General features: G+C 33.8%; 1 protein-coding gene across 1 annotated transcript; it reads left to right on the plus strand.

Moving 5' to 3' along the window:
- Positions 1–7,310: 7,310 nt before the first annotated feature.
- LOC126750073 (cytochrome P450 4V2-like) lies at positions 7,311–47,190 on the plus strand. Its single transcript, XM_050459573.1, has 8 exons — positions 7,311–7,523; positions 7,576–7,685; positions 25,891–25,981; positions 26,051–26,242; positions 33,200–33,570; positions 33,622–33,690; positions 46,572–46,920; positions 46,977–47,190. Exons 1-8 carry the CDS (start codon positions 7,364–7,366, stop codon positions 47,141–47,143), a joined length of 1,509 nt encoding a protein of 502 aa, XP_050315530.1. The 5' UTR covers positions 7,311–7,363; the 3' UTR covers positions 47,144–47,190.
- Positions 47,191–72,089: the final 24,899 nt, after the last annotated feature.

Below are 72,089 nucleotides of genomic sequence, written 5' to 3' on the forward strand. Positions count from 1 at the left end.
AAGGTATAGATATTTTGGTATAGTTTTTTCATATTTAACAGTTTGGATGTGCTGAAGAAAATAATTTACAATTAGTTTTATTTAATTGTAGGTAAATATGCTACGAGAATGGTGTTCTCTAAAGCTCAAGAGGACATGTTGCAGGACTATATCAAGCAATGTTGGAATATGAACTATGGATTAACATATAGTCAACTAAGACTTTTAGTTTATGATTATGCAAAGGTATTACCAAATTGCAAATATCCATTTACTTGGGATGTAAACAAAAAAGCAGGAATTGACTGGTTAAAAGGTTTTATGAAAAGACATCCTGCATTATCCTTACGTAAACCTGAAAGTACAAGTTTGGCAAGAGGTCTTGGGTTTAATAAAACTAATGTGCAAGAATTTTTTAACAATTATAAATATGTTTTGGAAAAATATATCTTTGGTCCTGATAAAATTTATAACTTAGACGAAACTGGAGTGACAACCGTTTCAAACCCTCCAAAAATTATTGCGCAAAAAGGGAAAAAGCAAATAGGCTGTGTCGCTTCGGCTGAGAGGGGAGAGCTGGTTACGTTTGTTGGCATAATAAGCGCTACAGGTAATAGTCTACTTCCTGTATATGTGTTTCCCAGGATAAGAAACATTGAAAAATATTTATCTGATGCACCACCCTTAAGCCTAGCACTTGGAAATAAGTCTGGATGGATGACTAAAGACTTATTTGTAAAAGCACTAGAACATATGGTTACACAGACTAAGTGCAATAAAGAAAATAAAGTGCTATTACTGCTTGATAATCATGAGTCACATACAACCTTAGCTGCCATAATGTATGCACGAGAGCACGGTATAGTTATGCTTTCGTTCCCACCCCACACTTCCCATAGGCTACAACCGCTAGATGTGGCAGTTTACAGCCCATTTAAAACTAAATGTGCTGTGTCCATGAACGAATGGATGATAAGCAAAACTGTCACTGTCAAACATATCCCAAAGATTACCAAGCAACCATTTTTGCAGGCTTTTTCTCCTCAAAACATAACCAGCGGATTTTCGAAACCAGGAATATGGCCTGTTAACTCCCAGTCTTTTACCGATGGGGATTTTGACGGTTCTAGACTTTATGAGAATGAAGGAAAAGCTCAAGGAAAAAATATTTTAGATTCAGAGATGGAAAAAAATTTACCTTCAACATCAAAAGAGATATCAAACCCTAGTAATCGTTTTCCTCTCAAAGAAATTGTAGAATATGAAGCTACATCAGATACTACATCAGATGGTAAAGGTCCAAAAAATACAACCAGAATTTGTTAGACCCCTTCCCAAAGTTATAAAGAGTCAAGAGAAAAAAAGAAAAGTAAAAGCCAACCAAGGAAAATCAAGAATATATACCGAAACACCTGAAAAAGAAAGAGTATAGAGGATATAGAAAATGAAAAAATGATAAAAGTACAAAAAAAATCGGAGAGGCAACAAAACAAATTAAAAAGGATTAATCAGAATTCAAGTGGCACTGAACAGATCAAAAAAAGAAAAATTAATAATGTTAAAAAAAGGATTTTTGAAGATACTTCTATACTCTATTTTAGAAGAGTATAGAGCAATAAACTGGAGAATTCCGTTCTGTTTGGCTACATTTCGTGGTAGTTCATAGGCGCAGGTACTTATAATATTTATGAATTTAATTTTCACGGATTAAATGCCTTTATTTTGAAAGAGATTAAATACTAAATAAATACTTTTAATCCTTTTGTATAGGTACCTATCTTTTAACGCTTTGTAACATGCAAAAATGGGGTCAGGTAATATATACAGACTATAAATACTTTTAAATCATATTTTAAACGTTAGTAGTCACTGCTACGCTGTAGTGTAATCACAATATTATTATCCCAATATTTAAAAAATGGAGGTATTCAGTCCAACGAAAAGATGTACTAAAAATTCTCCACTATCGCTGAGTGAAAAAGTTATTATTTTAAATGTACATGATTGCATAAAACACGATTACCCTAGTTTTACTGTGCAAGAAATTGTTGAAAAATGTTCTCAAATGAGTGGAATTGGAAAGTCCACCATTTTCAAATTGTTGCGGGAAAGAAAAGTAGCAGGTCAAGTGGAATCTCCCAAGCAAAAGCCAGGACGACCTACAAAAGTCCTTGATGAAAATGCTAAATGTATAATTCGAAGAAAAGTTCACTCTTTTTATTTTAAAAAGGAAATACCCACCCTAGACAAAATTTTAATGGAGCTTGGCCGAGATGACAGTATTCCGTTGATAAGTAGAAAACTTTTATGGAAAACTTTAAAAAATATGAATTTTGCCTGGGAAAAGCATAACCGCAAAGCACTTTTACTGGAGAGCGACGAAATTGTTTGTTGGAGACGACAATACTTGAGAAGTATCAAGCAGTACCGCAGTGAGCAAAAGAAAGTTTTTTATCTTGATGAGACGTGGATTAACGAAGGTTATATAGTCCAAAAAATGTGGCAAGACAAAAATATAACCAGTGTTCGCCAAGCTTTCATAGAAGGCCTGTCTACGGGTATTAAAGTACCTTCGGGAAAAGGAAAAAGACTTATAATCACACATATTGGAAGCGAAGAGGGATTTTTAAAAGAAGGTCTGCTAACCTTTGAGTCGACTCGCACAGGAGATTACCATGAAGACATGAACTCAGACGTTTTCGAGGACTATTTTGGTGAAATGATAAAATTTCTTCCGGCTAATTCGGTGGTGGTTATGGATAACGCAAGCTATCATTCACGGCGAATAGAGAAGACGCCAACTTCAAGTTGGAGAAAGCAAGAAATTATCGATTGGCTGACTGCAAAAGGTATTGCGTTTGAAGCAAATTTGATAAAAAAAGAACGCATGAAATACGCCGTGGAAGATATAGCCGAAAAATATAATAAAACTGTACTGCGCTTACCGCCATATCATTGCGAACTAAATCCTATAGAACTGATATGGGCGCAGGTAAAAGGATTTGTAGCAAGACAAAACACGACTTTTAAAATGAAAGATGTTAAGCTACTGTTTGATCAAGCCATTACGGAAGCGACACCAGAGAATTGGCGAAAAGCAGTCCAGCATGTAATTAAGCAAGAGGACAAAATGTGGGATCTTGACAACCTCATCGATCAGACAGTCGATCCTTTAATTATAATGTCAAGAGGTGATGACAGTTCGTCAGATGACGAAGAAGACTACAATCTATTATAATTTAAAATTGTTATACACTGTTCAAAAAGTGCCAGATCCAAAAGTGACATTTTCAACTGTTTTACTCTACATATTATGTTCAATAAATTTGTGAAAAAAATATATTATTCCATTTAAACAAAAGTAACTTTCTAAAGTAAAATAGCATTTAAGTACATTAATTATAAGGTAAAAAACAAGTCCCAGTTGCACGCCTTTGGCGAACCGTTTTCAATGTTTATCAGTGGGTAACAATGGGCAAAACTCACAAATTGACCCAAAACCGGGTGGCACTACCTGCAATCAACGAAAAGAAAGAATTTTACATTGAAACTAATACCCAACTAAGGTAGTGGCATAAAATATTGGTGGATCACCAGGTACCACTTTTGCATACCTAATGAGGTTTTATTGCTCTACACACTTCTGAAATAGAGTATAGTGAGGAAGAAACGGATACTTTTTCAAGTGATAGCGATGACGCCGAAAGTTCAAAAACCTCAATAATTTATTATGTTGGTTGTGTAATAAATAAGGCAGCTGATGAAGAATACAACGTCAAATTTTTAAGGCTAAGAGGAAATAGCAAAATATTTTATTATCCTCAAATCGACGATATCGCGTCTTGTAAACAGGGAAACATTTATGCAAAATTTTCAAAATCTCGTAGGGATCTAAGTGTAACTTTTTTTTATAATTTTGAAGGAATAACAGTTAAGTAAAAGAATTTTTTTTTATATTAAAATGTTTAAATAAACCATATTAAAAAGAATAGGAACCGTTTTTTTGGGTAAATTTATGTATGGCTGAATGCACCCCTTTGTCTGGCCGATTGTACCCCGCAATGGGGCAGATTCAGCCCTTATAGAGATTTGTTTTGGATTTATAACAAAAAAATATTATAAGTTATATTAAACAATACTTCGATGCTAACATTAAGAAGAAGTGTAAATATTGTGACTACACTGAAAAATGGTAAAAAATGTGGACTTTTCAGTATTTTGTAAATCAAAAACCATTAAGTGGCCGAATGTGCCCCCCCCTCTCCCCTACTGCGACCTATGTTTCACCTGAATCGCCGAATGGCGGGCTTTTTAAAATTATTGGTATAATCTTGACATTTAATTTAAGTGTTTATTAAATATTTTTTGTTAAACTCCATATTTTTGTTGGTATAAAATATGAAAGAATATCATATTTAAAACTACAGAAAACAAAAATATGAAATTCAAGAAACTATTTAATAAACAAAAGCTGATGTGCAAAATGGGAAATTAAAGAGTATATAAAATCTAAACTTCATTATTACATGTTTATTAATATTTCATAATTGAATTTACCACAAACACAAAGATATATGTGAAAAATGCCACTAATAAAAACTAAAATCATGTACTCACACACATAAATAGGAATATTGATAATTGGAATCCAAATTAGCTACAAAAATTAAAAAAGTATGTATCCAAATAGATTTTACCAATAAACTTAAGCTATATTGCAGATAAATAATTTAAATTTTAGGAAAAACTTATTGAACTTTTTTGAAAAGCCCTGTATGAAATTAAGATATGTGATCTCCATATGTGTAATTTAAAAACTTTTAAATCAGAAAATGTTATATTTTTTGTAAAATTGTGTTTTGTTTATTCAAATAATAATATGACATAACTATAAAAAAAATATTTCACTGTATGAAATCTTAATTTATCTGTGAAATTGATATTTACCTTATTGATATTAACCTTATGATATTTTTGTTTCATATAAAAAAAGTGTGTAATGAGGATCTAATGATTGAGGTATATCCATTTCTAAATAATATATTAGAAATAATACTCAAAAACTTAGCAGGTGTAAATACAAGGCATTTACCCTCAGAAATGTTTTGTGGTGTTCTTTCAGAAGAAACTGCAGTAATGGCGGAGGATTTAACAAAAATATTAGCTTCTTGTTGGCTTATCCCAGAAGTTACAGTTACTATCATCAAATCATGAAGTTATTTTATATAACTACATGATTTGCAACTATAAGACTTACCACCAGTATTATGATTTGGTAGGAATAAAGTGGAAATAGCATCAATTTTTATAAGTGACTTTCGTCGAGTTCCAATAAAAAGGCTTTCTGGTCCAAGTGTTTGTATGACATACACGATATGAACTTCTGACTGTTTTTCTTGGTTTTCTTTGCGAATCAGCTCTTCCAATGCATATTAGCTAGAGATTGAGTAGCTGGAATTGAAATAAGGGATTAAAAATTGAATGATGAAGAAATGGAGTAGGCAGGACATATAAAAATATTAAGAAAATTATACTAATCATAATACATTTTTGTGTTAAGCTTGCCATTGGTGTACTCATTTCTATGTTTTTAATAATATAAAAGTGCACGCATTCGCTTTTTTATGTAAAATACATGCAACAAGTAAATATTATCAAAAATTGTCCGGACCGTCTATCTTTATCTCTCCATTCGCCGGTTCCTCCGCCCCATAAATAATTATTATGGGAAAAAATAATAAATAACTTATATTGACTTTTAGTGCAGACTCGTGCAAATTTGCTGCTGCTCTTTTTGTAACAATTTATATAATAGGTTAATTTTTTAAAATGTTCCTTATTAATTAACCTTATGTTGAAAGGTTTGTCTCATTCTTGCCTTCTTTTGTCAGTAGCCGAAGGGGACACCCTTATAACTATAAATAGGTTGTTAAAAATCGAGGGACATACTGTTTTGCCAAGGGACGATGTAATTTATAATGTATATTATCTTTATGGCATTGCCTCTTTATGGCAAATAAGTTACCTTTCAAATCGGTATCTTAGCGAATATTTTTAGAAAACAAAAATAGACATTTTTTAAGTCTAAGAGTGTTTTATTGTATCACCCGTGGAGTGTTTATGAAAAGTTTCTACACTCGAAAAATATAATAACCCGCATACATTAACACTGAAACAAATTAAAACTTAAGTTCCTTATATCGATATTAATTATAATTAAATTCCGCACATAAATAGGCCCATAAACTGCAATTTGTTTACAAGACAAGAGGTGAATAGATTATCGGTCTAATTATTTAAAATTATCGCAAAAAACTGTTCGATTTCGCATTTCAAATTGATAATTATAGAAGTACCAAGATGAAATAGTGTAGATTATTTTCATCAGTTTTCGTTAAAGTCACATTTCTTTATTATGTTTTATCGGTTCTTTTGTTGGTGGCTTTTTAAAAATTACACAAATTTTTTATAAATTATACAAAAGATGAGATCGATTTTAGAGAAGATTCCTGTACTTCCCGATATAATAATAATATTATAAAGGTTAATTTTTTTTTGGTATAAGTTTCTGAACTTTTAATAGATATGACGCTATTAATTATTAAGAAATAAATATATTGAGATATTTTAGACTCGAAGTAATCAAAAATATCAATAGATAACTGATTTGAAGAAAATCTTTGTTAGTTGTATTTGAATTCTTGTAGTTGGAGAAAACTTGTTGAAATAGTGGATATGTCATGTCGATAGGTTTATTTTCATTTTTAGGAAAATTTGCAATTTTGAGAAAGCTGCTTTTGATACGAAAAATCTAATTTGACTACTTAGCTAAGTTGGAAAAAAGTAGTGGAAAATGAGTACCATACAAATGGCTTAATTTGATGTTTAAGGAAAATTGCCATTTGGACTCTTTTTAGATAGTATTTTTTTCCAGATATAAAAAAAAAACTATATACATACTATATTGGTATTTTGGGGTATTCTAAAAGCACTTGTGGGTACATTTTTAATACAATTAGACTATTTTCGAGAAAATAAGCGTAATTTCCTTAGTCTAAGAGTGTTTTATTATAACACCTGAGAAATTTTCATGTTAATTTTCCCCACTCGAAAAATACCCTGTATACATCAGCATTGAAACAAATGAAAAGAAAAGTTCCTTATATCGATACAAAGTAAAAAAAATTCTGTACATACATATGTAGGTCCATAAACTGCAATTTGTTTACAAGACAAGAGGTGAATAGATTATCGGTCTAATTGTTTAAAAATAATCGCGAAAAACGATTCGATTTCGCATTTTTAATTGATAATTATTGAAGTACGAAGATGAAATAGTGTAGATTATTTTCATCAGTCTGCGTTAGGCACACATAGAATTATTATGTTGTTATTTAAGTTTGTTTTATCGGTTCTTTTGTTGGTGGTTGTTTATAAATTATACAAAAGATGGCGAATGAGGGCGATTTTAGGAAGGATCCCCGCACTACCCGGTGTATGGCCTGTAGGAAATCTGGATATTCTTTGGAGAAATCCCTCCCCAGGTTGAATTAACATTTTTTTTGTTACTTTCTTATTAATTTTTTCTTATTTTAGAGGAAATTTTCCAGTTTTTCCGAGATATGGCGGAGAAATTTCGACCGATTTATCGGATAAGTACCCCCTTTTTTGTAGTAGTCATGTTTCTTCATCCCGATGATTATGAGGTAAAGGTTAATTTTTTTTTTGCTATAAATGAATTAATGCGGTTCATAAGTTTTTGAATAGATATGTAGCTAATAACTATTTAAAGAAATGAATATAATGCGATATTTTAGGCTCAAGGTAATTAAAAATATGAATGGTTAGTATCTGATTTGGAGAAAATTCATAGTTGTATTTAGATTCTTGTAGTTGGAAAAAAGTAGATGAAACAGAGTACTTTGGAAAAAAATTCGCGATAATCTCCTTTTTTATAAATCATTAAAAAAAATTAATATGTAATTTAACATTTAGATATGTAAATGATAACATGTATATCATAGAGTTTCATTTAATGCACAAAAGTATAGTTTAGTTGGTTATGCTTCTTATCACGTCAATAAAAATTTAAAAGAGTTTTTATTTGACTGAAACCGAAGATTAACTCAACTTATAGCATAAAAAGAATGAAGTACATTAAAACAAAGAGTTTACAGTAAGCATATACTTAGATAAAATAATATATATACGGTGGCATATTTATGTGTACAGGGTGGCCATGTTATTAGGAGCCTATACCTTTTCTCAGCATCTACAGATTGCGCAAAAAAAAATTCTCACAGAAGTGTTTTTGTTTTAAGAGAATTTTTAAATTATTTGAGTTTCATCATTACAGGGTGTTCAAAAAGTGCTGCACTGACCAACACCAGAATTTTAAATGGGATACCCCGTATATTTTTATATTTTTGGGAGAAATAAAGGTATGTTTCATAATAACTACCAATCCGAATTTTGTGTAGTTTAGACAGAAATTAAGGTTTTGTATTTTTTTTAGCAAATTTATGCCCCCGGCCTACAGTTTTTTGTAATGCTGGTAATTAAGACTTTTTAATAAAATTCCTACCACGACTTAAGAAGACCTCCTATTGATTGATGGTGACCGGGTATTTTAATCTTATACAGGGTCTCAGGTAATATATATATATTTAAATTTTCAATTCGCAATATTTTAGTTTTTTTTAATAGAATACCCTGTATTTTATATAGTATTTTTTAAAAGAGCAAGAAAAGCTATTCATCGATGTATATACAGTAATGACCAAAAGTAGATAGACGAATGGTTTTTTAAAAAAATCAAAGGAAATAAAAAATCTATAATAAAGATATTTAAGTATATTATGGGCAACATAAACATGTATAAAAAAATAAAACATTCTTTAGAAACAATCACCTAATTTGGTAAATAATAAGAAATAAGTAAATATACGCTGGACAAAAGTAGATAGACAAATTTAAAAAATAACCAATATTCTTTTTTTTTCAAAGTATTTTTTTTTTAATTACAAACTAAACCATATACAATATTAGTATTTTGTAAAATACCCATTATGGTCTATTACAGCCTGACATCTACGTGGCATTGATTCGATAAGATTGTCTATGAGTTTAAAACCAATATTTTTCTATTTCTGTTGCAACCGTTCGAATAATTCACCTTTATTTGAATAGTTTGTATCCCTAATATCACGATCTACAATTTCCCATAAATTTTCGATGGGATTAAGATCGGGTGACTGGGATGGCCATTTTAAAACTGGTATTTTTTCTTCTTCGAAAAATTGCTTCATAATTTTGGAGAAATGCTTCGGGTCATTATCTTGCTGGAATTGGAATCTCAATGGTAAATTGTCTTCGACATAGGGCAACATAACATATCTGAGAATATCCCTGTACATAAACCTGTCCATTATGCCCTCTATGCGATGTAACGGGCCCATTTCCATAACCTGAGAAGCAACCCCAAACCATCACGGGTCCACCTCCATGCTTAACTGTGGGTTTTGTGTACTTGGGATTCAAACGCTGGCCAGAAGGACGTCTAACATATTGAATTCCATCAGAATTAAACAAATTAAACTTCGATTCGTCGCTCCAGCAAACACCTTTCTATTCATGCTTGTCCAGTGTATATGCTGACGGGCAAATTTCAATCGGGCTAAGCGATTCTTTTTTGAAAGCAATGGTTTTTTTGCTGGCCTACGTGCAAATAGATTCTCTTCTACCAACCTTCGTCTTACAGTCCTTGAGGTAACATTAGAAATCCCTAGAGCCTGTAATTCTATGAATTTGAGGAGAAGTCATGAAAGGGTTATTCTGGCTAATTGGTTTTAATTTGCGTACAGCTCTAATGTCCATTTTTTTTGGTCGACCAGATTTATTTTTTGGCTCTAATGATCCTTTCCTTTCACATCTTTTGATAATTGCCCAAACAGCTTTTCTTTTAACATGAAATCTACGAGCAATATCAATTTGACGATCACCCGCGCGATATGCATTAATAATGCGTTGTCTTAAATCAAGAGAGAATCTAATTCCGCGTGGCAAGTTGCACCTTGAGTTAAAGAGAAGCAATACTATACTAATTTTATTTTATAAATATCTAAACAAAAAAATAATTCCAAAATTGTTTTTGTTGTCTATATCTACTTTTGGCTACTACCGGCTATATTTATATTATTGCTTTATCTGATAGCAAGCAAAATATTTAACTGAAATTTATTGGTATCTTTTTATAGACTGCCTTACAAATAACAATAATTTAAAATCTAGGGGACCTGTGGGTAAATCTTTAAACAATTATATGCAAATAATACTTTGTCTATCTACTTTTGGCCACTACTGTATATACTATACCAAAATCTAATAGTTTAGAAAATATTTAGAATTTTATTGGAGTGATACAATTTCAACTCTCTACAATAATAACGCTCTTTAAACAAATTTATTTTTTACTATTTCACCGAAGTAGGCTGTGAAATAACAATAGTTAATATCCGCGCTTGTCTTATCCATAGTTACAGAATAATATTTAAACCACTTCTGTGACATAAATTTATTATAATTGTAAAAAATAACAGCCTTAAAAAACAAGAACCTAACGCTAACTAAAGTCTAGTATCTAGTATAAATTAATACAAATGTTCTATAGCATTGGATACAAAATCTGTTTAAGTAGACTAGAGCCTCTCTAATACTTCTTTGCACTTCATTTGCCGTAGTAGACCTTTTCTTGTATACAATGTCCTTTAATGTTTCCCACAGGAAGAAATCCCACGGAGGAAGATTTGGACTTCGGGCTGGCCAAGGGATTGATCAATTTTGCCCTATCCATCGGTTGTACTGTTGGTTTAGGAAGCTACTTATATAGGGTTTACCAATAAGAATGATATAAGTTTAAATTGCTAAAAAATAAAAACGAATTGGTTAATTTCTATGATTGATGTTTCATGTTGTAGTTTATTATGTAACATTATGTTTTAAACAAAATATTATTAAGATGTCTACCTCGGCTACGGCGGCAGACGTTTAGACGATGAACACAATTTTCAATCACTTTTTCTAACAAGTTGGGCTGAATTTCGCGAATAACCCTAGTTATGTTAACTTTCAACTCATTGATGGTTTGAGGATTGTTAGAATACACCTTCGACTTCACATATCCCTAAAGAAAAAAGTCCAGGGGAGTAAGATCACAGGACCTTGGTGACCAGTTGATATTGCCATGTCGCGAAATTATTCGATCTTCAAAACGCTCTCTTAATAAATTAATTGTGCCTCGGGCGGTGTGTGATGTTGCTCCGTCCTGTTGAAACCAATTCTGTTCGAAGTCTCCACCATCAATTGCAGGCCAAAGAAAGTTTGTTATCATGTCGCGGTAGCGCTCTCCGTTGACTATCACAGTACGCCCCCCTGCATCCTCAAAAAAGTATGGACCGATAATTCCACCGACATGCAAACCACACCACACAGACACTTTTAACGGGTGTAATGGCACCTGTACTAATTTCTAGGGATTGTTCTGACACCAGAAGCGGTAATTTTGCGTATTGACAACGCCACTAAGACAAAAATGGGCTTCATCTGAAAAGATGATTTGTTTCCCAAAATCGGCATTTTGTTCTGCAACAGGGCCCAGTCGATAAACGTTCTTCGCAAACCATGGTCAGCAGGCTTCAATTCTTGAGTTAGAACCATCTTATATGGATGTAGGCCAAAGTCTTTCTTCAAAATGCGCCACGGAGACATTGGTGAAATGCCTAATTGCTGAGAACGGCGCAAAACAGACACATTGTTATTCGCGTGAATACTTTATCTTGCAGCGGCGATATTTTCAGCGGTCCTTGCACTTTTTTGTCGCGTTGGTGGCTTATTATCCAGAAGAGTGTACTCTTGTTTAAACTTATTAATTGTGCGCCTTATTGCAAGCTCAGAAGGCCGTCCACGATGGCCAAAATCTTCTCTAAGAGCACGATAACAGGCTCTAACCGATTGCGCATTTTCGTAATACCTTTTCACGATAGCTATACGTTGCTCTTGACTTAAACGATTCTTGATGAAATGTCAAATTATACTTAACACAACTGACGCTTGATCCGCGTTTTGAAACATACTATTTCGCGTACATGGCCCACTAAACATCTATCACTTCTATTGGTAGACCCATTATTTTGGCTCCTGTGATATGGAGTACCATCTTGTTGCCATATTAACTCATCACGTTGGTAGGTTGGTATTTCATTTTCTATTAGCGGTTCATTCTTTACCATATCTAAATATCTTCTTGAATTTAAATTTTTATTAAAGAAAATTGGTCCTATAATTTTTGATTGATAAATTCCACACCACACCTTTACGGATCGTCTTCCCTGCTTTTTCACTTCCAAAATCTTTTTCTTATTTTTATCACTCAAGTAATGTGTATTTGTACAAGTAATGTGTGAAAAATTGACTCATCAGGCCAAATAATCTTATTAAAGACATTTTCATCGAAATTCATGTTCATTAACCTATCACAAAAGTTTAATCTTCCATCATACTCATAGTCTCTTTCTTATAAACGTTAAACAGGTAAAAATTTAAATAATTTACGATTTTTAATTTTTAAACAATCTTGAATCACGCTTCTTGTGATATTTAACTCCAAAGCGGCTTGTCTGGTGGAGATTTTGGGTATATCCTCGAAATGTAGAAGAATTTCTAGCTGCTTCTCTTCTGTTAGAACTCTTCGGGGTCTGTTCTTAGGTCTTGGGAATAAACTACCATCTTGCTTGAATTTTGCATAAATTTTGCCAAATAACGAATGTTCTTCTATACTCTCTGAGCGCCAAAGCTGGACTTTTCGAATTTGTTAAAAAACATTCAAGGATATCTACTTTTTCCTCTACTACTAAACTACTAAACTGACAACGTAAATTTGTCAAAATATTATTCTGTTGCTATGGATACGACAAGCGCGGATATTAACTATTGTTATTTCACAGCCTATACTACGGTGAAATACTAAATTAGCAATAATATACTACTACATAAAATACAGGGTATTTCATTTAAAAAAACTGAAATATTGCGTTAAAAAGTCTTAATTACCAGCTTTACAAAACACTGTATGCCGAGGACATAAATTTGCTAAAAAAAATACAAAAACCGTAACTTCTGCCTAAACTAGACACATAAAAATAATTCCTTAAAACAAGGAAAAACGTTCTTTTGTATATTTGATTTTAATTTAATGAAGTGGGTAATTGACATAAGTCATTTTCCTCAAAACAATTTCTTGCATTTCATTATTTAACACGTTGACTGCCAATCACGAGATAACTCGTGGTTGGCAATCTATAGCCAGTCGCCAGCCACGAGTTATCTCGGTTTTGACTAACTGTTTTACGGCGCCCAGTACGAGTAAACTCGTGGCATTTGCGTTGAAATTTATGGTGCTGGGCGCTTGCAATAGACCAGTAAAACACATTGTGGCGTCATTTTTAAATTATACTTTCATCTTGTTTAGTACAGAGGAAGCAAAATGCAGTGACACAAAAAAAAATTAAAAATGTGTTTAGTTCTAACAAAAAGCGGAAAAACATAAACTCTGCCTTAAAAATAGGGAAACTTAATTGCTAGTGTTTACAGATAGTTAAGATAAGAATATGAAAAAAAAAATAAAAAAAAAATTGCCTAAAAAATATTGTTTAGTCATTTTTACTTTAGGTGGTAGTCCTTGAAGCAATTTTCCTCACATAAGTCTGGTTTTTCTTCACAGACAGGACAGAAATAACGTGTTTCTCGTCGAAGTTTATTCGAAGTACATAAACGGCAAGCTCTTATAGGTCCTTTTTTTTTTTTGGTTGGTGGTATACCTTCCAAATAGTGAAAATCCCGCTGCTGTACGCTGCTGGACTTAGGCATTTTATCCCGAGAAGAGTAGACACAAACATCTCTCTAAATTTTAAAGATTTTATTTTGCTTCCGGTCGATTTACGAAACAGCAAGTAAGCGTTATGTATATATATTTCGAGAATATGCAATGCAATCTTTTTCGGCCATCTAATGGTTTTTCCTAGTGCGCTATAGCATTTGATCGGACTGGTCGATACCTGACATTCCTGCATTATAGTAATTTATTATATTAGGTTTCACAGAAACTTCGTCAATACCTCTCGCTTGTACTTCCTCTTACAAACAACTACTGATTTGGGTCTTTGCCATATACATTCGCCTTTTTTTAGCTTTTTTTAAACGACATACTTTGGATTTCCCTTTCGATTACCGCGTAAGGTGCCACAAATATATGTTTTTTTCGCTGTCATGTTATTAGTTAAGCCTACTAAATTATAAAACTTATCAGTATAGGGTACATAACCCTTGTCTAAATAATTTTCCATTAAGTGAAGAACCACACTTGCAGCATGCCCCAAATCATTCTCGATAGCTTCTGATTTCCCGCAATATACTTTTATTTTTAGAAGCATGCCAGCAGATTCGCATAGTTCATATAATTTTACCCCGTACTTATGCTTCTTATTTTTTATATATTGTCTAAAAATAAGCCTGCCACGCCATAAGACCATTGATTTATCAATGCATAAGTTTTTGTCTGGAACATAGTGATCCTGCATTATTTTGTTGAAATGATCAAGGACTGGTCTAATCTTAAATAAACGATCTTCAGTCACTCCCGAATTGTCAGCGAAATGCAAAAAACGCAACAGTAACTGGAACCGATTTCTGCTCTTTACCTGGCGCCAAAAGAGCATCTTGTATATGATATGTTAAGACCAATAATGCTCAATAGATGGGAAACTACATGGACCTATATGTAAAAGAAGACCGAAAAATATTTGCAGTTCATTTGGGGTGGTTTCGATCTATCTAGTCAATCTGGAGGACCTTGTCAAAGGATGTTTTGCGATCTCCTGGGTTGCATACAAATTTGTTTGTTGTGCCAAATAGCTTAAAAACTCATCAGAAAAGAATAAATTTACAAGATATTTTATCGTTACTGGTTCTTGAGACATAAATCCAACATCATTTACCTAAAAATCAAAATGTGGTGGCTCCTCCTCAGTGTCAACCCACTCTGCGTCTAAGTCTAGCACTTCTGGTAGCTCGTCTTTAATGTGCTCGTCCGCAATGTCAACCTACTCAGGATCTAAATGTGATTCTTCGGGTGGCTGGATTTGATCCTGATCATTTTCACTTGAAGTCTGTTAACTAGACATTTCATATTCCGGGTCCTCATCCGAATTATCCTTTAGGAAACTGTCCCACTCATTCTCATCCTTTGCGGCAAAATTCTCAAGCTCACGGTCATTCAAAGGACGTAATTTCGCGATATTTTTATGCTCAAGTAGCTTAAATAACAATAAATATATGTCGAAAACAACTAAAAACCGTTAGCAATAACCAATAGTCCACACGTTTACAAGCCTAGCCGCATGCTTATACTAAACTGCCTGCTTCTGCGAGCGAAAAAGGTTGTGCCGCCACGTGTTTACCATCTCTCCGCCTAACGAGTTATCTCGTGGTTGGGCGTCGCAAGAAACTTCTGCTTGGAGACGCCCGAAGTTGTTTTTTTACAAAAAAAAATAAATATAACATATAATATTGAAAATTTTGATTTGTAAGCCATTTTGACTAATTATTTCAATTTTGACATAGTGGCGTCTGAGAATGGTTTTTATATAAATGTCATAGCAGTCAACGTGTAAAATAGATTAATTTCTTTAAAATATTTTATAGTAATAAAGAAATAGCATTATTTCAAAAATGCCTGTCTTTAATTCAATAATATGAAGTCTTGAAATTATGAATATATGAAGATATTAAATTATTAACGCGAGTATATTACCCCAAGACACAGAATCCTTTAAACAAGAGACCAGGTACTTGGTCTAAATGACTGGCTTAACGCGTCTGATGCCGTTCTCTGATTACTCCGAAGTCCGATACACTTAATCCATTACCTTTTTGCGTTGTTCTTGTGTAAAGTGTGTTTCCTGATTTTGATTGTGCTAAACCAGTTGAAAGGGTTTTTTTAATAGTTTAGCAATGGATGATCTGTTGGAAACTTAGGGCATGGATCAAAATATTACTAAAACATTCAGAGGTAAGTAAACAATCCTGTTAAATCATTTTACTGTTTGATAATAATAGCGGCACTAAGGCATCCTGTTTGATATTGCTATATGCAGCTTTGATATTGCAGGGTCGCGTTGGCGTAGTCATCCTAGTTTTTAAGTTTTTATCACCCAAATAATTTTTATTGTACAATTTAAGTACTACCTATATACTCGGCCACGTATTATTTTTTTGTCAAATTAATACTCAAGTGAAAAAATTAACTTGGAGATTTATTATTCAACATTTTAGAAAATGAAATAGAAACATTATCAAGTTTGCATGGAAGAGCAGACTTGTTGAAAGAATTAATTCCACAAGTTGGCAAACGTTTTCATAATATGTGTGTATTTATGATTGATTTATCCTCATGAATAGTACGATATCTACAATATTTTAAAGAAATTTAAAATTTGAATCAGACAGATAATTTATTATACAACTAAGTCATGGACAATAATTAAGACGAATCACCTTGCAAAACACCTGCTTAAGAATGAAGTTGATAGACAGCTGCACCAAATGCATTGTGGAGCAGCATATCATTTCTAGGGCGAATCGTCTCAATTATTGTTAACGACTCCGATATTTGATACTAATTCTAGAATAGTTCTTTATATTAAATATTTTGAGTAATAATGTTAAATACTAAAGTCCTTAATTCAAAATCAGTTTTAAATCACTTTAATAATTCCGTATTTTGTCATATGGTATCCGCATCTTAAAGAAAGAATATATTTACCTTCATTGAATAAAAAATTTGTATACTTGATATACTAAAAGTATCTCTCAAGACGATTATCTGGAGATTTTCAAATAATAGTTTACTTACCTTTCTATAAATAAAGGAGTACTTGAGCCATGTCTATAAAGTTTAAGAAATACAAACGTTGATGTAAAGAAATATTTCATAGAAATATATCAAAGTCAGGATTACTTTAAAGGGAAGTAAACAGGTTTAAATTAAGGAATTTGTTTTTTAAGTGTACACAAAATTCGGATAGGTAATTCTTATGAATGTTACCTTTATGTCCCATTTCAAATTCTGGTGTTAAAGTCGGTGCAGCACTTTTTGAACACCTTGTGTATTGATGAAACTGAAATAATTTAAAAATTCGCTTAAAACGAAAACACTTCTGTGAGAATTTCTTTTGCACACCCTGTAGATTCTGAGAAAAGGTATATGCGCCAAATAAAATGGCAACCCTGTTTGTAACTAGTTAGAGTTAGAGACAAGCGGCAACCAAAACAACAAAGGAAACAAAAAAAAAGGAGAGAAAGGGAAGACTATTAAAAACACTTACTGATTCATATAACAAATCTAATTTGATCATTGGATTAATTGGAACTGGAAGAGTATCGTGTCGATAGGCTTGTTTTAATATTTAAAGAAAATTTGCAATTTAATTAACTGTTGCTGCTATTGAAAATTCTATTTTACTTTTAGGTTAGTTGGAAAAGTAGCTGAAAAAGATATATTAATACGGTTATTTTGCTTTTTGAGCCCTAAATAATGTTTTAAGAAAACGTTTTAGGCAAATAAAGTTTGATATCTGTAGTGGCTAAAATGTTGTGATCAATATTTTCTTTTCACCACTTTTATATTAAATATAAATTTCTCAACATGTTCTATATCAGTGCCAAGATATGGAGGACATTATTGGGACAAATAAATTTACGAAAAAGATAATAAAATTTGAACATCATTTCATTAAAACACATTTGTCTAACTTTCACAACCCAAACCTCTACCAACAACAACCTAGTACCTCAATTTATTGGTGGTGTATTTATGTGCTCATCCTACTTTAAATTTGAGTCCAGTATTAGACCTAAATATTTAATTTTTCTATTTGAATTAATTTTAATTTTTTTTGGTGATATTTATTTTAATATTCAATTCTTCGTAGTCATAAGGCATTAAATATATTTTCTTAAAATTAACAGGCAAAAATTAACAGTCAATAGATCTGTTGTTCAGCATTTGTTTTCAAAGCTGTATATCGCCGAATTGTGAATTTAATTCAATAAAGAAAGTGGGCTGTATTTGTACAGATTGTATTTTATTACTTGTACTAATTTAGAAAACGACCAAAATCAAACGTTCAACGTAAAAAATGGAAAGGAACTTACATATGGTTTCTCAATTCCATCCCGCAAATCTCCCTGTCGCTGATATTATCCATTTAACACAATCACCTTTAATTGTATATTCTTGCACAGTACTTTATTACATTAAAGTGTATAAAATGCAGCGGGGTGGATTATCTTCTTATCTTATTAGTTTTATTATCTTCTGGTATACATACGTTTTGTATCGCCCTGGCCATTGTGTAGGCCAAGTTGTTTAAGTGTGTGATTTTTATAAATTCGCCGAAGTTGCTTGAATGAAATATTTCACTGGCTTATTTACCGACTTAATCAGTTGTTTTTCTTTAGAGGCATTCTCGTTTCATTTTAATTTAGGTTGCTTTCCATTAGGGGCATTAGTATTGTTTCTAGCAGTTTTTCTTATTAACTTTTTCCTCATTTATGGGCTTTCTCGGCTATTTTTGTTTTAATCTGTTTTAATCCTATTGTTCTGGACATGACAGGGTTGTTCTTTTCTCTGTTTTCATATCAGCTTTTGTCTGGGTTGGACTCCCTCTCTTTCTTCTGCTTTCTACATATTTAATGCAGTTTTCATTTCTTTTTTGATTTTTTCTGTCTTGTTCATTGATCTAATGTTGCCTTCAATAAATCTTCTTTGGACTGCTAGGGTGCGTCAGGTTGGCTGTTCTCTCCAGTATGTACAGACAAAATGTTACCTGTACATACTGGATCATGTGATGACATAATTTCTCGGTATTCATCTCCTGTCCATTTAATTTTTTCTTGTTTGCCTTTTTTTATTTGCTTCTGCTACGGTCAAATTTGTTTCTTTCTGATTTTCTGTGCTTAGTTGGTTATGATCTTCGGATGTTGAGATTTGCTTTTTTTGCGAGATGGTGCTCCTGCATATTTTGCTAGATCGGTGAGAAAACCTCATAATGGTAATTTTAACTGGATAGAACGTAGCCCGCACGAAGACTTTAACTTTACTCCAGACTTTAACCCATTAGAATTTTACATACATTTCATACATTTTACATACATGAAATCCATTGTTTACGAAAATGCACTATTCATAATTTTTATATTTTATCATTACTTTGAAGTGTAATAAAGCAATTTAAATACTTTCTAAACGTCATGTTAAGTGTAAATATCTCGAAAAGGGTGATTCGTAGCAAAATTTTTGAAGTATATTTATAGTATAATAAGAAAAAATAAATTTTATTAAGTCTAAAAAAGTTAAGGAATTTAATGAACATGAAAATTTTCCTGGAAACGTTCTCTATGACATAATTTAAAAAAGGTTATTTTAAGATTTTTCATAATGAAAAAACAAAACATATTCCAAATTTCGTTAACAATGAAGAGTAAATGCTAAATTTAGGATCAAAAGTAAAAAAAAATACATTTGACTTATTACCCTATATCTTGGTTGTCTTTGATCTTCGAATTAAAAACATTTTACTTTAACTAGTTTCTTTTTTAAGAAATCTGCTGCTAAATTATTTACCATTATTTATCCCTTACGCTCCCGAGTCTACTTTTTTTTAGAATTTTGAGACAAAACTTTACGCCAATGATTATTATGACCTCATTAGAGATCCTAATTTTTTTCAGAAAAAAAAATCCCATTTGATATGATTTTAGGGACTCTCACGATTGTGTTGGATAGGAGTCAAAATGATACTGGCACAAATGTGAAAAAAACGAAAAATATATTGAAAATGTTTATTTCTACGAAAATACACTACTTAACATGAAATGTTTTAAAGCAATTTTGTTTTTTTTTGTAAACATAAGTAAACATTACACTTAATACATTTGATTCTTGATCTACTTTGACAGGATTCCAGGCGACAAGTGTTGGGATTTTTTTGATCCTCATGTACTGGCCAATGATCAAACCCATCGAATCTCTTATCTTCACAAGGTAGAGGTATATATCTTACCTTCGTGGCAGAAGGTTCTTCATTTTCATCCGTTTGAGCGTGTTCATAGTTTAGATTTCTTTTTTTTGTTCCACAAACCATAAATTCTCCTAATGCTATTCGAAACTGCAAAAAGTCTAAGATTTGCTTTGAGCTATATCCATTTTTTTTACAGTCATTTCGATATTCCATCCAGCTATTCACAATAGCTATGTCAAATAAGTGTAGAATGGTTTTAAATGTCCATCTTCGGGTTTTAAAGTATGTTCGATAAGCCTCAGTCATTTGATCACAAATATCAACTCCGCTCATCTTTTCATTATAAACTTTAATTACATTTGGACAGGATACTTCTATATGTTTTTTTGTGTTTTTATCCCATCTCTGAATAGTTTTTACTGGTTCTATTCCAAAAGCCGTAGATGCCATGACGACTGATTTGTTATCTTTCCATTTTGTCAAACATACTTTCGTATCATTTTTTACGTGCACTTCTGCGTCGCCTCTTTTCATAGTAGCATCTTTTTGAAATACACATCCTTTTACTCTGTTTGTCATTATTGTTCCCGTTCCTTCCATTTTTAATTCTTTTAATTTTTCAAATAATGGTATTGTGGAAAAATATCGGTAAAAAAAATAAGGTGCTTCCAGGTGGCAAGGTTTGTATTAAACGAAGATTAACTGATGGCCCTAAACCAAGTTGTTTATCTGGCAATGGCGTCAAGGAACCCTGGTATATTTCGAAGTCCAATATTGTACCACAAGACGTTGTAATGACAAAATTCTTAAGTCCAACCGGCCTTGGTTTATTTTTGACAAATTGACGTATAGGACATCGTCCTAAAAAGGGTATCATTTGCTCATCAATTGAAAAACAACCATTCTCTGGCCTGTAAATTTCAAGACATCTTTGTCGAACTCGGTCTATCATTGGTTGAACTTTCCAGAGATGATTCTTCTTTTTGATATCATCCGATACTGATAGATTATCGACTATGTGAAAATTCGTTCGAAGTTTATAAAACCTGTCACGCGCCATAACATTAGCTATGAGAGGTAATCGCACTCTTAAAAATAGGTGAATAAAAATTCAACAATTGTATAGATTTTACAAACAATTTGATTCTGGAAATGGTACAGAATCAATTTGTGTAGAATTTCTCTATGCTATTGTGTTTAAACAACTGTGGTTCTATAATCAACAAATTGTGTATCAATTTGATTTATTTTATTGTATATATAGTACACTATTTGTGTACTTAAATTCGACAATATTTTATATTTATTTAATATAATTGTTCAGTAAAAAAGCAAACTCTTAGTGTTTTTTTAACATGGTATGTACAGGAAAAAAACACAATTTGTGCACTTTAAATACACACGTTAGTGTAGGTTGTTTTAACAATATATTTTATTTTCTTTCATTTCAACTATTAAATTTTATTACAAATTGTGTATAATAATACTATATATTGTTTTATAAATTTGAATATAGTGTAGGTTACTTATTTTAGGTTTGTATATCAAATTAACATAAGAACTGGAGTTTTTTATTACAATGTTTTGTATTTATATTCATAAAAATTTAAAATACATTTTAGAGAATTTCGTCATAAATCTGTGTAATAATAAATTCTAGTGCGCCTGGGAAAAACAGGATAAAAAAAAGCTGTTTTTTTATTTTAACAATTTATTTAATTGTATGAAATATTTTCGAAAATTCCACCATTAATACATTAAAGCAATTTATTAAATCCTTTCTTCAATCGTTTCAAACCTATGTTTTTTCCACAGATATTTTACACTGTCTCCTTTATAGCTCCATGTAAGTTTAGGGGATCTTGGTGGACACGATATATCTACAGGAGCCTTCCTTCCTATCCAATAAAAAAAATCTTAATTATTTGTTTTAATAGTAATAGCCTAGGTAATTTTTAAGAAATTTTTAGAATTTAATTTTAAAAGGTTTTTAGTTTGTTGATAATAGTTTAGTTACCATAGTAACATATCCAAACATTATTTATTTTCTTGTTTCCATAGCAACTAGACTAAACCAAAATAAACAGCAAAAAAAATGAACAATGGTTATAAAAGCTTATTTTTTCAAAACAACCCTATCATGTGATACATCATTAGAATCAGATTCCGAGATCCCTGTACTAAACATCGAAAAAAGCTCACCCTGTATATATCGTATTTTTCCCCCTCTCTAAGATTTTAATAATTTAGTAGGAACTTTAGTAGGTATATATCTACCTACCTATAGTTGTGAAAGTTATACTTGCTAGATTTAGTATCTGTGGACTGCGGTTCACTTTTATGAAAAGTTTGATTTAAGTTTAAACAAACCACATTTATAAAGACTTACATAAAGCATTTCAATGCAATGTCGATATTTGGTTTTTCTAAACCAAGTTAACCAAAGGACGAGAGTGTGAGAGCTAGTGGCTGCCCACAGTGAGTAGGTATATGTATGTATAGGTGTTTTTCAATTTCCTTACAATACTACTACAGGACTTGAAAAGGACGGTACAGGACTGTCAGACAGTGCTATGATTAAGTAGATACCATTTTGTAATACAAATTGAAATACAAATGCAATAAAGGTTACAAATTTAACCGACCTCTACATTAAAATTGGATAGGTACAAAGATAAAAAAGATGTAAAAAAAGTAAGTATACCTACTTATCTATTCTATAAGTAAAGTTATCAGTTATCACTGAAAAACTAAATAGGTACCAGCTACCTGTCTAAACATCAAAATATCCAGTAAATTCCAAAGTATACAATAAATGCAAAAAAAATATGATGCTTACCTAATTACCTACCTACAAACTGCTCCTGGAGTTGGTCCAATAAACCCCACTCCTTAAGTTTATCTTCAACGAATATATCCATTTTTTTCTTATGCAATTTTAACACTTAACAAAACGAAAAAACCTTAAAACAAATTAATGCCGGCCGATTGATTGAAGGACTGAAGAATGAACAGTTGAACACCTGTGGCACTGGGAATTATAGCAATGCTGCCATCAAATGAATCTTAAAGATTACACCGCCAATTAAAGTTACGTTTCCTTTTTCCTTACGCGTGTTATTATCACGATATTATTTAAATAAATAAAATTAGAACTTATGCTGATTGGGCTTATTTTTAAATATCCTATTAAATCATTTTCAGTTAACAACTTTAAATCGACTGCAAATTTTGATGCATACCTTTACAACTGTTTAATATTGAATCTGGCAACAATGACGCTAACAACGAAGTTCTAGCGGCAAAGGCAAGGGCGTCGGGCGCGTCCTCCTTTATACACAATTGTGTATTATAACTACACAATACATAGTTTAAAATTCTATAATTGTGAAGGGCTATTAGCAAGAATCTTTTTTATTCTACACAATTGTAAATAAAATCAACACAAGCCAGAATAAAAAAATAATTAAAAATTGTAGTAAAAATATACTTGGTTATTAGATTTTTTACCAAACTGCATTGGATTTAAAAAAAAAAATGTGGAATATTTATACACATTATCTTAATAATTAATATCCACTTATGGTGTATTAATTTAATATGCAATAATTGTATGAAATATACACATTAAAACATATACAAAATGCCTGAGAATTTTTATACAGGACTGTGAGATATTATCTAACAATTGTGTATTAAAATTAAACATTTTTTTTTACACAACAAAATGTGAAAAAATCCATCGGGATTTTTCTGTGTGCGATATTTGATACTCCAGTAAAGGTGGATTCTAGGAAACTTAAAACATCCCATAATTGCATGCATACCAAAAAATTGCCTAATTTCTTCATCAGTCAATTTTGGAGTGATTTCCCTACCATGTTGTTACAAGTAATACTGAGAAGTTAACGATGCCCCCATTTCAAAAAACTCATCATTGAAATATCTACTAAAATAACCCCATGGACTCAAAACTGGCAGGTTTATGGTTATCAAACATAGTAGGGATTTCTTTGCTTTCAAATGGCTGCTTTACCCATGTTGGAGCAGAAGACTTTTTTTGGCTGGTACTAGGTCTAGGCGCGTCCTCGTCACTGCTGCTGCTGCTGTCGCTGCCGCTTTCGGACTCTTCATCTTCCGATAAAACGCGTTCGGGTGGAGCAAAAAATTACTAGCGTCTGCGCAACCACCGTTCCTTGTGCCGCCGGCGCTCGCTCTCGCGGCAGAGCATAGTCAATGTTGCCACTTTCATCAAAGATATCATATTTTATGATTAAAACGCATTCTGGGTGACCCGTTATGTGCTCGCTCGCAGTCTCGCAGGCTCAATGTTTAGCAATTTTGTATTTACTTGTTTATTTTGATATAAACAAATATCATTAGCTAAGTGATTGGTTTACATGTATATCCATTTACATTATGCATGTATTGTGTTATTTCCAGCCACATTTGAAGATGATCTAAATATAAGGATAAAGTCGAAACGTGGCATTTTTTTGTAAGAAATTGGTTTCATTTCCTTATAAGTTTATCTTTTTTTTTGTTTTTTATTAATAAAATTTAGTTACCTATACTATGGTTTTATTTTGGATTGGTGCCTTTATTCCTTCTTTTTTTGTTTCTATTGGAATGGATGGTTTCTTGTTGAATATTAAGCCACTCTTCTTTTACTGTAACAATAAGCTCTGTGATAGAGTTTAAAGTATGAAGTCTAGCTCTAATTCATTCTTTTAGCTTATCCCATACATGTTCGAGCGAATTTAGGTAGGACTGTATGCCCAGTTTATAACCCGAAAAACCGATTTGACCACTATATATTGAGATTATGAAAAACGAATAATATGCAAATTTCAGTTGCAAACGCAATAATTTTAATATTTGACAAATATTATAATATTATTAATAATAATAATATTATAATAGTTACAAGCATCACATAAACACGTTTCATTTGTTTACCTGTTGTTAAGCATATAAATGATAAACCTTCTTGATAAATTTATATTCACATTAAAGTGTATTAAGTTGTCTTTCAAACAGCATATTTCTTTTTTTTGATCTGATGAATAATTAAGAAAAAATTTAAAATCAAAAGTTTACGGTGGTCATCGGCATATAGAAATTGTTCTGTAAAGTCAAGTTTAGAAACTTTAATTTGAGACTTTTGCCAACCTTGCTGCATCTTGCTTTAACATTGTTATCAATTTATAATCTGTCTGCCTCATGCTCAGGAAGTATTTATATCCATTCAGTCAAAGAAAATAGAACATGCTTGGTTTTAGTATTGATTGGCCAATCCCTTATATTAAAAAACATTTAATCATCTCTTATCCTTTCGCAAAACTGTATTCTACAAAAAAGGAGTTAAAGAAAATGTTGATCTAAAGCATATTACAGCATTCAGGACCACTTCTTGGATAATTTTGATTTATGTCCCGTTTTTTTTTTACTTACTTTATTTCTTATGTACGTACTTGACCTTTTATGTCTGACCTAGGTATACATTTTGTAAGTGTTTTATATGATATAAAGCTTCTAAGTTTAACGAATGTTATTTTTTGTTCTGTGCTTGCGTAGATATATTATGTAGTTTAATTTTTTCCCACATTTTTTTAAAGATTATTTGTTAATATATTTTATAAAAACAAACCTTTATTTGATTTGATTTGGGCTTAATTCCAAAAGACTTAATAAGATTTAAGAATCATATTATATTAACTTATACTACTTATAGTACGTCTAATTTGAATACATTTACTTAAATCAAAAATTCCAGACCATCCTGTCTCAACCTAAACACATGGAAAAAAGCTTCGTATATAGCTTCCTGCAGGACTGGCTTGGCACAGGCTTACTCACCAGCTTCGGTAAAACCTTCATAATTTTTATAACATTTTTATATAATAATTATTATTCAAGAAAAATCTATATTTCAGGAAAAAAATGGCATAAAAGGCGCAAACTGCTCACCAAAGCGTTTCACTTTAGCATCTTGCAGCAATTTTTGAAAATTTTCAATGACGAAACTGCGCATTTAATCGAACGAGTCGAAAAACTAAATGCTGAGGGAGAAGAATTTATTAATGTTACTAGACTGGTTACCCAACTGACTCTTCAATCCATGATGGGTAAGTAATAATAATAATAATAATAATAATAATAATAATAATAATAATAATAATAATAATAATAATAATAATAATAATAATAATAATAATAATAATGTATCATTTTTATTGTTCGTTAGTTGTAAATTAAAACACAATGCACCAAAATAATCAACTGATTTATTTTATCACTTACACGACTAAACACGATCATTTAAGACTAATAGAAATATTATTTTTCACTGTATTTGTTTACTACTATTTATGTCCGACTTAATTATCACAAAAATATTCCATGCCAGCGGTGACGGGGCTCCTTATATACTCGGTAGAACACTGTCCGGAAGATTCGCTAAAACCCCGTACAGACATGGATATAATCGGTGGAAACATTGTCGGTCGACTGTATTTTTCTTGTTTCTCTCCAGTCGGCCGATTTTGCTCCCTGACATCGGGCGGTATTTTATCAAACGAATCGCCAAGTTGGTTGTTTCCCGCTTCAAATGGAAAAGCAGGTGTGTACGGGTTTAAAATTTGGATATATTTGTTTTCTGTTAACACGGAATAGTTTTTGAGGTTACCTTTTTTACTAGTTACCTTAAGTATTAAGTTACTTAAGTTTACCTTAAGTAGGTCTGTTCACTTTAAATTAACAAAAAGTGCTGTAACATGTGGACAAGTGAAAAGACTTTAAATTTAATAGAAAGTTTAAGACAAGTACCCTCCTTGTGGAATCTCTTGTATAAAGAGTACAGAGACCGCAATAAAAAATGGACCAAACAACACAGTTAGTAGAAGAATTTGCTACAACTACAGAAGAAATAATAAAAAAATGAAATCTCTAAAAACACAATTTCGCAGAGCATAAAAATATTCTTGACTGTAACAGGAGTGGCAAGGAGTGGCGCAGGTCATCATCGCCTTGTACATGGTTTGGATACGAGCATTTACTGTTCTTGATTGAAAACAATGAGTTTATAGGAAGTCGAAGTATATTAATTGTAAGTAAAAATAATTGCTTTATTATTGTTAAATATAAAATTATAATACATATATTATTATATCATTTTAAGTTAAGCAAATTTGTCCTGCCATGACACTTTCCCTAACTTTGTACAAAAATATTGTGCACATTTATTTCAAGTCTCATTTTCTGAATGTGATGATTTCCTTGGAAGATTTTAAAGGCTGAAAGGACTCGACGGGTTATCAATTTCTGCATGAGCCATCAATGTTAGTATCCGTATCTAAGTCTTCTGTGTCAAACGTTCCAGGGGGAGAATATATGCTTCTGGATTCTTTATTTTATCGCAAGTAGATATGCAAATGAACAGAAGTTAAAACAATAGATTGCATCTTTTGTGGTTCCAAAGGTATAGATCGCCTAAGTATTCTAAAGACTGCAGCTAAAAATCCGAACATATTATCGACTATTCGTCTGGCTCGCGATAGTCGATAACTAAATATTCTTTCAGGAGATCCCTTCGGATGATGACCTGGAAACGATTATATATTCACTTAACGCAAATGCGTCATCTGCTACAAGTGCATATGGTATCAATTTACTTCTTCCTGGTAATAATAATAATAATATTTATTTCCATAGCGCTCCATTTTAATGGCGAAGAACATACTAACTCGTGTTGTGAAAAACTTTACCATCCGATATTCTTTTCTGACAACCTACATCAGCATAAATTATACTATTACCAGCATCCAAAATAGCCATAAGAACAATGCTATATGTCCCTTTATAATTATAATAAGTGCTTTCACTATTTGCTGGAGCATCTATAACAATATGTTTGCCATCTATAGCTCCAAGGCAGTGTGGAAAATTCCATCTTTTATTGTATTCAAGTTTTTTCCATTCGCCTTCTGTTTCCGGCATCTGAAAAGAATATACATAAACATCTTTAACATTATGTTTTAAAATCAAGAGTTCCTTCATGTTACCTACTACAAATCTTCAAACGCGTTTGTAACCAGTACGACGGCACTACTAAAATGTATATCAAAATATGCCAGGAAATGTTGAAAGTCTGAATTATCCCAAAAGCAACACTCCTGCCTTAACTGTATTGATGCCTCAAACATCACCTAATCTATTTTCACCATCTCAAGATGTTATTTACATATTTCAAGAAGCAACAATCCTGCATAGACTGTATCAAATCCCCAAATAACTCAATATCCATTCTTACCGTCTCCAAACTCTATATGTGGCCCCTCAGAGATGTCTCAAACTTATGTCACGCAATCCACAATTGTAATTTATAATTGGGAAAGTCTTTATTCTTGTTTTAGTTGTAATTAGGTTAGTATGTTTTAACGGTCTGAGCAGCACATGCGCGCTAGCTCGTGTATGTGTTATCGGTTGTCTTTATAATCGCAGTTCAGTCCGCATTACTCTTAGCATTGTGTAAATTCTTGTATTAAAAAAAATGTAATTTTCTATGTACAATGTTTAAGTGGTAATAAAAGTCTTTTGAATTTGAATTTGAATTGTGGATGATTCAGAAAAACCAATGCAAAAATCTGATGTAATGCCAAAATTAGGTAAATTTTTACTTCTATCAGGACCCACATAGTATTAGTTTCCAGTTACTTTGTCTATATATGATAACATTATAATAAAAAATAAATAATATATTGGTATAGATTTACTTACCTTTAAAAATCCTGCTAATGCTTCTATTAGAGCTTCACATACTTCTGGTATTACAGATATTATTAGTTGCTTTGATACTTTAAATAGATACATCAAACTGCAATATGAATCTCCTGTTGCAAGAAATCGTAATGTTATGGCTAATCTTATTGATGATGGAATGGCAGCACGAAAGTTGGTATTAGTTTTCAAAATTTTAGGACCAACTATTAACAGTAGATTTTCAAAATCTATACTTGACATCCTCGTAAAATTTCGGAAACCACTTCCATCTAACTTTAGATCATTCATTAAACCGTTTCCATAATTCACTCCATTTCGTAAAAGCATTTTTTGCCACGTACGTTTTTATTTTTCACAATTACTAAATATGCCGCACAAACACCCGCTGCTATTAAATCATCAGTTGATGCCATTTTTTTCAACAACAAAATTGGACAGGACACATTTGTGTTTATATAATCGACTTAAAGGGAAAAGATACAGGCGGCCGACAATGTTTCTACCGATTGTATCCAGGTCTGTACGGGGCTCCTTCCATGGGTCTCCAGAGATGTCCAACGAAGAACGAAGGTGGTTTTTGGGGCATTGCCAATATCGTTACAATATAGTATAATATGTTATATATAGTTGTCCCTCTTAAAATAACGCAGTTACATGAAAACAAAAAGTACATTGGGTCAGTTATGAAAAATATCTGAAAAAAGTACGATGTCGATAGCTTTATTCTGATTTTTTGCATTTTTTTCTAAATTATAAAAAAACGGGAGGTTGCAGCAAAATTCCAATTATACCATTGGATTAGTTGAAAAAAAATAGAAAAGGAGTACCACGTTAATGGGTTTATTTTGACTTTTAAGAAAATTAAAAGAAATGCAATTATAGATACACTATTGATTTATTATATTATTAAACTGCAACACTGTATTAGTTTGAAAAACGTAACTGAAAAGCAGTACCATATCGACAGGTTTACTCTAGCTCTCTTTAACGTTTATATTTTTAAAGTTTACTTGACTAAAATTACATGATATACGTAAATTCTGCGGAACATTTGCAAAATATTTAATTTTTTTTTATTTATTCTTCAACATTCCAAGAATATTACCTGGATAACTTATTTTTTAGTGCTGCTTAGAAAAGACATTCTATGGATGTATAACGCGTATTTTTGAGAGATTAGCGATTAATTTTTCCATTCCTTTGGAGCTTGGATTGACTTATTTCTATGTATTTTATTAAAATGCACCATAAATATTTCAGCCAAAATCATATCACTAAAGTACTGTAAAAATATTAACACTGAAAAACCACCTGATTCCTTTCTTCGTCATTCTGGAACGACAAAAGTGGTACACCGCACAACGTCTCAAAGGTTAGCGGGAATCTTTCGGAACAGCGTTCTGTCGAGTATATAAGGAACCGCATCGTCGATAGTTATCAGTTCAAAGACAATGATCTTATAAAAGGCCAAGTGGAGGATCCCGATATCCAAGTAGACCAAACCTGCATAAAGGAAGGGAGAAAGCCAACTTGCGAAAACGTCCTTTAGGATTCTCTTAATATGAAGTTATATATTAGGCACAATAGAACTCCCACTCTCGAGGCGGAAAATAGTGATCACGATGGCAAAGAGGAAAGAAGGCTAATTGTTATGGCTACATGTCAGATTTCGTAGTTGCTAGAGGAAATCCATGCCAGGAAGACACCTTGGAGTAACAAAGCCTAGGAAAAGTGAGGGAAAGATTTTACTGCGTCAATAGCAAGGCAGGCGTAAGAAACTGGTACAGGAACGGTGTTGTATGTGCGGCAAGTAATGGGCCGCAGATAAAGTAGAAGGCTTTGATGTATCAGTACAACATAGGGAACTCTGTTTCCAATGCGACCTAAAGTTTGGTTGTCCGCTGAATTCGACGTTGACAAAGAGTACTATGTCAGTGAACTGCGTAGAATGGATCTCATTCATAATCAAGTGAGCATTTCTATTCAAGACGCCAGTAATCGAATGAAGGATGCATATGATATCAATGCCAAAAACCAGAGACCACAGAGTTGGTTTGGCTTTGCGACTTTGAAAGACGGAAGGGTTTTTCACCGAAACTTCAAAGATCTTAGAATGGGCAATAGAAAGGTCTGGAAGCAATGAACGATGGCCTCTACAAAATACAAAAACCGCCGAGGGGTAAAGCTTGAGTCATTGCCCGACTTCAACCAACTAGCTCTTCATTATGGAAACTACGAAGACGCTGAGCTGAGCCATATCCAATCAGAGTCAGATTTGATAGTCAATGAATTTATGGTTCATCATTCTAATGGCCGAAAGAATCGATATAGCGTGACCTGTGAAGTGCAGCAAGACTCGTTTTCTGCTCCAGTTGAGTACGCTCTGGCACATAGTGTAGCTATAAGAATTGCGGCAGTCTCACCCCGAACTTGGGCAAGCACTCAAGATAACCGATGAAGAGACAAGTACCAAGATCTTCTACCTGGTTACCAAAGAGGAGGCATACCAGAAGCCTATAAGGAAGCCTTCAAACCTATAAGGATCTTTGGGACACTTTATGTTCTCTAAAGAACGAGTTGCTTGCCGAGGATCTGAGAAGCCTCCCAATTAGCAATTTTTCGACGCGACAACGTTGCAAATTGCAACGCAACGTTGTCTTAACCGTAGAGACAACCCAGTTTTACACCAATTTGAAAGAGATTTTTCTGGCTGTCTCAACGTTACGCAATGACTACCCATTAAGCTCTAAACGCTTTTGCAACGTTTTTAGAGTTTGGACGGATTTGGACGGATGGACGCCATAACAACAGAAAAATTAATTCCTTTTTTAATAATAAACTATAATAGATAACTCCAGTAGGCAGCTACTCCAAAAATACAACGTTTTTAATCCATCTTTTGAACAGTCTTATTATCTTATTATTATTAATATTAATTATTATATACATTTTGAAAGATTTACAAGCACTTAATTTATAAACGGAAAATAGTTTACTGTAAAAAGATGTTATTTTAGCCCTAAATAACACGCGCGCCCTGAATTTATAGCGGATTTCGAAAAAAAAAAAATAAGTAATTTTTTTTATTGGTTACATAAGAAACCCGCTGTTGTTGTCCCTGGTTAGCCTGAAGCAAGAGGAAGAACGGATGGACCTAACCTAAAATTTAAATATTTCAATTATTGTTTGCAGTTTGTTGCACGTATGCAGCACGTTTTTTTACAAACTTTAATTAACAAAACTTTAACTTTTACAAAAAAATTCATAAGCTCTTCGAAAAATATAAACTCAGAATGTAATGTTAACATTCATCTCATTCAGAGCTCTCATTGCTGCTGCTGCTTCTATATAAATCCTAAAAATAAAACTTTATAAAATTTACCATTGTTTTCAAACTGGTTAGTCTCTTGTGTTACGTGTTGTGTTAAGAAAGGCTATAAACTAGGATATAGGAACTATGAAGGAAACCATTTACAAAAAGTAAACCCAGTATTTTAAACTTAAAATATGTAAAATTTAATACAAACCTTGAATTGAATATTTTTTCATCCTCTTATTCCCTTTACCTTTGTTCTTCATCTTGTTCCTAAGAATCTTAACATGTCAAAAAGCTCCTTCTACAGCGAAAAATGCTCAACACAGACGATCAGGTAATGTAATACCCATTCGCTAACTATGAGGAAATGTTGTTCTTACTGGGTTTTTGATTCGAAAAATTTTACACGTCTGTACGTCGTTGTTTTAAGTGTAAATTACTACTGCTACCATCTATAGTAAAAAATACGTTGTAAAAACAGCAGAGTTTTACAACAGTTGCGATACAGGTGCAGTATGTCGAAGTTTGGTCGAAAATAAACGTCGTTGCAAAACCAACTAAATTTTGCACTAAAAACAACATTGCAACTAGCAAAAATAAGAGTAATTTCAACTTAGATGACTACAAATTGTTACTTGGGCTTGCTATTCCCAACAAACTCGCATGCGGACTCGATAAACGAGACTGGGGGATAATTCGGAGCATGTTCGAAGCTGCCTTCAGGTCTATAGCGATGCAAGTTCTTGTATGTTATTATACTCTCCAATGTCGTATCTCTCCTCTGGAGAAAAACGTTGTATTGTATATCGATTGTATTTCGTTGTGTAAGTTTGTAAAGAAATTAGATGATTATTTTTTATTGTTTTAATTTACACATAACGAACGGGAATAACACCAGAGTACTAGGCATTTATACTTTATTAGTCTATTGGCTAAATATTCCAGGACTTTAATATTCAAAAAAATGTATATCGTATTTTAATTTCAGATACGTCAATGGGTACAAGCCAAATAGACACGAACATCCTACAAAGATACCGACAAAATATTTACAAAATCGGACATCTGATGATCCAAAGGGTGATAAAGCCGTGGGCAAACTTACCCATTATATATTGGCTAACTAAGCGGGGACGCGAACAAAAACTGATTATAAATCAACTACACGAATTCACTCATAACGTGATTAAGCAGAGGGAACGCAAAATCTTGGGGGAAGAAATCGATGTGGGGACCCCCGATAGTTACTCGGGCAGGAAATTTATGAAGATGTTGGACATTTTGTTGTACGAGAAGATTTATGAAAACGGGATCGATTATGAGGGGATTAGGGAGGAGGTTGACACGTTTATGTTTGAGGTAACTTTTTGATAAATCATCGCTTAAATCCTATTAAATTGACGGTTTTAGGGGCACGATACTACTGCTTCTGCCATTACTTTTTTGTTAATGTGTCTGGCTGAGTATCCTCACTTTCAAGTAAGTTATGAGCTCTTATAAAAAATGTTAATTATATTAAAAAGAGTGTATACGTCTTGCGAGTAATTTGCGAAATAATAGCGTGTCGATAGATTTATTTAGATTTTTTAACATTTTTGGGTAAAGGTTAAATGATATCAAACTTTAATTTTTACGATTGGATTAATTGAAAGAAATTGGTTGAAAAAATTTACCAGGTCGGTGGTTATATTTAGATTTTTGGAATTTCTTTCTAAAAGTTATAGGAAAACGGTGGATAGTATTATAATCACTTTGCTTAAACCGTTTTCTCAATATCTCTTTCTCTCTTGTTCTTTTACTCTCAAGAGAGGATGATCACATCATGTCTGAATTTCGGATCGTAGTTCTCCTCCTTCTCCGTTTTGAGCCAATAATTTTTTTGGTTTGATCCACCTAGCGCATCAAAAACCTTAGTCGTTTAGCTTTGATTTTTCCCTCCACAATAAGTTTTCCAGCCCATTCGGTCTTCTTGGAATATGCCCAAAATACGGTATTTTGGACATATGCTTATGATTGGTTTTCCCTGGTTGTTAGTTACTTAAGTTAAGATTTTTGGTTACTTAAAAAATGACACGTTAGTACGATGTTCTGTATATCATATTCGCAGCATTTTTCTATAGGCTATTGCTTGCTGATATTAACCATTTTTTAGTCCCGGTCTTAGAGGCATATGTGGCAATCGAAAAGATTAAGGAGTTTCATAATTTCAGTTTCTTGCGTTAAGATATTGCAGTCTTTCCATAATAGAGTTTTACTAGTTCGTCACGCCTTTGTTTGGGATAAGTGATCCTAAATAGTTAAATTTCTCAATTTCGCAATTAGTTCAAAACCATCGATCTGTCTAACATTGGCAGGGATGTGGTCTATTATCATAATTTCCGTCTCCTTTTTCTTTGAGACCTTGTTCTCTGCTGATCCTATCTAACTTTCTCATGATTTCCATGAGTTCTTCTTCCGAATCAGCTAGTATTAAGGTATCATCTGCATATCTAAGGGTAGTAAATCAAATTAGCTTGCATGTGTATAAGCATAAGTGCTATTGTTCTGTAATTCTGTATCTTTTTTGTTTAACGGCATATACGCCGATTCACAATACTCTTACAATCTCCAGTTTGCCAGATTGTAACACATAGTTTGTAGATTGCATCAACACTAATCTCGCCCATAGTTTTTATTGTTTCGGCGGGTATTCCATCGTTACCAAGTGATTTATTATTTTTTAGAAGGCTGATGGCTTTTTCTACTTCGGTTTTTAAAATGGCAGGATCTTTTTCTACCTCATCAGTTTTTGGTAAAACCATGGTTGTTTTCGGAACTTTTGAATTTTTTTATTAAAAGCTTTCTTATTCTCTAGGGTTTTTGGCGAAGATTAGTCTCCTCCAGCCAATCTATAAGGCCGATTGTCTTTCAGTCATCCAATGTTTTTTCTTTTTCGGTTTTGATTTGATATTCGTTTCATTTGAGCCTCCTTCAGTGAGTGCGGGACCGGAAATTCACAGTGTTTCCTAGAAAACTCTCCCTTCGGGTAATGGTAATCTTGGACTAGGCTTGAAGCGACTCAAAATCTTTAGTTTTATGGTAAGTCTAGATCTTAGAAGCTTAAGGATTTCTAGGAAGGATTATATTAAGGAAAGGATATAGGATTTCTTAAGTATTTGTGACTGAAATCCGTCAACGCTTTCGCATGGGAGTAGTCTATATGGTTTTTATATAAGGCTGAAGGTGATATCCATGTTAATAGAGGAGGATTTGAATATTGTTTTTGAAATAGTCATATTATTATCTGTGCAGAACTGGGTATGCCATTCACCGCGTTGACTTCTTTTACCATATTTATAAATAAATAAATAAGGTAAGTTGGGGCAAGATCGCACGGAATATAGATTAGTTAAAATTTACCTGATCATAGTATCGTAAAATGATTTTAAGAATAAGTCACAATCTACAGGTTTCAACTTTAATATGTAAGTAAAGAGTTCGCTGGGTGGAACTTAATACTTGTTAATAGGAAAAATTATAAAAAAATAAAATAAAAAAAATACAGTAGTTCGAACTTGCCCCGGGGGGAAGGGGAAAGATCGGACAACTTGTTAAGTTATAATATAAGTCTATTGTAAAGAACACCCTCGGGGTAACATCGAATTCCGAACAAGCCCCTGGCAAATTTCTTCCTATTTAAACCGTACATTTATAGTCGTATAATTTTTGTATGTGTTCGATCTTACCCCGTATTTAAATAAAACAGCCCTATAAAACTAGAATACAGTAGCAATCTTTATTTTTAGAAAAAATACAAAGTTAAAATGTTAAGCAATATTTAATCCGCTAAAATCTACGTTAAATTCGAAATGATTTTAGTCATTCTGTAGAGGGTCCGGTAAGAACATTTCTATGTTTTCATAGATTATAGTGTCAATATCGTCAGTTTTAGGCCAAACAAATTTTTTGAGTTCTTTAAATCTTAAAAACTTCACATTCGCGCTGTACTTTGTTTATTTCTACGATTTTTCCCGCATAATATTTTACAGTCTTCTTGCTACAGTATTTGACTAATATCCAAGCATTTAATTTAAAGTTTTCCAATTCATCTCTCTGTTCTTCGTCAAGGAAATCTAAATCGTTATCAGACTCTTCGGACAATGGTTCTATACTACTTTCGCTGCTAGTGCTTTCTGAGCTTCCACACTTTTGGTTTCTAGGCTTCTTAGTTCTTTGTGTTGGACACTTCGTGCTGCATTCTAACATCTGATCTACATCTCTATGCGTGATAACTTCAGCACCAGTTGCAACACGTCTTTTTTTTCTGATTTTAGCATTTATGGGATTCTGTTTCACGGTTGCAAGTAGGAGGTCTTCAAAAGAAACATTTGTTGGTCCAGACTGTCCCTCAGATATTTCCCCGTCAGTCGTGATTTTAGGTGAAGCACTGCTTGGCCCTGCATCTGATATATCCCTACCCAGAATGTCATTATTACCACCTCGCTTTGTCAGTTACGCCTACACCGGCATTCTTTATATTTTCAAACTTTTTTAATGCTTCAGGATGGTATTTTTCTTTTGGAATAACTGTTGGATTAAAAGGATATATTCCACTTTTCTTAAATCCATTTTGAATAACAATTGGGCTTATCTTATTCCATATTTTCCGCACTTTTTCGGAAAATATTTTCTTTGGCAATTTAACGCCTTGATTCTGTCTTTCCCAAGTAACTAATTCTTGGTCCCAAGATGTTTTAAATGACCTAAATACAGCAAAGTTAAGGAACTGCAAAAGGTGGGAGGTATGCGGCGGAAGCTTTAAAATAGTTATACCATTTTCCTGTGCAAGAGTTACTACCCTATTGTCTACGTGCGTACTGTGTTCATCATATATAAGTAAAATCGGTCGTAGCCCACCCAGTGCAGGAATTAACGTTTTCTTAATGAAGTTGACAAAAATGTCAGTCTCCATCCAACCATTACTGCTAGCAGCGTATGCTACATCTGTTTCGCCGTCTCGATCTGCCATCCACTGGTCCCATACATTCTTGCCCTTAAAGACAATTAAAGGGGGCGCTTTGTCACCAACAGCATTCACAGCAGACAAAATTGGGAACAAGCTACACCTCTTGCACCAACTACCTTTGTTTTAGATGGATCTATAGACAAGCTCGTCTCATCTAAATTCCAAATTTGCTGTGGAAGATCATTTAATTTTAAGTCATTTAAAAATGTCTCTAATAGGCTAAAATACTCGTTGATTATAAAAGGATCGGTCATTTTCTTTCTCGAATATTCCACCGCCTGGGGCTTTTTAAGCGAAAGTTTATGTCGTTGTTTAAAATTAATAAGCCAGTCGGCACCTGGCATATTATTTTTAAAAGGAGTCTTAATGTTTGGTTACGTACTCAGCTACAATAAACAAAACTTCCTTTCTTGAGAGACCAAACCCCCATTTCTCAAGTGTTTTAAGACCATTTGCCAAAATCCTTTCATGTTCTAAGGACATTGCCATGTCCCTTCCCAGTGTTTGGCTTTTTAACCCATGGGTTCCTTTAGAATGATCATGCAGTGTTGATTTTGGGATGTGATATTTTTTTGATGCACCGTGGAGGGTTATTAATCCCCCTTCTAATTCATTAATGGCTCTCGGAAGGTCCTCCGTGGTGTACTTTTTCCCCCTGTTGGATTTTCTTACATATTTTCGAACCATCGTCAGACCTGTAACAAAAAATCAATGCTGTAGATGTATTGGGGCAAGATCGGAAAAAATTTATTCGAACTTGCCCCTTACTTCTACATACGGGGAAACTCATAATAACACTCCTAATTGAGGTTATGATTTACTAATCCAAACAGTTTATAAAGATAGACCATTCACAACAGAGATTACCTATATAATGTTAATAACTTACTTTTTGAAGCAAAGTTTGGCGAAGGCGGTAAGTTCGAATACACAAAATAAACCAAAAAATCACAAAACTGTATGTAGTTTACACGAAACACCTTAAAACAAAACGTTGTCTTGTCGAGCACTGCGTGCTATTGTTTGTTTCACGCGGAGAATGATTCGCGCTGTTGCCACAACAATATGACTTTTGGAGGCTGCGTTCGGACTTGCCCCTTGTCCGATCATACCCCAACTTACCTTAATGGCTTTATTTGTACTTTTCAATAGTGTACGTAGGCGAAGTCTAGCTAAAAGCTAATCTACTTAACTTATATATAATAGATTTTCCACGCGCAGCCAACCAAGTTCACATAGCCTTGCAGAGACTCTGTCATACTTTCTCAGTCCATAAGTAAATCTGCAGCATTGATTTTCCAGCTTTTGCAAACGGTACGCAGTGATTTTGTCTAAACATGGGAAATAAACAATATTGCAGTAATTCATAAAAAGACTCACACAGATTTTCCTTACTTTCAAATTAATTATATTTCTGTTTGCATAAAGACATTAGAAACGTGTAACTTAAAGTGCAATTCATCATCCAAAAGCAATCCAAGATTTTTTGCACATTTAACCATACTTAGCTGATTACCTCCCACAAAAAGCTTTAAACCGTCCAGTGCAAATCTTTTTTTGTTCTGAGAAGTAAAGCACATAACACAACACTTTGAAGGATTGAGTTTTAAATTATGTTGAGAGGAAAAGAAGGAAATTCTAGAAAGATCGTCGTTTATTTTATTTGATGCCCCCTTCAGCTTTAAAAGAATGATAAATTTGCATATCATCTGCAAACCCCTGGATCTGGCAGTATTTGACAACTTTAAACAAATCAGAAACATACATCAGAAATAAGATAGGTTCCAAAACAGATCAACAGATCAGTAGGATCTAAAAAACACTTGAGCAACGATTATCAAAGCCATAATAAGCTAATTTTGCTAAAAGCAAATGATGATCCAAGGGTTCAAATGCTTTGGAAATGCCAAGCATTGGAGTCACTTTTATCCATTGCAGAAATTATCTCTTCGGTAACGTTTAGTAAGACAGATGTCGTGCTATGTTGTTTTCTAAACCCAGATTGGTTATGCAAAATAATATTATTGGAGGTAAGAAAGTCATAAATTTGCGGCAGTATAAACTTTTCCAAAACTTTAGCGATGACCGGGATAATTGAAATTGGTCTAAGGTCGCAGAAATTACATGAATTATTAGTTTTACCCGAAGGTGTTAAGAGAGAAATTTTCCACATACCAGGGAAATACCCAGTTTCTAGCCAGCAGTTTATAATATGCGTAATATGTGGAGATAGCTTTGTAATACAGAGTTGCAACATTGACGCTGATATTGAATCACAACCGTGTGCATTTGATTTTAGGCTTAAGGCTATTTTAGCAATTTCCTCAACTTTGGCTAATCGAAAAAATTTAGATCATGCTTAAACTGCTTGTTCTGAAAATTAGCAACTTCTTCCGGGCAACTTTCTAACGGGCTATAAATTGAAGCAAAATAGTCATTAATTTTGTTTGGATCTCGGAGATTTAAAGAAATAGAACGATTAGAGAAATTTTTTAGACTTAGATTATTAATAGCTTTCCGTAACTGTTTACTATCTCTGAGGTTCTAATGAAATTGCAGATAATTTCTTTTTTCTCGCCTAATTATTTCCACCACAAGATTACGCATCTGTCTATAAAATGCCCAATCCGCCAAATTTTTAGACTTTTTATAACTTGACAATGCCTTATTTTTTTCTTTTATAAAAAGCTGCATATTTGCAGTTATCTACGGGGTATAAGGCTTAGAAATTTTTGACGTCGTAAAGGGTGCATGTTTATCAAATAATGAGCAAATATTACTAGTAAGATACTGAATTTTTTTGTCTAGATTATTGACATATACAATTTTATTCAGGTCCTTATGAAAATCTCTGTGCCGCAATCTCGATATTACAGAATATAGCTTGATGGTCACTAATTAAATCAGCGTTAAGTACTGCTGTACTTGTAACATTTGAGAATTTATTAAAATAGATAGAATCAATGAGTGTTTGTGCCATACCAGCAATACGAGTAGGCTCATTTATTAACTAAGTAAAATCATAAGCTGTAAGACAATGAAGTAAAATATTATTTGTTAAATGATTAACATTAACATCACCCAGAATAATAATATTCTCATACTGTAGACATGCATGTGATAATATATCATCAAAACTTTCAACACAACGCCCTAAATCTGACCTTGGTGCTCTATAGACTGTTCCAACAAGAAAAATTGTTTTGCCTATATTTACTTTAATAAATAAACACTCTAAATCATCAGAAAAATCAATATCAGTAAAAACTAAACAGATTTTAAAAATCTGTCGTACATAGACACGCTCCTACGCATACCACGTCGATTTTTAACAAATAATTTGTAGTTCGGTATCAGAAAATTATCAGCCTCAGAATCGCTCAGCCAGCTTTCAGAAATACACATAATGTCAGTATTGGTTAACGTAATTAAATTTACAAGATGATCAAAGCCTGTAAACAGTGATCGGACATTTAAATGCCTAAAATTAACATTTTTAACCGCATTAGCTTCCATATCAGTTTACAAAAAATACCCAGCAGACCAACAAATTATAACAAGACAAAAGAAAAATAAATCAAATTAAAAAAAGAAAAAAAAACTTCTAAATGATCTTCCTCTAATCTTCCAATTTCCTTGCAATGTCTACTTTGTCATTGTAGGAATCAGTTGTAGGAAGATATAGCCACAGTCTAACAAAATTATTGAAAATTGTTGAAATCTATATACTTTGATATAGCTGGATAATCTATCGCTGATGGTTTCGTAGCTCTCTATGTATTTGATATACTTCTTGTTAACTAAAAATGCAACTCCAGTATCATTTGTTCCCGATATGTAGTGTGGTGACCCGTGTGGCAATGACCATTTCGTCTCCAGTAAGTTTCTAAGATCCCGCATACTAATAAGTTTTCTCTACAGATCTCTTACTAGTTTGGAGGGAGCTTCGGTTCCTTAAATCCTCAGGCCCTGTCACATATTTCACACTAACCGAACCCGAATCGATTAAGCGCCGGTTGCTAGTCGCACCGCAGAACCAATGTTTAGCTAATTGATGACTTTCTGACGGGAAGTACCAAGGAAAATTAATCAGGTGGTTTCCCATTCCCTGCCTGATCCTTATGGTGCCGAGAGTTATCTAAGTGGATTCAAAGAGGATGTATCTGGTTTCTCTTGGGCCGGGTCAATGTCATGTTTGAAAATGCTCTTCAAATATAAACAACTAGCTGAATGCCCGCGGCGTTTCTCGCGTGAAAATAAAAGAAAAGTCGAAGAAGGCCTCCAATAATAGTAAAGGCAACCCATAATACACAAAAATAAAATCCGAAGCCTCGCCTCATTGATAGTACATGCAACCCACAATTGCCACGCCGTTTTTCTTGAGGTCAAGGGGCGCGATTAATATAATATAATTAGACCAAGACACAAATAATCCTAAAAATGATTCGTTAGATGCAGAGCGAGCGGTAAGACTGAGTCGAGTCACCTCTCGGGTATCAGTCTCGCATGGACCCGCCTTGTTGTTATGTCTACCAAAATATAAATAATACAGAGGCACTTTTTCAATCGTATTTATTAATCAGTTTTATGCCGCTATGCGATATTTATCATATCGCTAACACCCCTTATCGGTGGAATTTCGAAAAATCCGTTCGTATCCGGGGCCTACATCATAAAAAAAACATTGTTGCGGTTAATTTTTTTTTCATAAGTTCATGCCTGCGACTCGTTGGTGCGGGCAGTCTCCATTCAAACTCCGAAGCCACGCCCCCTTAGTTCTCGAGGTCACGGGTAACAATTTTACCATTTTTTACCCCTTATCGGTGGAATTTCGAAAAATCCGGTCTTATCCGGTGCCTACATTATAAAAGGAACCCGTTGGCAAAATTTCACGTTTCTAGCTATTGTAGTTTGGGCTCTGCGATGATGAGTCAGTCAGTCAGGACAAACTCTTTTATATATATATAGATTTTACGGGTGTCCCAAAAGTATGGACACACCCAAAAATCTTGGGAAATATGGGCGGTAGAAAAAATTTTGGGGAATCAATCGGTGCATCTGATGGTGACCTTAAACTTGACCTTGAGCTTGACCTTCAAGGTTATTTGAAGGTCAAAGCGATTTTTTTAAATGGGAACCCATATTTTAGACACCGGATTCTGAAAGAGTGGAAAATTTTACGTCCGCGTATGTATTGATGTATGAGGTATATATATACAGTATTGTGCTAAAAGATAGCAACATTGAACTTTCCTATTATACATCTTTTAGTATCTATTTTATAAGTAAGGTTTATATATTATTTACAAGAATAGTTAGAGCCTGTTTATATTTTCATATTATCATATTTTTTGTATCATAATAAATAAAACACGAAATTTGTTTTATGCAAATTTATTATTCAAAAATATAGCAACAAAAAATAGTTTTAATTCTAAAAAAAATATAACCCAACTAAATTAAAATCAATTCAATATTTCGTGTAGTACCTCTTCTCCTTATAACATCTACACATCGTCTTGGCATGGACTCAATTAATTTCATAATATAGTCATTGTTCACTTCTTTACAAGCCTTTTCCACTATTTCAAAGAGAATATTTTGTGTTAGAGCATGTTAGGTGCCTGATTTTGATGTCAATGTAATGCCATAAATTCTCTATAGGGTTTAGGTCTGGCGATTGAGATGGCCAGACCATTACATTTATTTTTTCATCAGATAGCCACCTCTCAACAAATTGAGAAGCATATTTTGAATCGTTGTCATGCTGAAATATGGCTGTTACTGGCATGACTTTATCCATATATGGCACTAAATGTGTTTGCAAAATGTCTTTGTACATGAAACGATCCATTTTGCCCACTATTCTTACTATGGATCCCATGCCACGAGCCGAGAAACATCCCCATACAAGAATATTTCCCCCTCCATGTTTAACTGTGGGGCAAATGTACTTTTTGTTTAATCTTTGTTCACTGGGGCGTCTGACGTATATCACTCCATCAGTCCTGAATAAATTATATTTAGATTCATCACTAAATACGACTTTCTTCCAATCAGCTACAGACCAGTGGACATGAGATTGGGCAAAGTGAAAACGAGCCTTGACGTTTTTCTTTGAGAGTAACGGTTTTTTGCCGGGGCGACGAGCAGGTAAGTTGGCATCAAGTAATCTTCTGCTTACGGTACTGGAACTGAGGTTTACTCCTCCAACCTCTTTTAATTACGCCAAAATTTGGGAAGAAGACAAAAAATGATTTTCTTTGGAAATTCGTAGCAGATACCTATCCATCCTCAAATTTGTTTTTCTGGGTCTACCAGGAATGGGCGCCGGTGCAGCTGTTCCAGTAAAACGAAATTTTTTGCAAACTCTAGATACGATTGACCTGTGAAGCCGTAAGCTTCTTGCAATGTCACTCTGCCTGACACCATTTTCGTAATGCTCCACAATAATTTTTCTTACAACACCAGAGACGGTTTTTGAGCGACCCATTTTAAGTTAATTCTGAGATTCAAAAATAACAACTTTATATTTTTAAAGCTATTTACAATTTTCACAATTAGTATAAATTTTGATAAACAGGTACAGACAAATTAAAACAAAAAGTGAAAAAGCGCCGAAACTTTAGGGTTTCCAGACTGACAGAACATTATCAAATATAAAATTAAATGTCCTCCTGTACATTTAGATTGAGGTGTTTTTTTAAAAGTTATTAAGGCTGGTTCATTTTGAAGTGAAAGCACTGTATATCTGGTTACAAAATCATTAATTATACAAACTAGTCGCTAATGTCGAAATGCAAAAAATAACGTAAAGCGAGCGAAGAAAACTAATCTTTTCCCAACCATTTCTTTTCATTAATTTTTGTAATACTTAAAAAATACTTCAATGATCTTTATTTTTAATATTCTAGAATAATATTCATAAAATAATTAGTACTTTACAGTCTGGAAAGGAATGGACCTAGAATACTCCCGCAGGAGCTTTTTAAATATGGATTTCGAGGATATGCTCCTAAATGTTTCGAGTCATATCTATTCAGAAGAAAAAAGTAGTTAGTGGACGACACATAGTTTCATCTATGCGCAGCATTGATTCTGGGAGTTTCACAGGGATCAGTGCTTAGTCCCCTAATGGTTCATGTTTATTTATTTATTTATTTATTTACTTACATCACTTAACAGAGAAACTCCAATAATAGAGAGGAAACGATGTATATAAACATGAAATCATCTTATCAAAATAAAATTAATATTACAGATATGATAAATTATTAATAAATATATAAAAAGAAGAAAACAAGATTATCTAAACTAAGCGAATTCTTTTAATTTCGGCTAGGCTACAGTTAAATATCGCATTGATTCTGTATGTATTGCAAGCTTTACGTATAGGCGAAAATTTTGTAATGTTGGTTTGAGGTATTGAAAGGTAAGATAAAAAGTTTGAGAACTGCGAACAGATAGCCGAGGAGTGTGTAAATTTAGAACTTGCAAGATCTCTGGCGAGTCAATTACGCCATTAATTAATTTATGTGAGAACTGGAAATCTGCCAAATCCCTTCTTTCCTGTAAAGATTTTACCTGAAATCTTTCAAGTAAACGATCATGTGAGATGCCGATTTCCGGATACACTCTTTCGCAAACCAAAGGAATTTAAGAAATTTTCGCTGTATATTTTCAAGCTCTTGAATTCTGATAATGTGGAGACCAGACTTGTGAAGAATATTCCGAAATTGAACAAACATAGATAAAGTACAGGAATTTAATCTAGAGATATTCTCAAAGAATGGAGAGTTCCTGATAATAAAACCCAGCATTTTATAACTTCTTTTTATGATATCTTCGATATTAAAACTAAATGAAAGTGAGCTATCAAAAATTACTCCGAAGTCTTTAAAGTGGGTTAATCTTGGTAGTATCACATTATCAATTTTGTATTAGTAAGTAACACAGTTCTGTTTTAAGGAGTAGGGGACTACACAGCATTTAGAGGCAAGTTGTTATTCTTGCACCATTCATTCACTGAGTTAATGGCTGCTTATATAATTTTTTATCATCACAGTATAATAAGCTATTTACTTCTAGGTCTTTAGAAATGGTATTAATAAATGAGTTGAAAAGTAAAGGTATAAAGCCTTGTGGTACGCCTGAAGGAGCGACTATTTCAGGTGAGCTGTGTCCAAAGCATTCAACATGTTGAGGACGTTTAGTGAGATAAGAAGAGATAAGAGAAGTTAAACGAGATGTAAACCCAAATTGGTCAGAAAGATTTGATATAAGAATGGAATGGTCAAGACGGTCGAAAGCTTTCGAGAAATCTGTATAGACTACATCAACTTGAGAATTATCATTTATAGATTCTGATATAAATTCCGTGATCGTAATAAGATTAGTGGTAGTGGATCTGCCCTTCATAAAGCCATGCTGTCTAGTGTCTATAAGATGTTTTAGAGGAAAGTATAATGCTGAATGAAGAACCCGATCAAAAACTTTAGAAAAGTTGTTAATAAGTTTATATAAATCACCTAGCTTTTATCAGCATGAAAGGATCCATTAAATTTTTTTGCTAGAAACAAACAAAACTGCTTTGGGAGAGACAGATCATAATGATATAATAAATATTAAAAAATGGTGTAATTTAAATAGACTTACATCTAACATTAATAAGATTAATTTAATTATGTTTCGAGTGGCTATTACAGGTTTTTCTTGTAGCCAAGTATGAATAAAGAATGAATCTTTTGAGACTGAAATGTTTGGGTATTTTGACTGATTTTGCCTTGAAGTTTGATTTGCATAGTGCGACACTAAAAAAGAAATTCTTAATGAACTGGGCAGAGATTCAGCAATTTTTTTTTAGTTTTGCAGAGGTCTATTATGTTGTATCCAGCTTTGGGGTTTTGCAGGTCTTTATCTTTTGCAGTCGGCTTTTGTATTGCAAGTTTTGGAGATTACTGTAAGTCATTTTCTATTCGGGAGCGAATACTGACATTAACCTGTATTTTTATTTTATTGACTTCAGAGTTGTTTCAGAGTTGAAATGTACATAGAACAAGAATTAATTCTAATAATTCTGTGTGCATCTCCAATAGTGATATATATTATTTTTGGAACTCATTTAAATGGTGACGGATTTAATGATAATATTTGTTTGTCTTGGAAAATTATTTTAAATTTTACAATATAAAAATGTTTGTTTTCGTATTGATTTTATTTTTGCTATGATTCTAGTTGTTTGCAGCTTTGTAAATCAGGATGTAATACCCTCTTTATACAATAAAGTTTTGAAAGTATGAGTAAAAAAAACCTTTCAGGTAATTTGATAACCTTTATAAAAGATTATTTTCTCCAGGAAGAAGTAAGGAAAGAAATCTTCGAAGTTCTAGGCCCTACCAGTCTCCCTACGTACCAAGACCTCCAGAATCTCCCCTACAGTGAAATGTTCATAAAAGAGACTCTTAGACTCTATCCTAGTGTACCTTTTATCTCGCGCACTGCCAGCGAGGATTTCATTACCTTTTCCGGTCATAAAATCATTAAAGGAACAATTATGCATTTGGTAATTTACGATTTACATCGGGACCCGGAAATTTATCCCGATCCCTTAAAATTCGACCCGAACAGGTTTTTGCCGGAAAATTGTGATAAAAGGCACCCGTTTGCCTTTGTACCATTTAGCGCCGGACCACGAAACTGTATCGGTAAGTTCCACTGTTAATGAAACTGAACTTTTCAATGTTAATTTGAGTTTCCGTAGGTCAAAGGTTTGCCTTGTTGGAAATTAAGGCAGCATTATGTGGTATTTTAAGGAAGTTTAGGTTGGAATATGATCCGGATACAGACAAAACTATGGTTACTGATTTAATTTTACATCCAAAGAATGACATCAAAGTTAAATTTGTTCCGTTAAGCAAAAACATGTAGAAGTTTGCAATTGTTTGTATAGTTTATATAAATTTGTTATGTTCTTACTTAAAGCTAATTTATTTACATATTTACTCTCCTAGTTTGCTAGAACCTTCCTAATGCTCCATTCTCCTATATGTTAAAAGAGAGTTGTAGAGAAAATGCGGCTTTGTCTGACGCCTTTTCCGACGCTGAAATCTGTGAAGGGTTTTCCCCTCTATTTGTACGTGTGTGATGTTCCTGTCGTACAGAACTTTTATGATCAATATGAGATGTTGCGTAAGCCCTATTCTACTCAGGATGCTCCATAGTCATTCCCATTGTATGTATCAAAGGCTTTAATGTCATCAAGCAAACAAAATATAGCTAGTATGTTGTATGCTTTTTCCATAATTTGTAGTAGGTTCATAAGTTAATCGCGTTCCACGACCCTACATAAAGCCTACTTATTTTAGAGGGATCTGAGATAGAAGGTAGTTCTTTAATCGTTCCTGTATAATGTGCAAGAGAACAAAGTGATGGTTCTGTAATTGCCACATTTATCCACAGCTTCCTTTTTGTAGGGGTCCAGAGTGATTCTGTACATCTTTTTGACAATTCATTGTTTTTTCAATTTTTTTGTGCATATCTGATGTAGTAGATCTGTGCCTTCTCTGCCACTGCTCTTCAGCATTTCAGGGATGATGTTGCCAGATCCAGGATAGTTATGACTGTTAATTTTGTGAAGACCGGCTTCTACTTCGGATTTTAATATAGGAGATTTGCGTTGTTGGATGTTGTCTAAAAACTCTTCGCTGTCAGTCTTCCCGCTATTGTTTTATGATTTCCGTTTTTGTTGTTAACCTAAATCCATATGTGCCCTTAATTGAAAGGTAATAAGCATTGAATGTTCTTGAAATCGTTTTACTTTTTTTAAAAAGATCTCGAGGCTGGTTTGAATTAGCATGCTTTTCCATGTTTGGAATATTGAAGCTATTTACAGTTTTTTTGCCGATATTTATATTTTTGTTTATTATCGCCATCACCAATGCCCTTAATTTTAGCTATAATAATAATTGCCCTTTTGGCTATGTTCGTGAAGCTACCACGATTTTTTGGGATAGTCATTCATATCTGTTCATATCAGTTAGCGCAGACGCACAATTAAAGGCTTGCTCCATCTCTGTCAAGAGGTTATTATTACATTATGCATGCATGCGCTCTGATATTTCTTGTATCGTAGTTGTCAAAGCTCCATCAATGATTGAATGTGGGGTTTTGCCTATATCTCAAAAGTTGGGCTTAAGTGGTCGTTGTTGATCCGTACGCAGCTTTAATCCAGTTCTGCGACCAGTGCGTTATGATCACTACCACAGTCCAAATCTAGATAGGTTTATTGTTTTATATCCCTAACCGAGCTTTTCCATCTGGTCTTTATTAATAAATAATCGATCTGATTACGTGTATGTTTATCTGGTGATCACTATGTGTACAATCTTCTGACATGGTATGAAAATTACGAGTTAGCGATTGGTGGCTGATTCTCTGCACTCATAAAAATTTCTCCACGGTCCAAAAGGTGGTGTAGGCATCAAACATATAATTTTAACATTGGATTAGTTAGACAAAAGTAGTTGAAAAAGAGTTCCGATGTCGATGAGTTTATTTTGATTTAAAAAACATTTTATTTTAACCATTATGTTGTTCGCCTACTCTTAGCGCCACAATACTTCGTGAATCTTAGCTGCAACTGCGACTCGTCTGTATCTATCCCTGTCCAACAACAACCAGTCCCGTATTCCCAAGATTTTTACATCCTCTCAAATTGTCCCTTTGCCTGAGTCTTCCTTAAAGTCTATATACAGTTGGGAAACATAGAAAATGACGAAGCAGTTGGAAAATCTTTGGACCTACAATAGCTGACAGAATGGGCCAATATCAAAAGAACGAATGAGAAGCTCAAGAATGTCTTCAAAAGAGCGAGTTTAGTAAACGAAATAAAAACACAAAGCCTCAGATGGGCCGGACACGTATAGAGAACGTTGAATGAATGGGTTTATTTTCATATTTTTATTAAAAAAATGCGATTGTTTTAATTTAAGAAAAATAGATTACTGCTGCTGGGATCAAAAATCTTATTTTACAGTTGAATTAGTGAATCGAAGGTAGCTGAAAACGAGTACCATGTCGATGGGTTGGAGATTCTGTTTTTCAAGAATAAATTATAATCTTAAGGAAACTGCTATTGGTATCAAAAACTTAATTTTATCTTTGGATAAGTAGCAAAAGTATCTGGAAGAAAGTAGCATATTAATGTATATTTTTTTACTTCTGAAAATTTGGAGGATGGAGTGAAGATTCTAAATTTCACTATTAGATTATTTGGCAAAAATTTGTCCACTCAAGAAAATCCTAATATATAATTTTAAAAAGGCAAATTTTAATGAGTTTTATCGAGAGATATTGTACAAGAATTGGTTATTCCTCTATAAGATATTAGATTTGAATGGTGCTTGTAATCCTTTCTATAAATCTCTTTATGCAACTCAATGGACAATTGCGCCCCTAAGAAAATCCTCAAACTTTCAATCTAATACCCACCCTGGTACTTAAAGGAAATGAAAAAAACATACGTTTATGTTTGTACAAAATAATATATAATCAAAATATAATACAAAAAGTATAAATAAACTAAAGACATTCTTGCATAGCAAAAGATTTAACTTTTACGAGAAAAAATTAAACGCGATCAACACATATCAGCAAGCCACTATGTAAGCGAACCTGAACAACAAATCAGAAAGGACCCAAACAGGTTGTGGACATTGATAAACCCCAAATGCTCTTGTTTTAGTCGAATACCAAATGTTATAATCTATGATGGCTCACAAATTATCAACACACAACTAATACAAGTCCCTGATAACCAGACGCAAATTATTTAAACTGTTTAATATCCGATTCCTTTCAATCAGAAGAAAATCGTTTTGAAAAGTGCTTTTATTTAAGTTACTGAATAATCAACTTGACTGTGCTTAAATACTACTAGTATAGTGCTACTTCCAATATACATAATGTTCAACATATAACAAGGTAATATGTATTTATAAATATTGTTATTTAAATATTTTTTTTTTTTTAAATTTGTTGGTTTGTTCTCCTTATTTGCAATTGGGGTTTTCCAACTTCTATATCGATAATTGTCAACTTCTCCAATAAAAAAATAATAAATTTACGATGACTGCCTTGAATTTAAAAAAAAAAAAGATAATCCTAGGCGTAAGTACATACTCTTCTAGGGAGCAGGAGGATAGTCTTATACAGGAAGTTCGTTATGTATCTTTACGGATTTTCTTTTATCGGAGAAGAAAACGGGGAGGGAGGAAACTACTGAGGAAGTCCGGCCTCTCTGTAGTTAATACAAAATAACGTAATGCCCAATATTCAATATTTTATATTAAAATATATTTTTCAAGAATCTCGTCATATTCTTTTTGTAAGATCAATATCCAAAATTTGTTAAGCATTCCATTTTCATTCCAGATTTGTAAATGAAGCCCTTAACTACAAGTTAAACTCTTAAAGGAAATTGAAAAAATAAGCATTACCTACTTGGGGGAAAAGTGAGATTAAACAAAATTACTGGAGTTTGCGGTTTTTTTAAGCGTGGAAACAATTGACAGTATAATCTCAGAGAAATGAAAAATTACGAAAAAAAATCAATAATCTAAAAAGAGTTTATTCATATACCTACAGATTATCCAAGAAAAATCAGTTTTAGGTGAAAGGTAAAATAAGGAGTTTTGATTTTTGAATAAAAAACACCTTTACTCATTTATTACCTACTTATACACTAAACACGATCACTTAAGGTTACTAGAAATAGTTATGTATTTTACTCAATTTATTTTAATTCAAAATTCGTGTCAATATACTGAATTGAACTGGCCTTCTAGAGGCGAGGCCTTCTTGTATAGGGCGCTTTTCATACTTCACCGGTAGATAAACCAGGTTACACCGGCAGTAACCGAGGCATTTCAAAATTAATCCGGTACAAAAAACCCCACGTTTCAAAATTAACCCGTGAAATCAGCTGGTTGCGACCGACGAGGCATCGGATTAACCGAGATTTCAAGGTGGAATCTCGGTCAAATAGATTTTTCCTAAGATTCCTAACCTAATTTTGTGTTTTTTGTGGTTTAGTTTTTGTAAATTTGTTGTTGCTCATTTTAATTTTAATATTTTGATGGTGTGAGTATGATGAAATAGTAAAGGGTGTTTTTTTAGAGGCGGAGAACTTTAAATTGAAATTAAACACAAAATTTTTTATTGATATGAACGAATTTGCTTTTATATTAAAGAATTTTTTTTGGCATTAATATTTAAAAATGATTTCGGGCATGTGACCCCCACGGCTGGCGCGTACGTGGCGTAATCTAGAGGTCCAATTTTCACACACTCTTTCCAGTACTGCAGGCTGTATTTCGGCAATCACGCGTCGTATGTTGGCTTCCAAGTGCTCAAGTGTTTCGGGTTTATCAGCGTAGACATGCGACTTAACATAGCCCCAAAGAAAATAATCTAATGGCGTCAAGTCGCACGAACGAGCTGGCCAGTTTACAGGTCCATTCCTTGAAATTATTCGTTGCTCGAATGTCTCTTGCAGTAAATTAATTGTTTGGCGCGCTGTATGGCACGTGGCACCGTCCTGCTGAAACCACATTTCTGCAACGCCTGCAACGGCTTCCAATTGAGGCACAAAAAAGTTGGTTATCATGTTTCTGTATCGCTCACCGTTTACTGTAACGTTCTGACCATCAGCATTTCTGAAGCCATAAGGACCAATGATTCCACCGGCCCATAAAGCACACCAAAGGGTTAGTTTTTCTGGATGTAACGATTTTTCGCCAATAGCTCGTGGATTCTCATCCCCCCAAATTCGGCAATTCTGCTTGTTTACATAGCCATTTAACCAAAAGTGTGCTTCATCACTGAACAAAATTTTCATATGAAATCGTGGATCAACAGCAATCTTTCCTTCCGCCCATTCAGCTAATGTACGGCGCAAAAATGATCCTGAGGTTTCAACTCCTGGACAAGTTGAATTTTATATGCTCGCAATTCGAGATCTTTGCGCAAAATTTTCCATAAAGTGGATGGACATAAGTTCACTTGTTGAGAACGACGACGAATTGATACATTTGAATCATTATCAACACTATACTGCACAGCAGCTATCGCTTGTTGCGTGCGCACTGTACGGCGTCTTACGGGATGCGTATTGGCGACTAGAGTAAAAGTATTGTGATCAACAGTTTCTCGAATTAATCTCTCTGAAGGACGATTATGAGCACCATAAAACTCACGTAATGCCCGATGTGTTTCTCGAATAGAACCATGTCTTTCAAAATAAATTTGAACAATTTGGAAACCTTGCTTCGGCGTGAATCTGTTCATGATGAATTGCCAAACCAAACTAATCTAAAAATAACCCAGAACTGTCAGGTCGGCTGTCATAAAAAACAGTGTTGCCAAATGAAAGTTCTCCGCCTCTAAAAAAAACACCCTTTAGAAAGATAACAGAAAACTTAAAAACAAAACTGATTGCAACAAAAATTGAGACCCTTACAATAGAATTGGGTCGTTTTTGCTTGATTTTTAGTTTCTTAAACATCAAAACAGTGGAAACCTTTCTAGCTTTTCCATAGCTTGTTTGGTTTGTTTTGAAAAATTTTAAAATATAAACATAAACAGAAATTGATATTATTAAAGCTGCCAACTGTCAAATAAATTTTAAGAAAATCAACCGAAGCGTTTCCGAATGTAACCGAAAGGCAACCTGAGATCTACCGAAAAATTTATTAGCCTGTTAATTCAACTGGTAAGTTAATGATGAATTCTGAAAAGTGCCCATACTAACTAGCTATTATTTCGTCCCGAATTGATTCCAAAGATGGTGGATGTCGATATCGACAGAAGGTTTCCTTCATGCAGCAGGACCTTTTGTCAAAATAAAAATCTTCGCTTTTCTTTAGAGAACGACGTCTAGGAGTATAACAGCACACTAGAAATTGCACGCCCGTAAGCCTAAAGACCACTTCTTATTATTCTCCAGTTTTCCACATGTCAGCTTGGAAATTGTCGGACTTCTAAGGTCCGTAGCAAGCAACTCCTTTAAAAGAACACAAAGCATCCCCAAAATATATGTGTTGGCTTCTGATGTAATGCCTCTTTGTCTTGTCTCTTCATGACTTCGTCGGTTATCTGGTTGTGAAAAATATGGTGCCAATAATGAAGAAGTGTCCTCGGATTCGGATAATCAAAAGTGTGAATACTTTTAAGTTCGATGTTGAAAAACAGGGTGTAAAGTGTGTGCTTTGAGGCTACAAGCGGCAAATGGTAGTAAATCCCTAATTTCCGGTGTCATCTGCTCGAAAAATGCCGTCGTAGAAAAAGATTAGAAGGTTGATCCCTTAAAGGAGACAATAGGCAATGCTCCAACTTTCAACTTTTTTGATAATTGAACTGGCAACACAAAATACTAAACATGTTTATCAACAAAATATTCCCTCTGTGTAGATGTTGCGTTCAATCTCAAATAGCCAATATTTTACATATCTAGTGTATTTAATGTTCTAAGGATCCCAGTGTCCCTTCTGGGCGCGACTCCTGTTCCTAGTTCACCCGGGAGTCTAGTGCTACGTTTATAGTTTCTGATGTAGCAACCCCTGCACGTAACACATATCCTGATAATGCGAAATGCTGTAGCAACTAATGCCGAACAGGTTCCCGATCTGGGCCAAATTGGCAACACAATAGTACACTCCGATAATTTTCGGTTGCAGAAGAAGAGGATGGAACGTCCATCGTAACCTCACTTCGGGGTCGGAAAATAACAAAAACAAATAGGAAATCAGAAAAAAAATTGAAACTAATGATGAGTATGGCGATTTTGAGGCTAACAAAATTCCTAATAAGAACAAAAAGATATGGCTATTTATAACAAAAGTAAAAAGTAGACTTTTTTACCAATAAACGGGATATGGAGAACTTAGGCTCCTCATGTGCTTGACATTTACGAGCTCTCTATACACTTTTTCATACGAATAGAATCTTAAAATGTTAGAAAATAAGGATATGAACCTCGGCATAAGGGATGAATTTTTCAACGAATCATTTTGGCATCTATCTGCCAAAATGATTCGTTATGTATAGATGTCTTCCGTGTTTTCCCTTCCTATATAGGATACACTTTTAAGACGTGTTTGTTATTACGTACGTTGAGCTTTAGCGTAATAATTATTATAAGAAATATACACAATTTGGCAATTCGACTTTATGTGTGAAAAGCTTAATAATGTAATTATCAATGACAGCATAAAATCATCGTCAGATAGTATGACAGAAAATAAACCCCTATTTTAGCATATTTTAAAGAAATAAATCGAAGATTCTTAAAGTCGATAAGACTCCAGGTCTCTATTCAATTAAAAAAATAAATGTAATCTTGTAAGTATATTTCAATAAAATAGTTATCTATTAATTTAAACAAATATAACCTGGCTATCCAGATCCCTCAATCCAAATTTTTCCCATATAAAAATAATGTTCAGTATTTTGCTTATGTGTATGTCAATATAGCAACATCGATCTAGATTAGTAAATAAGCAGAAAACAAGTTTTTTATGTTGCAGAGTTTTTCCATTATATGTTTTGAACAAATGTGCAGAAGATTTTGTTTTTTAGGGTTTTTTGGCTTTTATTTTGCTCAAAAACAGCCCTTTAGCTGCTTTTTGTATTAAGGTATGGATACATATACTATTTTACTCTATTTTATAGGTAATTCACCCCACCCAGCACCCCTATTCACTCTCGGGTCCCGTAAGTTTCTAGGAAAAAAACACAAAAAACCACTTTTTTTAAAGCAGCGCCGACAGTTTTGTGTTTTATAAAGACACTTTTCTAAAAATTTTTCTATATAGGCCTTTTCTAGCCTATATAAAAAAAATTCCTTATAGTACTAAAATAGCAAAAAATAAAAGATAATATTTTCTAAAATGTACATTCTGATACAGTTTTTTGTATTATTAAAAAATCGTATATATCTGATTACTTTGGCCATAAAAGTGATCAGAAAAGATAAAAATTAAGGTTTTTAGAAATCGTCCAAAGCCAATTCTTACAAGAAAACGTATTTTTTTAAAATACGTTTTCTTTCGAAAATTAAAAAAATAAATCTAAAACATCATGCTTTTTAATAAAATTTCCAACATAGTAAAATCAAACATAGCAATTCAATCACAAAATAAAACAATAAATAACCCTAGTGAAATTGTAATATTTATTTTTTTTCCTTAAGTAAATAACAATGCTCCCACTTTATTTTTACACCCAGTAGACACCATGAAATAAATATGCCAAATAAGGATGCATGTGGATTAGATGAGGTTCCTATGAGGATATTTAAATGTATAGCTGAGTTTATTGGTCGACAACTGAATAATATTGAAAATAAAACCTTTTCCACAGGTGTTTTTTCTAATAGGCTTATGAAAAGCAAAAATTATCCCCATCTACAAGAAAGGTAACGCAAATAATTCAGAAAACTACAGAGATCCCTGTTATCGGCTTTCTTAAAAAATTTTGAAAGACCTCTCTATAACAGAATTTTTGATTTTCTGAAGACATAATATTAAGTCTTGTCTGAACATTGTGAACATTGGTATGGCTTTGTGCTTCTCGGGTCGACTGAGCTGGCAATATATGAAGCAATTTACCTTATAGTTGAACAAGTCGATACCATAACTAAGTTGCTAGTCTATATTTTGATCTGTCAAAAGCTTTTGACATGATAAATCATGGCCTGCTGCTTAGCAAGCTTAGGTCGGCGGGCTTGATGGGAGCATGCCTCTCACTGATAAAAAACTATCTGGCTGAAAGAAAGTAAGTAGTAAGCAACACTCTGAAAAGCAAATGCTATTACTCAAAACCAGCGGAGGTCGAGCAGGGAATTGCCCTGGAATCAATTTTGACGCACTTCTCGTTGCTCTCAACTCTTCGTTGCCTGTTTGCATGCAGTGAGTGCGATGAGATGTTAGTGCACAAGAAAGCTTTTTTAAGCTCAATACAGATAAAACTGGTATTATACAATTTAACAATGTCAACCGAAGCACTGTACATGCATAAAAATAGTCAACTATTTTAATATACACGTACTCTAATCGGATTGTAGCTCCGGAGTTCGTAGGCCAAACAAACCACAAACAGGAAATTGCATTTTGTTCATTTTAGTCAAAGGGCGTTGGATATTAATACCTTTAATAATAACATGAGTATGATTGTAGGAATTTAGCCCTTAAAAAAACCCTACTGCTTTAGCTGAGCACAAAATGAATACAGGACACAATTTTAATTTTGGCAAGACTACAATTATGGGCCAACAGCAGCTTTTTAAAAAGAGACTTCTAGCCGAAATGATAAACATAAAAAAACATAATAATGCGGTAAATAAAAGAACGGATATAGACAATCTAAGTTCCTCTTATTTTAATCTAATAGATCAAATCAAAATGTAAACTTTTGGGACTGTTTTGGTTCTTATCACTAAAAAGAATGCGTCTATTGTGTTCTCGCATACCCGGTTTTTCTGGCTAGATGCTAAATTATTTTTGTACACCGTAGAATCAATTTTAAAGCAACTGTCTTTGATACAACCCATCAATTTAAACTGTTTTTGTTAAAAAAACAATATTTTATATATTCTATGTTACCTGTGTATCCTGTAAACATGATTTTTTATGACAAGCAAAATCACACTGTTATGTAAGCAATTTTATCATTTTTTTTTTTTTTTTTTTTTGTTGTGTAATTTTTTTAATTCAAATCTAAGATTTTGTTGTTTTTTTTTTTTTGTTTTTCTGTTTTTTTCTTTTTTTTTGGTGGTATCAACATAACCCCAAAAAGTTAAATTTTGTTTATATATAATAATCCTTTTTTATTGTGTCTTTTTTGTTACCTTAGGGCCCTGATGAAGCAATAAAATTATTGCGAAACGTTGGCCAGTACATAAATTGACGTTTGTTTTTATTCCTTCGATCCCATCCCACAACTAAACTCAAGATTTCAAACCTATAGGATCGCAACTAGAATTTATTTAATAATAAACCGAGAAATTAAATTGCCAGCTTACAAACAAGACAGTTGTCCTTTTCATAATAAAAAGCACTAACCCGGATGAACACTTTTTAATGTTATCTAGTAATAGGAAATAATCAGAGCAGGCTTCTAGATTTCGAAGAATGAGTAGCAATTCCACAAGTAAAAAAAATATTTAAGGCACCCGATATTCTAATAGATTAACCTATCTTAAAACTAGAGGTTGTTTCCTTACAGTATACACTAATACAATGACTTAAAACTACTATTTACACTGTATTTTGTACTATTTGATTCGAGTTAATAATAATAAGTCGAATTCGCGCCATTATTTAAACTTTTACTCTTAGCATTAAGGACTTCTTATACATATGCTTATACATTGTTTCAGAACATTCGCTAAGTCTCCACATGCGCCCAGAGATGTCGCAAGTTTCGTTTTGTTTCGCCGCTTGCTCTACTGATAATGTTTCCCGAATGCCGATGTTAAAGATTGCTACATTATTATTATTAATCTAATTTTAGCATTGGGTTAGACGGATAAAAGTGGTAGCTGAAAAAGAACACCATCTCAAAAATTGCAATTTTGAAAAAACTGTCATACGTATCAAAAATCCTATTTTATCATTGATTAGATAAAAAAAAATATAAAAATAGTAGCAAAAGTAGCCTAAAAAAGAGTACTATGTTGAAAAGACGTCGAACGACTATATTTTTTCTTTTTCGTTGGGTATTATATACGATTTTATTAAAATTTTTCTTTCGAATGAATTTTGTACATAAAATTGTTTGAAGAAATTACCTCACATAATATTTTACTAAAAATCGATTTTTCGTTTACACAATTTTAAAGGTTGATAATAGTAAAAATTCGATTTTACCATAGTGATCTATTTCAGTTACTTTTTCCAACTAATCCAACTGCAAGCTGAGGCAGGTGAGGAGGAGCTGTTTTATCTAAATCACTTTAGCGCCTCCTGGCAAAACGTTCAAATTTAAAAATGCACCTGTTGAGAAGAGCTCGACGATAAAAGAGACGCTTTTACTTAAAACGTTTTTCTTGCCCGTAGATTCGTATCTGCAAAAGCAAATTTACACAACAAGGCGACGGTGAAACACTTTGGCCACCCGCTTTCAACGCAAACGCCCCTGATAAACTCGTTTTTTTTGTAACTTGAATTTTATTAGTGTGGCACTTTAAGTTTCACTTGGAAACCGAGTGAAAAGGGGGAGTTTTAGTAGTTTTTTTACTTACGTCTGGATTAAATGTGTAAATAAAAAATGTGACTCAGCGTAGTGGTAAAATCCAGTAGAGGAAAGTGGTAAAGAGAGTCTAAACTCTAGTATATATGTTGAATAAGCAAAATTATATATGAGTAGCCTTAAGAGAGTAGGAGATTATACTCTAATAGTTTAGTTTACCTTTTCAGCTCCAAATACATTTGACTGTGTATCTTATTACAACCTAATTGAAATAGTAATAGAGCTTCTATTACTATAGCCTTATTGGAAACTTGTCTAAATTTGGCTTAAGAGCTGTAACCTAACACATAAAAGACAAACAACTTTTTGTTTTTAGTGCGTCAAAAATTTCAGTTCAGATCATTAAAACTTTCAAACGTCATTTTAAAGGATTATAAATTGTAATATTTTATTTTTTTTTATTTACCTGTATTTAACATAAAATTTTAAACTGTATGTGAATTATGTTATATGTAATTAGTCTTATGTCAATGCAAGATATATACAGTGTATCCCAAAAGTTATGTCTAAATTCATTTAAAATTCAGGGGTGTGTTCGAAAAAAAAAACGCTCGGACCCGTCGATTTTTATTTCAAATAATATTTGGTCGTCTTTTTTTCGATAACTGTAGACTTTAGGTATAGGACATGATGCATGAAACATACGTAGAGTTCGACGCGAAATTCAAAGATGAAATAAAAAAAGGTGCTTTTATTTGAAAGAAATGAAGTTGATGGTCGTAATTTATTTTTGAGCAACCCTGTATATACAAACTTCACGTACAAAAATGCGCAACTTGAAATTAAAATCGACGGGTCCGAGCGTTTTTTTTTGAACACACCCCTGAATTTTAAATGAATTTAGACATAACTTTTGGGATGCACTGTATATCCTCTATTAACCACAGTAATATATTCATTTAAATTCGTTTCATTTCATTTCAAAAAATTTTCGCATTTCTTCTTTCACAAGGTGAATTTTTAAATTTAAATGTTTTCCTAGGGGGCGACGGACTAATTAAGATAAAACACCACCCACGCCTCCCTTACCCCATAAAATAATAATGGTAAAAAATATGAAAATTAACCGAGAGTATATAAAAGAAGTAATGGCGTAAATTATCATCCGGCCATTTAATACAGTCATCGTACGGCTAATTTAAATCTACCTTAAGCAGGGGGCGAAATAATAAATCCGACTAAACGGCATCGTAAAAACAAACATTAAAATAATAAATGTCGCGTCTCTTAGAGCTTCTTCCTTCCCTTCCTCCTCACTCGAGGCGGACAATGTTTAAAATTGACGATTATTTTTCTGCAAGCCCCGAGGGGGCTTAAGGAGTTAGCGGTTACGTTATTTTTTACATAGTTTTATGAAGGCAACGTTAAATTATTTGGGAAAACTTTCGTCTCTTAGGGTCACAATGCCAAACCAAGTCACGGTCATAAATTAATACTTTTTAGATACGAACCTCCATAAACGCTAATAGAATGCTGAACTATCGACTAAATGTTGCGCCCTCTAAATTTCAAAGAATAGTACTAAGCACAAGGGTGTACCCAGGATTTTAGCTAGGGGGGGGGGGAGGCAGCTCATACCTGTTTCGAGAAGATAGTCGGTCGGGTATATTAAAACAAAAAATCATGAAAATTGACTTTTATTAACTAGTTCGATTGACACAAAACAAAATATTATATATATAACAATCATAATATATATGTATATTAATTTAAGAGTAATCTTCTCGGATTTGCCAAAAATTTGTCTATGACAGTCTTTTTAATAAACTCACTACTTCCTTTAAATAATTGCGATGTATGCTCATCAGACATAAACCTGTAAGCGTTTCTTCACCCATGGTGCTTCTTAGCCACGTTTTGACTCTTCGTAGCGTACTGAAGGACCGTTCTACGGTCGCCGTGGTGCATGGGATAGTGCTTAAAATACTCAATGCCTTTCTGACAGGAGGGTAAAAATTTCCCTGTAGCTTCTACTTCCCTTGCTTTTTTTTGCTTCCTCAACACTAGAAAATGAACTGTTAGAACTAGTCTAAATCACTGTCGAGTATTGTTTTCATCACAAATGTTATTGTCTTTCTTGTGCACCCACGGTCTGCATAAAGATCTTCATTTATCAAATTTTTCTGCTTATTTTCCCAGGGTCGAAACATTTTAAGGTCTTTAGGTATAATACCAAAATAAATCCACAAACACAAATAAAAAAAACACATTTCCTACCCACAGTAAAAACTGCAAAAAACTTAGACGAATACAGACTAAATTCTAAATTATCCTCTTTCATAAACGTGTACAAAGCAAAACTGGCAAAACCCATCAAATAATAATAACCTCACATGACCCCCAACCCAATCCAACCCAACCCAACTATTAAAGGTGATAGACCCATCCTTAAAGATCTCTTTAAAAACACGACGAAAGTAATACAAAAGCAGCCCAAAAATTTATTTGGGTATGGCCTCGTAATCCTTGAAATCAATAAGATAGAGAGAGTTACACAATCACTTACACAGCCTAAAGTAGGAATCGCCAGAACGCAGGTGTTTTATCTTTGTTTAATAGACTGGCTAAAAAGAGGTAACACGTCTGTGAGTACAGGAGGTGTTTAAAATATTTTGTAAGATGCTTGAGTTTTAGTCCGCGGTCAATTTTTTTATATTATTTCTTGTGATATTATTTTCTTTCTAAAAATGGACATTTTCGAAAGGAAAAAAAATTAATTGAAGATTTTTTTTTCCTTTTAAAACATGCCAAGTCCCTGCTGTGTTCCCGGATGTAAATCTAATTACAAAAGTAATTTCAGAGCAGGGAAGGCAAGTATTTTTGTTTTTGGCTTCCCCAGAGATGAACAACTTAAAATTAATATAATATGATAATTGGGCTCCTACTCAATATTCTGTGGTTTGTGCCAAGCATTTTGACCCGAATGATATTATCCGTGAAGATGATCTTTTACCTGATCGCACACTCACTAAGATTAGACTTAAAGCAAGATTAGTTTGCTCAGTAGTGCCTCAAATTTTTCCAAATTTACCTGCATATTTAACAAAAACAGTGTCTCTTCCTAGAAAAAGTCCAGAGGAAAGAAATAGTGAACAACAAAAACATGACGAACTTGCCAATGAAGCCTCTGAGCAACTTGATTTCATAACAAATTTTCAAGATCTTATGAGTAATTATTCCCAAGAAATTCTAATCTAACCTGTGGAATGTAAAAATTGTTGGGGATACAAAACTGTATTTCTATACTTTAAACTTGAATGATGCTTGTATAAATATTATTAATCAAATATCAATAGATAGCTACCTACATGTTAAAGTCTTTTTAAAAAAGAATGAGTTGTCCCAAAATGGATTTTACCTTTCGAATTGAAATTAAGTAGGTAGTCTCAACTCGAAAATCTATGCCCACACTGTCAAAGATTAGCCAGTGTTTAAAGATAAGCACGAGCAATTTCTTGAGATTATTGTAACAGAAGGAGAACAAAAATTCTAATGGTCCCAAGACTCTCAGAAAACTTTCGATCACATAAAAGAAGCATTGACAAGCGCACCTCTTCTGAGCTATTCTCTAGTTGAAGCAAAATTAATACACCGACGGTATCAATGTGGGCGAAGGAGCCTCAAATCTAGGATAGCCAAGAAGAAAAAGTCAGTGGCTCTCAGTAAGATGCTATCTGAGCCAGAGCGTAGCTATTGAGTCCCGCGCCCAGTGCTGCTAGCTGTTGTCAAAGCGATCAGGCACTTTGCAAGTATTTCTCTGCGAGAAAGTTTCTGCTGCGAACTGACCATGCAGCTTTAAAATGGTTCCTTCAGTTTAAAAATCCGCAGGATCAAATAGTAAGATGGATAGAGAGGCTACAGGGGTTTGACTTTGACCCTGAACACCAAGCAAGGAGAATTTGTAGCGCGTAACTCGATTCAAACCAATTTATTTCCAACCCGTGTGAGTCATACCTACTATCCAACCACAAAAAAATTACTAAGTCCAGACAAGCAAATTTTGTTTTAAAAGATTCAGAGATTTGGTGGCCGCCAGCTTTTAGACAGTGGAGAAGGTAGTGGGGAAATTTTAATAAGAGCGCCACTTGATTTAAATATTTTACACCAAACCCTGATATGTTATGATGGTAATATAAGCCCCCCTTAATCAAGAAAATGATGACCTATATTTAAGCTTGTACCTAGATCCTAAAAGCTGAAAATAATTTGGGAAAAACTCAAATAACAATCCATAGGTCCACCAGATTGATATAATCATCTAAGAATTTATATAGTCACTTCCATTTATATAGAAAAAATTAAATTCCCCTGAGATATTTAAATTTAGATAATTATTCAAAATGTAATACTGTAGTAATTTTAAGTAAATAAAAAAATTGATAAAAGAATTAAGAATTACTTGAGGTATGCTTAAGGCGAGGAATTAGTAAGGAAAAAAAACAAATCCGCACTGAACTACTGTTCAAGGGGAAAATCCAAAACGTGATCACGTGTTGTTTACAAGAAGTATATGTTTGGAGCCTAATTCACAATACCTCACTGGCCCTAAATACCTTTTACAAACTCTAGTCAAGTCACATTAATCTAAATAAAACTTTTAAACGGTAAGGTTCGAATTTGAAAGCCTATTAATGGTATGTTGGTTCAATAAAACCTATTAACCAACAACCAACACTATGACTAAATATGTTATTTGTAGTAAATCCTTACAAGGTGATCCAGGCTCAATGTCAAAATCAATTATGTCGATGCTCGACTCAAATGAAAACCCTCAGGTTAATGTTATTAGACTTAGCAAGAACCCCTTAACGTTTTTGTTTTACATAAAAGAAAATAAACCCATAAAATTCAAATTAATAAATCAACCCCCAACCCTAAATCAAACCGTTCAATAAGAGAATATAAAAATAAAATGTGCAAAAACTTGCGTGTCCTCTAATCTCTTGTGTATTTTGGCTAAGGTAGCTTAACTCGACAGCTCTGGAACCAGTCAGCTACAACCAGAGAAAAACAAACCACCGAGAAGGGACAAAGCCGGGACCGATTTTTCTTGCGCATGTGCGAGCTTATTTGGTATACCTGTCTTATTGCCGGTCCCCTGCCAGCCGTCGGTTAGTCCGGTAATATTCGACGCCTAGTTTAGTCTCAAGTGTTGCCTGAATTTTTCTCTGTCTTTATTTTTTGTGTGTGTTGTCATTGTGCTCTTTATTTTATTAAAAACTTTTATAATATGCCTTATACCTGTGCTTTTTGTGGATGTCATTCAAAGACAGGGTGTGGAAAACTATTAATTATGAACACCCTTGTGCACATTTTCCAAAAACCTTTATCTTAAAATTATTTATATTTATGAAAATATTTTACACCATTAAATATAATAATAGGGCCCTAAAAACAAATAAAGATAAAAATGTTCGAAAACTAAAAATTTTGCGGAATGTATAAATGTACCTAGGTTTAATTTCATTATTGCCAATGTATTTTTGTGTTTCATTATACAATGGGCCAATATTATTTTCTCAAAAAATAAAAGTTTGTTTAGAAGATTTTTTGTTTTCCGTTATTTATCCTAAATGGTAATTTTTATAGTTGGCACTATACCGGATGACACAAGAAAAAGGGAACACGCAATAACTTTTTTATTTTTCAAGATAAACAAATGAAATTTGGTATGTCAATAGAATGGTTATAAAAGCATATTTTGACGTATTCAATTGTTTTTGATCACTTCCGGTTGAACCGGAAATGACACGAACTTTCTTAATTTAAATGGGACACCCAGTTTATTTTTTCATACATTTGTTTATCTTGAAAAATAAAAAAGTTGTTGCGTGTTCCCTTTTTCCTGTGTCACCCGGTATAATTTAGGTATACTTATAACTTAACTATACCAACAGTAAAATAATGTAATAGTTTTGATTTCAAATTCCCAATAAAATTTTTAATCTATTAATTGTCGTATTTCTCTCCGTGTACGGAACTATTAAATTGCCAAAACGATTTTTCTTCGTTACTTAATATGTAGCGCCAGTCATTTAAGCCCGCTCAAGGGCACGAAAATTGGAACCCAGAAAATCAACGGTAAATGCGGGTTTGTCGCTTCTCGGTGGTTTGTTTTTCTCTGCTACAACCAGGGTAACGACCATATGGGCAAGTCGATTTCAGGCAAGTTCCAACCAAAATCGCAGAGCCACAGTACAATGCTCAGTCCAGGCTGTGTTGAGGCTCCCTTAAGCCGGTTGCCAACAGTGTTGGGATGACCAGAAGAAACCAGAGAATAGGAAGAGACCAGAGAATAGAGAAGAGAATGAGAAAAAGGAGAGGCCTCTAAGACAGAGGACAAAAAAAATCAGTAAAATAAACACACAATCAATTCTATGGCAATTACCAACATGTTGCTATATACCTAAGGTGGTGAGCGAGGCCTAGAGTCTCGTTTTGTGGTTAGAAAATTTCAAAAGCCCATAAATGGTGTGGGAGCAGCCGACCAAATCCAGAATATCAGGTCAATCCGAAATCCTCTCGGCTACAACTTCCCACTAGACGTTCATCAAATTAAACCCCAAAACTTGGGAGGAATATTTTTCCATTCAACCGAATTACCGGCAAGATGAACTTAAATTTTCCTTAAAACCACAAAATGTCGACTGTTCTTTCTGATAACGGGATGGCTACCGGCTGGACAAGGAACTGACCACCGACCAGACAATGACAGGTGACAATGGCAGTGAACTTGTCACTCTTTCTCTTCGATACGATCTGATCCTGCCTCTTGGTGCGAACTACGCGGAGCCTCACTCACTTTCTATCAAAATAGAAATTCCGCAATACCACAGCAAAATGATACTGCTCTGATACTGATACTAAAACATGGAAAACTAACAAAATTTTCCCAACGGGGCTACGAAATTCCAATTTTCCTCTTACGTCGCTCTGCCTGATTTATGACGCTCCGTCATCCGCCAAATGGAAACCAAACTTTAATGGGAAACAGCAACGCTGCCAAACCTCCACAACAACAAGTGTGTTAATAGTCATTACTGTCAATCACAGTCACTGTCAATCGGCTAGTAGGGTTAGAAACCAGATGTCAAGGAATGTTTATTTACCAAAACTTAACTTGAAGAACTGAAGGGAAATATAACAAGCAAAACTGGGGAGGCCAATTTCAAAACAATTAGGATACCTTGCCCAACATGATTCCGCTATAGAAGAAAGTATTTGTAAGTTTTCCTACACTAACGGATCACCATCTAAAAGGTCTTATTTACTCCACTCATAGCGCAATCTGTGGCACAACAGCACCCTCCAGAAGTTCCTCCATACCACAGACGTATACCGGCCTCATAGAAACTCTTGATAAATAAATCAAAGGTCAGGAAGTTCCCAACATCAGGTACATGAATAGGGGCTAAGGAAACATAATACAACTAACTCCACCGAGGTGTGCTGACAGGATAGGGTAGGTAAATACATCCCTAAAAATAATCAAACCCCAAAAGCCTAAAAAAATAAATTGCATTGCTATCAAACCCCAAATTCCATTTATAAAAACTGTAAATCACACAACCCTTCCAAGCCGATACCAAAAACCATAAACTTTTGCCCGAATTTATATGAAATCCCATGTTACATGCTTAGGGCAAAATCTGCATGTAACAAATTTATGGAAATGTAAATGCCCTATCGTGAAGACCCTATCCAGAGGACTCCAAGCGTCGACAGCGGAGAAAGATGCTTATTTGTTAAGAACTACCATCATCAACTATACTTGGCAAAATAGAGATCTTATTAAGAATTTGTATAACTTGGGAAGCAATTGTCAAGTATTCTCCCAATGTCAAGTGTTATTGGGTACAATGCAAACACCTTAATTTTGGAAAAATGTTGACTCTTGTCGCCGAAAAAAGTTGACCACGGTGGTAAAAATTAAAAATAAGTGTTGGATTTCGAAGTTGTTCGAAGAGAAAATTTCACCCAGTTCGTCAGGAAGACAATTTCGAGTAAAAAAAACGAGAAAAATGAGGCAAAACATTCACTGGGTCAATAGCAAGGCAGACAAGGTCAAGAGAGGGCTTTCTTTTTTTTTTCCTTTAAAAGAATTTCTATTGACGTTTCCTGTCCATTTCCCGAATTAGAAGCAGGGATTAAGTACATCGTAGCTGTGATTGGTTGAGGCAATCAAACCAGGAAGCCTTTACTGTTGCTGACGCTGTAGTAAAAGAATGGATTCGCCGATTTGTTCTACCTTTAGAGCTACCTTCGGACGTACACGTAACCAATCTATACGAGCCCTGTCTCAGTGAAGTTGACCCAACGCCCCAAAACATGATTTTTTAGAATTTATTTAAGGGATAACTAAAATTTTATTTCAAATATAATATTTTTGGTTTCTTGAAATGTTTATGGAAAGATAACAAAACCGACGCAGCTATTTTTAAAGCGTTTTAATTTCGATATTTTTTTCTTTGCAAAATGATTTTTCTATCGCAAAATACGTGATGGAAATAACTTAGTTGAATGGTCTGTTTATGCGCTTCGATAAAATAAAAGTAGGCTGTATAAAACAAATTGCGTTGCTAAGAACAATATTTTGCGTTGCTAAAAAGCCGATTTTGACGTTTAAATCAACTTTCAATGCATTAGTGTTGTTGTTAACAATTAAAAATGGCTCGTGGTAAGGCTGTCTCTGACGAAATAAGAAAAGTGATCATTCACTTGCATTTAAAAGGTCAAAATGCTTCCCAAATCGCTGACAGTATTAACAAATCGAGGTATACAGTTCGAAATATTATTAAATTGTACAAAACAACGGGATCTGTTGCTCAAAAACCCAGAATTGGAAGTCAACCGCGTTATTCCAACACCAACTTAAGAGCCTTAAAACGGATTATCAAGGGAAATCGGCGTGTTAATTACAACGAATTGAAATTATTGTGGAATCAGGCAACAACAAAAAAGTTTTCAAGAGCAACCTGTCACAGAGCCGCCCAAAAACTGGGATTTAAAACTTACAAGGTAGGCTTAAATTATTTTTTTTATTATTCGTTTTCAAGTTTCAGTATTTTTAGGCAAAAGAGAAACCCCTACTGACAAAAATTCAGAAGAAAAACAGACTAGCGTGGGCTAAAGAACACAAATTATGGTCTTCGAACCAATGGAACTCGATTATTTGGAGTGATGAAGCCAGATTTGAAGTATCCGTTGGTGATAGTAGAAGTCGTGTCATAAGAACTAAAGAAGAAGTGTTTCAGAATGACTGTCTTAAAAAAAAAGTTAAGTCTCCGGCTTCTGTTATGATCTGGGGATCGATGTCAGCAAGTGGACTGGGAAACTTATACTTTGTGGAAGGTATTATGAATGCTGATAAGTACATTAATGTGCTTGAAAATAACCTAATACCCCAAATTGAACAAATGCGTTTAAACAATATCGAATGTACCTTCCAACAAGATGGTGCCGCTTGCCATACGGCTAAAAAAGTAAAAGATTGGATGTTAGAAAACATAATTCTAGTTTTAAAGTGGACGTCGAGTAGTCCAGATCTATCGCCGATTGAAACCTTGTGGCATATCATGAAGAAGAAGCTCAGATCGAATCCCGCAAGAACCGTTCCAGAATTGCGAACCCGTCTCTAAGAAATTTGGAACAGTTTTACACCAGATGACTGTCAAACATTAGTTAACACTATGTTAAGACGTATCAAAGCAGTAATCAGTCGAAAAGGCGATGTAACGCAGTGGTAATTTGCTGCTATTTGGTTTTGTTGATTTTTATTAATCGACAGATTTTTTGAATTTTTGTTTTGAAGATATTTTTCCTCAGTTATAAAACATGTAGTATTTTAAGCTAATATTAAATAAAAAGATCTTATGTTATCAGAAATACCTTTTAGTTTTTAATACGTTTTCGCTAATATGTCAAATTTCATAAAAAATACTAGTTTTGATAGTTGGGCCAACTTCACTGAGACAGGGCTCGTATATATAAAAGAGTTTGTCCTGACTGACTGACTCATCATCGCAGAGCCCAAACGGCAATAGCTAGAAACGTGAAATTTTGCCAACGGGTTCCTTTTATAATGTAGGCACCGGATAAGAACGGATTTTTCGAAATTCCACCGATAAGGGGTAAAAAATGGGAAAATTGTTACCCGTGACCTCGAGAACTAAGGGGACGTGGCTTCGGAGTTTGAACGGAGACTGCCCGCACCAAAAGTCGCAGGCATCAACTTAAGAAAAAAAAAATTAACTGCAACAATGTTTTTTTATAATGTAGGCCCCGGATACGAAAGAACTTTTTTAAATTCCACCAATGACACTGAGATTTTTTCATTTGTTCTTGCTAGTTTATCAATCGGCTATCCATGAAAGCACAGAAGAGTTTTCGATTCGAATAGTCATAGGAAGAGAACTCCATCTCACATGCGATCTGAAGTTTGATTGCCCAAACTTGTTGTTGATCTTGTCGTGGAGGACAACGTCAATGAGCTGCGTAAAAGAATGGATATCATTTATAGTGAGGTTCACATTTCAATTCAAGATTTAAGCGATTCGATAAAGGATGCAAATGATCGCAATGCCAAAGACCAGAGGTACAACAATGGTGACTTGGTTTAGCTTAACGGCCTTAGGAAACGAAAGAGTCTATCACCGAAATTTCAAACATCCTGGGATGGGCCAAACAACCATTTTAATGACAACTAAATCGATGCGGTGTGGCCTGTGAAGTGCAGTCAGACGTGTTTACTGCTTCAGCTGAGTATGCTTTGACATATTGTGTGGCTAAGGATCTACAAATGTCTAGAGCAATAGCTAAGGTTCTTTGTAGAAAATTCGATAAAAGGAGCTGCGTCGGTCAAACCCCAGAGTCAGGCAAGATAATTGATGAAAAAACTGATAGAAAGATTTTTTACCTTGTTATCAAAGAGGCGATACATCAGAAGCTAATCTATAAGGGCAGTTGGCACGCTAAATACGTAATCTACTTCTATATATCTAAGACGTTTAGAACCTAAGCTTCAAGTCATCACAATATTTAACACTTCCCTATATTGTGATGACTCAATATAAAAAAATCACCCTTTATAGTATTTTAATAAATGTATTTTTATTAAACAGAATGACAATCTTTTGTTAAAATATAATCAAGTCTAGTCTACTCTAAAGGTTAGAGAATCTTGTCTTGATCAATCCTTTTTACTTCAATTGCTAGTATAAGCTACCAGAATAGTTAATAAAAAATGCACTTAAAAAATATCATAACTTTTATACGTGGTTTAAACTGAAAATGTTGTACAAACATAAATGCACTATCGATTCCAATTTATTTTCGAGTGGATCGGCGCTCGTAGTCCCTTTATCCTATTATATCCCGTGTGTTTGATCTACGATCCGGCCTAACGAACGAAAGCCCGAACGGCTTTCATTATTTCTGCTCTTGATCGGGATTCTCTAAATCCAATTACGATGGTTTATGCGACAACGAACGTGGCGGCGGCACCATCCCTCCCTCTCCCAATCCACATTTTTTCTTTTGGTTATTTTTTCCGGACGTGCTACTTACTTATCTCGTTCGAAAGTTACTTTTTTAATCTGGGATTTAGAAACGGGATCCGGTTATATAACGACTTATTACAATATCGCATTGTTATAGTCGCTCGAATGGGTTTGAAGGTTTATCCTCATTAAATCAGAAAGCATTTGCGAAAAATTATGAAATCTTGCAATCTCGGTTTGGTTTATTTATTTGCCGCAGATTTCCTGGTGCAGAAACTGTTAAAATCACTACTGTGATTATTCTTTTAAGATATTTTGGGAGGACAATGAAGAAAGAATTTTTCTATGAATTGTTTCTGAAACATATTTTTAAATTTATGAATACCTAACCATTTTTTGAGTAAATAAATCTCTAAAATCTTTTACCGATTTATTAGCCAAAACAATTATTCTATTTCCATGTTATTTCTAAATTTTGAAATAATTTCTTCGTGTTTCAAATCAATGAACCTATAATCACTGCTCAGATTCTAGAGAGATCTGCCATTTTAGTAGGTGAAAAGTAGCTGGAAATGAGTACTATGTCGATTTGATCATTTTGATTTTTTTGGTCAAAAATGCGATTTTGGGAAAACCGTAGATATTAAAACACCTAATTTTAGCATTAGTAGGCCAACAGTAGCTGAAAAAGGAAGGTGGAATAGGAAAGTGGATGAGACAGAAATTGAACAAATAGATGTGGAGGTTGAAATGGTGGTCACAAGGGATAGAAAGGTAAGAAGAAAGCGCATATGAAATAGTATGATATGATTTAAGTTAAAATTAAATACCACAAGCAACCACGAGATTAATGGCTTTCCGTCCAATGTAAAAACCATAATCAAGATATCAAATAGGTTCCCTTCTAAAGCCGAGAAAGAAGTCTACGTTAAGAAATTTTGCTATCTTTTTGAAACCATTGATTTTGGACATCACCGGAAACGAAGCAACCACCAAAAATGAATATCTCCAGAACAGAACAGACCGCACTCAGAGACCAAAAAAGGCAACGCAACAGTCATAATGCACTTGGATATTTATAACAACAAAGTTCAAGAGGTCTTGAACAAGGGTGAATACACCAACAGTAGAGGGAAGAGTCTACAGGGTACTCAATAAGCTCTTTCAGCTCATATTTTGGATGCACTGCGGACCAAACTCACACCGCACTTTTATAGACTTCACAGAATACATAAGAAATAGATGCCGTTACGACCTATTGCCCGCTCCAGGGATTCGTTAAAATCCGAGCTTTCTAGGCTTTTGTTGAACATCGTTAGACCACTGCAAGGGAACACGAAATCATTCGTCAAAAATTCAATCCACCTCGTCGACCTACTTCAGGCTACCAACATCGGACCCGGTGACAGCCTAGTAAGCTTTGATAATGAGAGTCTATATACGAATGTGCCCATCGAGGAATCCTTGAATAACATTAAGGACATTTAACAGAAAGACAACACCCCTTTTGCATTAATCTGCCAAGCACTCGAGAGCCGCGGCTCAGAACCCTGTTTGGTTAGCTGGATAGAGGCCATGCTCTCGAAACGTCATGTATCTGCCCAGCTCAACAACGAGATTGTCGAAACGTTGGCGGCTAAGGGCTGCCCGCAGGGAGGAGTATTGTCGTCTACCTTGTGGTGCCTTGTGGTCGACAGCCTGATAAATCTTTTAAACAATGTTGTCTTATACACACAGGCCTACGCTGATGATCTGGTAATCCTTTGCCCAGGGAAAGACGCCGTCTCAGTGCGGGGCCCTATGATGAGAGCCCTGCGTATGGTGGACATATGGTGCCTCTCGGGGGGTCTCAGGATTAACCCCAAAAAAGCAGAGCTCCTACTATTCACGAGAAGACGTAACTGTGGCACGCCCCCTGTTATATCTCTAGGTGGCGTGCAGCTGCATTACTCCAGGACAGTTCGATTTCTGGGAATCAAGTTGGATCCAAAACTCTCCTGGCACGATCATGCAGACACCAGAATGAAGAAGGCCACCTGCGCGCTATGGGCCTGCAGGCGGGCTTTCGG

Source organism: Anthonomus grandis, chromosome 2, assembly GCF_022605725.1.
Source record: "Anthonomus grandis grandis chromosome 2, icAntGran1.3, whole genome shotgun sequence".
NCBI lineage: Eukaryota > Metazoa > Arthropoda > Insecta > Coleoptera > Curculionidae > Anthonomus > Anthonomus grandis.

Bases quoted from the DNA above. Each gene is read 5' to 3' on its own strand.
- LOC126750073 (XM_050459573.1), top strand. From the start codon at position 7,364: ATGTTGTTATTTAAGTTTGTTTTATCGGTTCTTTTGTTGGTGGTTGTT. The intron at 26,243-33,199 runs GTAAGTAATAAT...TTTTAATTTCAG, and splicing joins GACTCTTCAATCCATGATGG to ATACGTCAATGGGTACAAGC. The intron at 46,921-46,976 runs GTAAGTTCCACT...GAGTTTCCGTAG, and splicing joins CGGACCACGAAACTGTATCG to GTCAAAGGTTTGCCTTGTTG.